Source organism: Podarcis liolepis, assembly GCF_965112155.1.
Source record: "Podarcis liolepis genome assembly, chromosome: 8".
In the NCBI taxonomy this organism is placed as follows: domain Eukaryota; kingdom Metazoa; phylum Chordata; class Lepidosauria; order Squamata; family Lacertidae; genus Podarcis; species Podarcis liolepis.
The window spans coordinates 3,828,751-3,899,617 of NC_139560.1; the positions used below are offsets into that span (position 1 = coordinate 3,828,751).

Genomic DNA, 70,867 nt, shown 5'->3' on the forward strand with positions numbered 1-70,867 from the left:
CAGCAAATTCCACTGTCAAACAGCTCTTACTGTCAGGAAGTTCTTCCTAATGTTTAGGTGGAATCTTCTTTCTTGTAGTTTGGATCCATTGCTCCGTGTCCGCTTCTCTGGAGCAGCAGAAAACAACCTTTCTCCCTCCTCTATGTGACATCCTTTTCTATATTTGAACATGGCTATCATATCACCCCTTAACCTCCTCTTCTCCAGGCTAAACATGCCCAGCTCCCTTAGCCGTTCCTCATAAGGCATCGTTTCCAGGCCTTTGACCATTTTGGCTGCCCTCCTCTGGACACGTTCCAGTTTGTCAGTGTCCTTCTTGAATTGTGGTGCCCAGAACTGGACACAGTACTCCAGGTGAGGTCTGACCAGAGCAGAATACAGTGGCACTATTACTTCCCTTGATCTAGATGCTCTACTCCTATTGATGCAGCCCAGAATTGCATTGGCTTTTTTAGCTGCCGCGTCACACTGTTGGCTCATGTCAAGTTTGTGGTCAACCAAGACTCCTAGATCCTAGTTATTCTTGCTGCCTCAAGCATGTCGTTCTCACCCTCTGCTAAGCCTTCTTTTATAACTGTCCTTTTGGTAGTCCCAGCTCTTCCTCCGGTGTCTAATGACAGAAGTATGTGCATTTAAATCCACCAAAGAAACAGAGGATTAAGCTTTGTGAAAGAGCATTTGCGCATTTGTGGACCAACCTTCTATTTGCATTGCTTGGTCTGACAGACCGCCCCACCTGCAAGAGCTCAGGTGAGATCAGTGAACATTTGTGGGTGCAGAAAAGCTTCCTTGTTAGGAAGTTCATTTATTGGGACTTCAACTTTTGCAGCTGTTGTTGAAGCTCTCGGTGCAAAACAACAAAGCAAGGGACCAGGGCCAGATTGAGGTTTGGCGCGGCCCTCAGCTCCTGAAGGTAATGGGGCCCTTTCTATGTCCAGCTGTCCTTTGTCAACAACAAATTGTAGCTGTTTTTTTGTGTTGAATATATGCTATGTGGTCATTTATGGACCTAATAGGTATCTAAAGCCATTTGTACATAATAAAATACGTATTTTATCAAAGTAATTGTTGAACTGAAATACAATTAAGAAGAAGTATATTAATAGCGAAATACAATTAAGAAGAAGTATATTAATAGTGAAATAATTATTTAACTTAAAATGATTGAGGGCCCATGACTTACATCATAGGAGCCTACACAACACAAAACATGGTTGCTTGTATGTAGGTTTTATTTTATCTGGTTTTTATCTTATATTTGGGAGATGTACATCCAGTTTTTTCCCCTTTAATTTTTTGGGGGCCTTTAGGCGCCAGGCAAAAATGTTCCTTTTTAACCAGACCTTTTGTTGATGCCCTTTTAAAATGTGGGGTTTTGGGGGGTTGGGACGTTATTGTTTTTGATTCTATATTTTGTGGTTTTATATTTTGATTTTGTTCTGTGAACTGCCTTGAGACCTCCAGGTATAGGGTGGTATATAATTCTATTATTATTATTATTATTATTATTATTATTATTATTATTATTATTATTATTTATTTATTAATTTCTGCAGCATCCTGCACTAACTGCAGTTTCCAGATCAAATACAGTGGAAACCCCACTAAGAGCACATTGGAAATGCAGGGTGTGTTTCTGGACTCACCCAAACAACCAATTTATTGAGCATTTATCCTGCTCTGCTTGCACAAAACTTACATGGAGGTGAGACTACGCCTTTGCTGCGCATCTGTTTGCGGTTATGGGCAGGTTATACAACATTGAGCATTCATCCTGATTTCCTTGTGCTGTGTTTATACATCTTCCCACATATGATGTTATCTGTTCCTCTCACGCTTCTCAGGGCATTTCAGTCACTTTCCCAGCTGCAGAAAAGTCCTTTGAAAAAGCGGATTTGTTGCGCTAAGCTGACACAACCCACTTCAGTGACGCAAAACTAATTTTCCAGTTGTGCGCTTGAATCATTCCTGCAAAAGCACCTTTTGCTCATTCCTAGAAACCCCTGTTGGGAGGTTCATGCAGGAACTCAATAATCCTGGCTCTTCACGTTTAGGCTGTGTCTACATGAGTACAGTGGTACCTCAGGTTACATACGCTTCAGGTTACAGACTCCGCTAACCCAGAAATAGTGCTTCAGGTTAAGAACTTTGCTTCAGGTTGAGAACAGAAATCATGCTCTGGCGGCACGGCAGCAGCAGGAGGCCCCACTAGCTAAAGTGGTGCTTCAGGTTAAGAACAGTTTCAGGTTAAGAACGGACCTCCGGAACGAATTAAGTACTTAACCCGAGGTACCACTGTAGCTTCAAATGCAGCGAGGTCTTTTTCTCCTGCCGCATCTCACGTTGCCTTTGCGCATTCCTGTACATGCCAGAGAGCGAGCGCAGAGGTCTCTGGCATTCAAACTGCGGCTGCGAGTTTCTCCCTCTAGTGGTTATTGGGCTGCAAAGCGAAGCGCTCAGCCCTCCTAAAGAACGCAGGTAGCTTAGGCCAGTGTTTCCCAACCATTTTTGGGCAAAGGCACACTTGTTTCATGAAAAAAATCTCGAGGCACACCACCATTACAGCCCCGTGACGTCAGCGCGCAGCGTCACGCCGGGAGGGACGCACAAAAGTGTAAGTTTCAATTTTTTTCCCTCCCCCTTGCCTTCCTTCTGTGCCAACCGCCAAAAAGCCAAGAATCGCGGGACCGCCGGCGGAGGGGGGGAGGGCGAGGGGAGGCAGCGGCGAGCCCCGTTCCTCCCCATCCACCCCATTCCGTGCAAGGAGCGCGAACAGGTGTGAGAAGGGGGTCAAACCTGCGGGTCGGCGCCGGAGAACCTCCAAGCTTTGGGGGGGGGGGAGGAGGCAGCAAAGCGAGGCAGGAAGGAGAGCGCGGCTTGGCTGGGTGAGCTTTGGCAGGGGCAGGGAATGAGAGCCGCGAGGCGGGCGCTGCGGACGGAGGCGCTGCCCGCCGAGCTCGCAGGCAGCCAGGCAGGCAGACGGCGAGAGCCCCGCGCTGGGCGGCCTCTCCTCGCCGCCGCCGCCCCGCCTCTCGCCGCCCGCCTCCCTCCAGGCAACATCTCGCGGCACACCAGGCAACATCTCGTGGCACACTAGTGTGCCGCGGAACAGTGGTTGAAAAACACTGGCTTAGGCAGCGTGTTCTCCAAGTTATCATCACAATCAAATTAATGCAGCACCATGGGGCTTTGCAGAGGCAGTCTGAGCCACACTTTCTACTCCATTTAGACCATGGGTAGGCAAACTAAGGCCCGGGGGCCAATTCCGGCCCAATCGCCTTCTAAATCCAGCCCACGGAGGGTCTGGGAATTAGCGTGTTTTTACATGAGTAGAATGTGTGCATTTATGCATCTCTGGGTTATTTGTGGGGCATAGGAATTTGTTCAATCCCCCCCCCCCAATATAGTCCGGCCCCCCACATGGTCTGTGGGACGGTGGACCGGCCCCCTGCTGAAAAAGTTTGCTGACCCCTGAACTAAGGCATGGGTAGGCAAGCTAAGACCCAGGGGCTGGATCTGGCCCAATCACCTTCTATATCCAGCCCATGGACAGTCCGGGAATCAGTGTGTTTTTGCATGAGTAGAATGTGTGCTTTTATTTAAAATGCAATGACAGCCCTCTCTCCACCTGTGTTTCCCCAGTAACCAGGACTCGGAAGCCTACGGTCGCCATCTGCGGAGGCAAAGAATAAAAATCACAGCTAGTAGGCACTTGTTATTTATTTTAATTGGTGTACCCCACTTCTCACCACTTGAGTCTCAAAGCAGTCTCCTTTCCATCTATTGCCACAAATGGTCTATTTCCCTTCTAAAGCCACCCAAGCTATCCTATGGTTGCGAATTCCGTACAGTGGCGAAGCTAGCTTCACCGGCGCCCGGAGCGGCGGCCATGCCGTGCACCTGGTGGGGGGGGGGAGCGTCTCTACCCCCATCGTTCTGCCCGGACACTGAGGTCCAGCTCCAAGGGCCTTCTGGCGGTTCCCTCACTACAAGAAGCCAAGTTACAAGAATCAGGCAGAGGGCCTTCTCGGTAGTGGCACCCACCCTGTGGAACGCCCTCCCACCAGATGTCAAAGAGCAAAACAAGTTCCAGACTTTTAGAAGACATCTGAAGGCAGCCCTGTTTAGGGAAGCTTTTAATGTTTGGTGCATTACTGTATTTTAATATTTTGTTGGAAGCCGCCCAGAGTATCTAACCTGAGGTACCACTGTACAAGGTTGGACTCCACTCCAGATTCATTCCAATCCTCTTTTAAAGCCACCCACGCTGGGGGCCTCATCACTGCATCCTGTGGGAGGGAGTTCCATAGTTTAACTCCACAAACCTGATGAGAACCAAAAAGGCGCATTGTGCAAATGGGTGAAACATGGTCACATTAGCCCCGGAAACCCCCCAAAATAGGAACAAAGAAGACAAACACGGTAGCACCAGCCCATATTTATTTAGCTGCATTTACGTTACATGAAAAATTTACCACGGTTCGTTGAAGTTACCACAGTAGGAGGGGGACTGGCAAGGAACATTTTTTAAAATGGAATACTTTTTTGTGGGGAGATCTCAGGTCATTCGCAAGTCAATTGAAGATATGCTTGGGAGAACATGCCTGAAGTTGTATTTTCTAACTCAGCTGTACCAAACTGTGTCCCCTGGCATTGCTCCAAACTCCCATCAGCCCCCAGCCAACATGGCGGCTGGTCAGGAGTGATGGGGAGTTATAGCGCAATATCTGCAGGGCAACGACATTAGCCATCCTTGGTGTAACTTGATGCCTAACTTTCACCTGCCCACATAACCTATGCAGGTGAGACTGGTACAACTGCAATTTCACCCCTTTCCTCCCAAACCTGGCTCCCTCTGTGGTCAGTACGGAATTGATTAAATTGTGCGGGAACTGGTACCCAATTTTTATCATGTTCCTCTCTGTTTTCCTCCCTCTGGCGGGCTGCAAGCTCTCGCTTCAAGACTGCAAACTGCCTCAAACGGAAAAAAGCAACGTATCAGTGCAAAAGAAAATAAGTTAAATAAATAAGACTTGAAGACAGTGCTGATTCCCTTCTGTGCAAAATGGTTGATCTTTCTATTCCACTGGATTAACTTTTTTAAAAAACAACCCCTTTTGAAAACCACCAATCAATCTTCGGCACCGAATAATTAAATACAGTAACAATAAAGAACATACAACAATTTTTCCTCAAAGCTATTTTAAACCACGCTGGTTTCCTCCTGGTTCACCAGAAGTACGGGGGGGGGGGGAATCTCTCTGGAACAGAAGAACCATGTAGAATGAAATAAGTCTGTGCCTGTTTTGTAAATTTGGTGCTGTGAACATCAAACCCTGATTGTCTCTGCTGTATTAAACTGGTGCTAGCTCATGCAAGGCTGTGGGAATCGGATGTGCTACACGGAATCCCCTTTCAGCTAAGCCAGGCTTCCTCAACCTTGGCCCTCCAGATGTTCTGAGACTACAATTCCCATCATCCCTGACCACTGGTCCTGCTAGCTAGGGATCATGGGAGTTGTAGGCCAAAAAAAATCTGGAGGGCCGAGTTTGAGGAAGTCTGAGCCAAGTCCTAATACTGGAATGTCCCCCACTTCAAGGAAAATCAGCTGGCCACGGGTGGGGCCTGCCTGGCACAACTCTTTCTGCTAGGAGGCCTACAAGACCTTCCAGCAGAAAGAGTTGAAGGTCTTGTGTGGTCCACCTGGACTCTGATGGATGTACACCTGTTTCCATTAAACACTGGAGGGATGTGGAACCTGTGGCCTTCCAGATCTTGTTTGGAGTTCCAACTTCCATCCGCCCCAGCCAAAGTGGCCGATGGCCTGGGATGATGGGAGATGTAGTCCCAGGAACATCTGGAGGACCACAGGTACCCCACCTCCGATTTCAAGCATTTGCATGAAGCCAGCCGTGTGCGAATGAGCAATGGCAGCAGATTCGTCACAGTAGATCGGGATAGCCAAAATGATGCTCTGCAGATGTTGTGGACTCCAACCCTCATCAGCCTGGCCAACGAGGTGTGCTTTAGTTGAACAACATCTGGAGAGCAACCTCACTGGCTCCAGTTTGTAAGCAGACGACAACCCAGGCTTCCCCGCAAGACTTAGGTTGCCCGTTTATACTTTGGTTTCTGCAGAGCCCTGGATCTGTGGTGATCTCAAATCAAAAAGTCAACTGGGTTCCCCTTTCATAGACCCAAAACACATCTCTCCTAAGTTTTCTGGGCTGTGATGGTCACCACAGAGCTATCAAGGCTGGCTTTCGTAAACAAGAACAGGTTAAGAACAGGGGGACGGCATTCCTGTTCTCAAGTAATGCCCAGTGGATAAGGACAGGATCGCGACTAAATCCAGTGCTATACTACAGTTGGGTTGGCGTGACCTTATTTCCCTGTGTATGGCTGCCGACAGGGTGGAACCATAAGACTGCTCCGCGTGGCCCCAATCCTTTGGGGCTGACTATCAAATTGGCTGGCTTTGTTGTTGCTGCGGTGCAAGAACTTTATATTTCTCACGGTAGCTGAAAAGGGGAGTCTTAATAATCCTCAGCAATTCCGAAGGAAGGATCCCGCACTGAGGTCATAACGGGTTTGAGGTATCCCATTACTCTTCCTTGTTGTTTTCCTGCAAATCGCTCTCTGCCCGTAACTTTTGGCTGTTGACTTCATTGTATTTCAACCAGTGTAGTATTTCCTCAGGAAGCTCAGGAGACTCCACCTATAAGAGCAGAGAAAGAAGGGGAAATTATGCCATATACTGTATTTTTCACTCTATAACACGCACCAGACCATAACATGCACGTAGTTTTTAGAGGAGGAAAACAAGAAAAAAAATATTCTAAACGAAACAGTGGATGTATGATTTTTGTGGTTCATGCTGTGGCCACAGACATGTGATCTGACAGTGAGTTTGGAGTAGCCCAATGCAAAAATCCTGAGGATCCATGTGGATCCATGCTTTGTAACCATGGTTTTGCACCACTGCGGCCCCAGGCAACAGTGGGTGCGTGATTTTTTTGGTGCAAGATGTAGCCATGGACATGCTATGTGACCTGATGGTGAATTTGGGGTTACCCAGTGCAAAAATCCTGAGGATCCATGTGGATCCGTGCTTTGTAACCACGTTTTAAGTGGGGAGGGAAGGAAAAGCACTCAAGGGACAAGGAGCACGTGTGTGGTGTGTGGAGAAGGATGCTGCTAATAATGCTATTTAGCGAGCTGAGTGGGGAGGAGAGAGGGACAGAGAGCCTGCTTGCTTTAAAGGAGACAACTGGACAGGAGCCGCTTAAAGTTCTTGAACCGCTTACACTCCTGCTTTGCTCCTTTAAAGCAAGCAGGCTCTCTGTCCCTCTCTCCTCCCCGCTCAGCGGCTCTTCTCCCACTTTGCTGTTTCAAAGCGAGCCACGGAGGAGGGAAGGAAGGGGAACCATGGATCCTCTGCTCACGACTGCAGAAGATCCCCCTGCCATCCGTAGGCATTCCCTCCATAAGACGCACAGACATTTCCCCTTACTTTCTAGGAGGAAAAAAGTGAGTGTTATGGTGCAAAAAAATACGGTATATAACATCTTCATGATCTCCCTAAGGTTATAGCGTGCTGTGAATTTACCTCCTTGAAACTAGAGAAAATGCATAAAAGAGGGCCACCGATTTGTTGGAGATGTAAAATAGATGTGGAGTCATAGTACCAGACATGGTGGACTTGTGCAATCATTAGGGAATTCTGGGATAATATCTATAATGAATTTAAGAAATTATTCAGACTTACCTTTAACCCCCTCCCCCCCAAGATCTTTCTTTTAGGCATTTTACCATTAGAAATTAAGAAAGACATAAGACCGCTGTTCGTGTATGCCCCCACAGAAGCAAGAATTCTTGTGGCAAGGAAGTGGAAAAACAAAACAGTAACGACAATTACAGATTGGCAGATACTCATGTTAGAATATTTACAACTAGCAAAACTGACGGGAAGAGTTAGAGGAGTATTGAACCAGAAAATATTTGGAGAATGGAGAATATTTAAGGATTATGTAAGATCATATTGTACCAACCACACCATATTAGCAGAACTTGAGTGATACTTGTAAACACAACAAATACCGTTTGTGGAATAGACGGGAACAATATTAAAGAATATAAAACTGTGTGGAAAAAACGAAAGTATAAACAGTACAATGAGAATTCATAGCTGTCAACTTTTCCCTTTTCTTGCGAGGAATCCTATTCGGAATAAGGGAATTTCCGCTCAAGATTTCCTCTCTTATATACCTGCCAGCTAAGAGATCACTTCAAGAAACTGCCAAGGCAGGCTTGAGTCCACCAACATTTTAAGTATGGCGGTGAGAGCTGGACCATAAAGAAGGCTGATCGCCGAAGAATGGATGCTTTTGAATTATGGTGCTGGAGGAGACTCTTGAGAGCCCCATGGACTGCAAGAAGATCAACCCTATCCATTCTTAAGGAAATCAGCCCTGAGTGCTCACTGGAAGGACAGATCCTGAAGCCGAGGCTCCAATACTTTGGCCACCTCATGAGAAGAGAAGACTCCCTGGAAAAGACCCTGATGTTGGGAAAGATGGAGGGCACAAGGAGAAGGGGACGACAGAGGACGAAATGGTGGGACAGTGTTCTCGAAGCTACCAGCATGAGTTTGGCCAAACTGCGGGAGGCAGCGGAAGACAGGAGGGCCTGGTGTGCTCTGGTCCAGGGGGTCACGAAGAGTCGGACACGACTAAACAACAAGAAACCTGGTAACAGGGTGGATAAAAATCAATGATTTAAAAAATAATAATTAATTTTTAAATTATTATTCTTTAAATCAGATTTTTAAAATAAAATGCTTTCGGAGGAAAAATCTTTCTAAAGATCGTTTTCTATTTAAGTTACATTATAGTCCAAAGGCTATTCATCAGGAAACAAGGGTTGTTTTAAGTTTTTCATGTGTATGGTAAAACTCAGTCTAAGTTTTTTTTTAATTAATTGTTTAACTGCATCAGTTAACAAACATGGATGCTATGTTATTGCTTTAGTTAAATAATTTTTTTAAATTGTTATTAAGGAAATGATTATTTTTCTCCTTCCAATAAAGTACAGCAGAAAAGTTGCCCAAATATAAACAGTTAACTTATTAAACCTAACAATAATTTCATAATTATCTGTCTACGTATTTCTTATAGTATAACCAAATCAGTAATTTTTGATATTACTGTAAAAACTACTCTGAAAGTTTATTATTCCAAAAATTGAAACCTTCATCGGGTTGTTAAATATTAAGATTACACCAGCAAGAATGAGTCTTTCTGGGGAAAAAATAAAATAAAATCTTACTGACTAGTGATTTAAATCAAGCCTTACTGACTAGTGTTTCAAATCTTGATCTAAATCGTGATTTAAATTGATTTGATTGAAATCAAATCCACCCTGCCTGTTAAGTCTTTATGGTGTAGTTAGACTGTTTGGTGACACCAGCCACGAAATTAAAAGACGCCTGCTTCTTGGGAGAAAAGCGATGACAAACCTAGACAGCATCTTAAAATGTAGAGACATCACCTTGCCAACAAAGGTCTGTATAGTTAAAGCTATGGTTTTCCCAGTAGTGATGTATGGAAGTGAGAGCTGGACCATAAAGAAGGCTGATCGCCAAAGAATGGGTGCTTTGAATTCTGGCGCTGGAGGAGACTCTTGAGAGTCCCATGGACTGCAAGAAGATCAAACCTCTCCATTCTGAAGGAGATCAGCCCTGAGTGCTCACTGGAAGGACAGATCCTGAAGCTGAGGCTCCAAGACTTTGGCCACCTCATGAGAAGAGAAGACTCCCTGGAAAAGACCCTGATGTTGGGAAAGATGGAGGGCACAAGGAGAAGGGGATGGCAGAGGACGAGATGGTGGGACAATGTTCTCGAAGCTGCTAACATGAGTTTGACCAAACTGCGGGAGGCAGTGGAAGACAGGAGGGCCTGGCGTGCTCTGGTCCAGGGGGTCATGAAGAGTCAGACATGACTAAACGACTAAACAACAACAACAAAGACTGTTTGCTGTTTCTATAATCCTATGTTGCAGATTCCTGTTAATCCACTGGGACACAGCAACTCACATATGGGTAGAACAGGGACATGCGCATAAGAGTGATGCAATGGTATTCTCCCCTGAGCATCTTCCAAGAGCCTTATTAATGCAATTTCTCCTTGCCAGAAGCTCTGTAAATTACATAGCTGGCTCATTTGTTAACTACTGGTGATTGTTTGTCTTCTCCTATGTATTCTGCTTTTCTGCTCATGGTGATATCAGGGAGCTCACGGTTTGTCCCTGACATGCTAGCTTTCTAGGTGAAAGGCATTCACGGGTGGCGGAATTTTAATCTTTAATTATACAGGGTTTACGCAATGCTTCATCATCAAAAGCAGAGGTCAGCAAAAGAACATTTTTCATGTATGGAATAACGGCGGCCAGAATTTTAGCAGCAAGAAATTGGAAAAACATGGAAGATTGGCAGATCCTAATGGTAGAATATCTGCAGCTAGCGAAAGCAAAAGGAAGAGTAAGAAGCCAGCCAAAACAAAAAGTCTATAAGGATTGGAGAATCTTTAAAGAATCTTTAGAAAACTATGGACTAAAAGGAAACATCTTGGCAGAATTAGACTGGTCCCTGTATTGTATAAATAGAAGTTCGTAGGGAGGTAAAAAGAAACTATATAAGAAATATGTAACTGTGCGGTATAAAGTAATGGATAAAGTACAGTGAGATTAATTGGAAGTCATTTTTAATTTTCTTCTCTATAAGTTTTATAATTGTTTTCAGTACCAGGAGTATATATGATGATAGTTATATTAATCTTGTTGTATCTTATAGTGTGGTGGTTTGTTTGATTCTTCTGTTATTTGTTTGTTTGTATGTTTGTTTACTTGTTTGTCCGTCTGTTTTTTCATAATTGTATTTATTTTAAATACACACACACACACACACACACACACAGGTCGGCAACCTAAGGCCCATGGGCCGGAAGCAGCCCCTGAGCTGCCCGCTCAGTGAGTCCCCGCGTGCTGCACTAAACTGTTGCAGCGTGGCGCGGGGGCTCTCTTACGCGGCTCCGGAAATCGCTTCTGTGAATGCCCAGACACTGGAAATCGCATCTACACACGTCCGCAGCACCGGAAATCGCTTCTGCACATGCCCAGATGCCAAAAATTGCTCCTGCGCAGGCACAATTTCCAGGGTCTGGGCATTCGCAGAAGCAATTTCCGGTGTCACGCTCGTCGGCCAAGCCCACGGAGGATCTCCACGGGAGTGATCCGGCCTTTGCCCAGTAAGCCTTGTCGACCCCTGATCAAAACCTCTAAGATGTTACACAAAACGTAATACGTGCGTTATAAATGCTGATGGAATCAGGTGTCAAGGACACGCTTCCCTGAAAATGTTCCAATTAAAAATCAGCCGCTGTTCCGGTTTGTGAATGTTCTTTGGAATCCAAACATCCGACGGGGCTTCTGATTGGCTGTGGGAGCCTCCTGCAGCCAATCGGAAGCTGCGCTTTGGTTTTCGAACATTTTGGAAGTCGAACGGACTTCCGGAATGGATTCTATTCGACTTCCTTAAAGTTTTTTTTTAAAAAAAATTAACATATAAAACACATACATATACATTTACACAATACACATACACAACACACTACCTAATTTTCATAACATAAAACATTACTACATTACTCTATATAATACATTACTACATTACTCTATATAATACCTACCTATACTGTACATTTCAACATACTACACACCTACCCCACACAGACACCCACCAAGTGACTTGACTTCCAGCCGTTCTTGTTACGCTACTTTATTTTCCCAACTATCTCTTCTTCTATCTTGACTTTACTCTCCTTTCACTCTAATCCTTTTCTGGATTCACTCAATATCTGTCAGAAATTCTACTTTTTCAACACAAATTTTGATGTATTCCTTAAAGATAGCCCACTCCTTATTCACTTTTTGTACCATAACTCCTCTTATCCTCCCTGTTAGTTCGGCAATATGGAAGTATTCCATCATTTTAGATAACCAGTCTGTTTTAGTTGGGACGCTGCTGCTTTTCCAATTTTTGGCAATCAATAACCTTGCTGCCGTAGTTGCATACATAAATATTCTGTTTGACTTCCAAGATACGACTGTATACATTAAAAAAAGGCCAGCAGGATTTTAGCATGTTTGGATCCTAATGGCGCAGCTGCGCTTGTCATAGTGGGTATAATTACGGCCTCTTTACCCATGCCATTGTGGACGCAGGTGGCGCTGTGGGTTAAACCACAGAGCCTAGGACTTGCCGATCAGAAGGTTGGCGGTTCGAATCCCTGCGACGGTTTGAGCTCCCATTGCTCAGTCCCTGCTCCTGCCAACCTAGCAGTTCGAAAGCATGTCAAAGTGCAAGTAGATAAATAGGTACCACTCTGGCGGGAAGGTAAACGGTGTTTCTGTGCGCTGCTGTGGTTCGCCAGAAGTGGCTTAGTCATGCTGGCCACATGACCCGGAAGCTGTACGCCGGCTCCCTCGGCCAGTAAAGCGAGATGAGTGCCGCAATCCCAGAGTCGGCCACGACTGGACCTAATGGTCAGGGGTCCCTTTACCTTTACCCATCCCATTGGAAGGTGGTGGACTCTCTATGATCCTGTTCTCACACTGCCCAATCACATGCCCCAAAGGGAAATCTGCAAGCAGGATTCAAGCACAAAAGCATTTTCTCTCCTCCCATGACTTCCAACGACTCGTATTCAGAAGCCTTGCTGCTTCCGACGAAGCTGAATGTTGGAAGACCTTTATCTCGGTTGGCTTCCAAACTGGATTTTAAATAACTTTTATTTTTACGTATGAAAGCATTCTTAATTGTTCTAATTGTTTTCATATATGGAACCGGGTAATTGTCTTTTACTGCTGATGCTTTTTATTGCGAAACTGCCTCCAGATATTTTATGGAAAGGGAGTCATAAATGGAATTAAATAAGGTTCAGGGCAGACAAGAGGAGGTTACTCCTTCACTCAAAAGTCTGGTTAATCTATGGAAATCGCATGCCACCAATTCGAAAGGCATGTGCCAGCGAATTCAGCTTAGCCAGGGCGGAAATACGGACTGTCTAATTTAAAGTTTCCATCTCCTCAGACAATTCAACATGCATGGGGACATAAGAAGAATTCTTCTGTGTGGATTTGTCTAGCCCTCTTTTAAAAGCCGGTGGCCAGCATTGTCTCTTGTGGCAGGGAGTTCCATAGATAAAACTATGGAAACACTCTGTGCTGATTCCTCTACAGTGGCTGGGCCCAGGCAGCTACCTATGATGGCCGCCTTTTGCTGTAATTGAAGGAAACCAGCCCTGAGTGCTCACTGGAAGGACAGGTCCTGAAGCTGAGGCTCCAAGACTTTGGCCACCTCATGAGAAGAGAAGACTCCCTGGAAAAGACCCTGATGTTGGGAAAGACTGAGGGCACAAGGAGATGGGGACGACAGAGGACGAGATGGTTGGACAGTGATCTCGAAGCGACCAGCATGAATGACTAAACAACAACAACTGGGGTGTGCGGTTGCTTCTGTTACCGTTATAAATTTTCTGCATCTTTATTTGTGATCTTCTTATTATGATTTATGCCAAAATAGTTCAGTTTGATTGTGCTTTTTTTTGGGGGGGGAGGGCCTTCTCAGTAGTGGCGCCTCCCTGTGGAACACCCTCCCGTCAGATGTCAAGGAGATAAAGGACTACGCGACTTTTAGAAGACACCATTTCTCACGTTTGACATTTCCGTACATGCTGGAAGCCGCCCCAGAGTGGATGTCATGCCCAACCTAGGCGTATGTTGTTCTCCCACCCTTCCTTTCAATCCCCACAACAACCCTGTGAGGTGGGTTAGGCCAAGAGGCAGCTCTATGTCACCCAGCGCGAAACTCTTAATCTCTGGGTTGTGGGTTTGAGCCCCACATTAAGCCAAACAGTCCAGCGTTTGGAGACCCAGAATCCAAGATTCTATTGTACAAAGGCAGGTTTGATGGCAATGCTCTCCCTTGCATCGTTTGAGACAATAAATGTCTGAGATTGCTGGTTTCTGCAAACAAGAGAGTGGGAACCAGCTTGCAGACTTCCCTCCGCCAGGAGAATAGGATGCAGGGGTTATTGAGCTGCTGGGCCCTACCTGCAGATGTTCTTGGGCAGACCCTATCTGCCAGGGACAGTTACGGATTTACAGAAGCCATCCCGGTTTTTTATTTGATCCCAGAACGTCCCATTTTTCCATAGGATGTCCCGATCTTTATCGGAGATATGATACAATACGATAACGTTTATTGTCGTTGTCCCATACAGAACAACGAAATTGAAAAAAATCTACATCAGACATTCAAAAACCAACAAGCCTGCTATCCCAGCCTGATTAGCCCCCTAAAAACTCTGATACCCCATAATTAAATACAATAGACTCCCACAGAGACTACCTTACACTGCTTTTAAAACCAAAATCGCATTTGGGTAGAAACTGTTTCTCAGGCGGCTAGTCCTGGTCTTTATAACCCTGTACCATCTTCCAGAAGGCAGAAGCTGAAAGAGATCATTTCCGGGGTGCGCACTATCCTGCGCTATCTCTGCAGCTTTCTTATGGCACCTGGAAGCGTAAATTTGATCCAAGGTGGGAAGAGTGCACCCAATTATTCTCTCCGCAGTCTTTACAACCCTGGGCAGGATATGTCAGAGGTTATGGAGTTATGCAGTGCTTCCCCCCCTAAAAAAAATGTTTAGGGGTACTCTCATTTTCCTACTCATATTGAAATACTGCCTCTCAATGAGGCCAAACTTACGATTCACAAAATGTTTAGGGGTACACGTAACCCTGCGTCCCACCAGAAAAAAGCAGTGGAGTTATGTGACTCCCTCAGCCAAGGATATAAGTAACTCTACAATCTTTAGAAAACATCTGTATAGCTTTATAGAATAATTAAGCCAGGCGCCATGCAAAAGCATTCACCTTTAACCAGGCCTTTGGTCAACTGTCATCCAAGGCCCCTTGTTAAATGTGTTGGGGAAGGGGAGTGTTATCAGGCTGCTTTTATTTTATGTATTTTGTGTTTTTATACTGTGCTTTTATCCTGTGAACTGCACCTGAGACCTGCAGGCATAGGGCAGTGTACAAATTTAATAAATAATAATAAATAATAACATTATGTTTTTATGTTAAGTTGGAAGCCGCCCAAAGTGGTAATCTTTCGTAATATGGTGCTCTGTGGGAGCCCAAAATTTGTCACCTCAAAGGGATCTTCTGAATCATAGAAAAGTACCGTCCAACATTTATCTGATGAAAATTGGGACATCCTATTCCATAATAATAATAATAATTTTATTATTTATAACCCGCCCGCCTCTGACGAGCCACTCTGGGTGGCTCCCAATGTATTTAATTTTTAATGTTTTCTTATGTTTTTATATAACTTCCCTGAACAGGGCTGCCTTTATAGATTGTATTGTTTTCTCCTTGGCTCAAGGGTTGCATAATTCCATACCCTCCAATATTTTCTCTGATGAAAATAGGGACATCCTAAGGAAAAGCAGGGCATTCTGGGATCAGATCAGGAACTGGGACAGCTTCTGTAAATCCAGGACTGTCCCTGGAAAATAGGGACACCTGGAGGGGCTGTAAAAACCATTCCAACCGGCCTACTATTCCCCAAGTCTTCCTGAATAGTGAATTTCTAGGGGCCTGCAATATACTTCTTCAGGTGCACCAAAGCAGAGACCAAGCGGAGGAGCTTAAGAAATTAGGAATCTGCTGATTTCCCTACCATTGTAATGCACTGCTCCAGATGTTGTACGATTTCTAATCACACTTCCATTTCTTATAGATTGCACTGTATCGTATTGCAGTTTGCACTCCACAGAATCCCAAATTGCAATACGGTATAATTCAATATAAGAAACAAATGAAACAGTGGAAATACTGTGGCAGAACTACTGCAAGGCATTCTACGTAGGGCTGCCTCTGAAGACAGTTTGGAAACTTCAGCTGGTGCAGAATTCAGCAGCTGGGTTGCTCACCGGACTGGCAAGACGGTTTGAGCATATTACACTGATCCTGGTCCGACTGCACTGGCTACCAATTAGTTTCCGGGCCCAATTCAAAGTGCTGGTTTTGACCTGTAAAGCCTTAAATGACTCAGGACCGCAATACCTCAAGGACCGCCTCTTTCCGTAATAACATACCCAGACCCTGAGATCATCTTCTGGGGCCCTTCTTCATGTGCCTCCTCCTCAAGAGGTCCAGAGGGTGGCAACATGAGAACGGGGCCTTCTCTGCAGTGGCTCCCTGCCTGTGGAATGCTCTCTCCAGGGAAGTTCACCTGACACCCTCATTATACACCTTTAGGCCTTAGGCAAAACATTCCTTTCTAACCAGGCCTTTGGTTGATCCGATTTACATCCTTTGCCTTTTTAAAATGTGTGTGTTTTTTAATGGGGGAGTGCTAATGGGTTGTTGTTTTTATTTTTATTAGGTATTTTATGGTTTTATATCTTGATCTTATTCTGTGAACTGCCCTGAGACCCCTGGGGGGAAAGGGTGGTATATAAATTCAATAAGACAAACAAACAAACAAATAACGGTGCTAAATGTTTAGGTTTAGTGAATTATTAGGATCTGAAGAACAATTTTGCACCCACTCGGCCTGCCCTAGCCCTTGGACGTAGCCAGGATTTCTTTTTCTTTTTTGGAGCGGGGTTTGCAGGATTTTGTTTGGGGGGCAGATCCACAAATATCACTGAAAAGCACCCCATTATCTGAGGTTCAGGGACGCGGGACAGCAGGTCGGCGGTTCGAATCCCTGCGATGGGGTGAGCTCCCGTTGCTCGGTTCCAGCTCCTGCCAACCTAGAAGTTCGAAAGCACACCACTGCAAGTAGATAAATAGGTACCACTCTGGCGGGAAGGTAAACAGCGTTTCCGTGCGCTGCTCTGGTTTGCCAGAAGCGGCTTAGTCGCTGTACGCCGGCTCCCTCGGCCAATAAAGCGAGATGAGCACCGCAACCCCAGAGTCCTCCGTGACTGGACCTAATGGTCCGGGGTCCCTCTACCTTTACCTGAGGTTCTGCCCCAACCCCAAAAGAAGCTCAGCAACTTTGGCTGCCCCCCCCCAGAACCCAAATCCGGGCTAAGCTCATTCCCCCGCCCGGTTCCGACTCACCTTCCTGCGGCAGAGGATCTCGACGGCTTGCGCGGGGCTGGCCCCCACCACGTGCAGCCGGACGTGGAGCACGGCGCACACGAAGCCGTCCCGTGCGCGCACGAAGCGCTGCTCCAGGACGAAGGCGCGCGCGTCCCAGCCCAGCAGCCTGGTGCGCACGTCGAAGCGCTCGAGCAGGTGCAGCGAGCGGCGGTAGCGGCACGTCGAGGCGGCCAGCACCGTGTGCGCGCCTAAGCCCCGGACGGTGCGCAGCAGCCCGCAGCGGGTGAGGTGCGCCAGGCGCGCCAGGTCCGCCTCGCGTGGGTAGCGCGCGTTGTTCATGTGCACCAGGCAGTCCAGGTCCGACGGCAGCACCCGGCTGGCGAAGCTCTGCTCCTCCAGCAAGTCCCACACCGTGGGCAGCGCCCAGCGCGCGTACAGCAGCGTCACGGGCACCCGCAGCAGGTACCAGCCGTCCAGCAGGGCGAACAGGGCGGCCAAGGCCCCCAGAGCCCACGCCAGCTCCGCCATGGCGCAAAGGGAAGAGCTGGGCGCGCCGTCGAGGCGGTGCTTGCAGAGGACCCCTTGACGCGCGCGCGGGAAGCTGCGCTTGCAGCCGTCTTGCAAAGCCGGCGCCGGGGAGCGAAGGTCACCGGCGGGGCTCCTCCTCCTCTTCCTTCTGCCGTCTTCCGCCCTCCTCTTCCATTGCGCGCGGAGCCGCCTCTCCGGCTTCCTGCGCAGGTTCAGCGTCTTCCTCGGCCGGCCTTATGTAACGATGATGCTGCTTGCTCGCTTGCACGAGCCTTGCTGGACAGCTCCCCCTTGCGCGCCGCCAGCTCTCTGCAAAATCATTATTTTTATTTTTTCAACAGTTAAATGCCACGCAAAGAGACACCTTCCAGGAATTTTATAATATGTGAAATTTATCATATGCCTTTTCTTGTGGTTCTGCTGTTTAGCCTTTTTTATTATTATTACGTATGTTGTTAATAGAAGGTGATTGTTTTACTACCCAGACCCTGAGATCATCTCTTTTTTAAAAAAATCATTTTTATTGAATTTCCAATAAAAACAGCCAATCAACATATCCACATCATAATCAAATTAAAAACAAGAAACTAAAATTAAAAAAAGACTAAATTGTAATCCAAATTGTAATTATTGATTTTTCGGGAATCCCCATAGTCTGGACCTCTGAAGCATATCTCCAAATCTTCAGTCCTGCCTCTTCTCGTTATTTTCATGTTTTCCACCTTCTGGTCTTAATGCTTTAAAGTTCTTAACCCTGAGATCATCTTCTGAGGCCCTTCTTCATGTGCCTCCTCCTCAAGAGGTCCGGAGGGTGGCAACACAAGAGCAGGGCCTTCTCTGTGGTGGCTCCCTGTCTGTGGAATGCTCTCCCCAGGGAAGTTCGCCTGGCACCTTCATTATACACCTTTAGGCTCCAGGCAAAAGCGTTCCTTTTTAACCAGGCCTTTGGTTGACCTGATTGACATCCTATACCCTTTTAAAATGTGGCTCTTTTTGGGGGAATGTTATTGGGTTATTGTTTTTATTCTTATTTTATATATTGCAATCTTTTCTGTGAACCGCCCTGAGACGCCTGGGTACAGGGAGGTATATAAATTCAACAAACAAATAATAAAAATAAATACTGATGATTCTTGTCATTGTTTTACTGATGATTTGTTAATTGTTTTATATTATTTATGTTGTGATTGTGATGTGCTACGATGTTATCATTCACTGTATGTAAGCTGCTTTGTGATTCGTTTGAGTGAAAAGCAGCATAAAATAGCAGTTTAAAAATAGCTAAAAATACAACAATTTACAAGATACAATAATTATTAGAACAAGCCAGAATAAGAGCAGGGAGACAAGAGTCGCTGAACAGCAGGTTAAAACAACTAGAATTATAAGTATTACTAAAGCACTCCTGTTGAAGACTGGGGAAGAAAAGTCATGTTTCTGAAACACAGGATTTCATAAACGGAATAGTAATTGTGCCTCTATAAGGTTTGCATGGAAATATAAGAATTGAAATGAAATGAAGAAACCTGGCCCCCTTTCTTTAACAATGTTAATGACCAAAATCAAGACCTTGTTATATCAATAGCTCCATCTTCTCAGTGGAGAGGTTACATTAAGTAATATGTTTGAATGTTGAATGCGTTGTGTGTGTGTGTGACGATGGATACAGAACATAATGTGATCGACAGACGGGATTCTTTAAAAAACACTTTTATTTAAATCCCTAAAACAGCCAATTCTAACAAATAAGGTAGGCTAAAACATCGGTTTACAAATGCTGACAGCATTGCAACAAGAAAGGGGCAAGTGCTGTAGGAGCAGAAAGATATTTATTTATTCGCAAACCGGTCTCAGTTTTCAAGCACCGCCCTTCTCCCGAGTCATCCCTCTTACGCTGTACTTGAGGCGCTCAGCCCCCACTTGCGGTTCAGGGGTCCTGCCATCTCAATCCCACCCTGTAAAACAATTTTTCCATGTCTTTTCAGGGACACCTGGAGCGTCCCTGTCACAACCTATTTCAGAAATCCTTCTCTTCCAGAAATCAGATTGCAAAAGGTCGTTTCCTTCCATTGACATTTAAATCTTGGTTAGGGAGGAAGCAAATTTATATCCATATCACCACCCTTGTTTATTTATTGCTAAGGACATCTAGCACTCTAGGCATGCAAAATGGTTTTGCAATCCTGATCTGGCCCATCTTTGCAACAAGGGTAGGGTAGGCCTTAAAATAATTTTTAGCGTTTTTAACTGCTAAGCAGTTTACAGGCTGAAGGTGTGCTGGGTGGTGATTATACAGCCCTGATATCCACTCTCTTGTGCAATTATTTCCCCGAAGTTTTCTTGACCCCTTGATGTCCGTTTGAAGGGAGAACGGCAACAAACCTTTGGAAACAGCCTGGAAATTGCTGAAGTTTTCCTGCTCTAGATTATATGGCCAAGGTTTTTTTTTCTCCTTCCCCTCTTCTGTTTCCTGGGTGATGTTCCTCCAAAATCTACCCGCCCTCTTCCTGAAGCCTTACAGTCTGGTCCACAGGAGGCCGAAAGCGAGGGTAGCTATAAAAGCCGTGGCGGAGATTGCGGCTCTGGCCTGTTGCCCGGAGCCAACGTTGCAGAGGTCGGTGTCACAACAGTAGGCCGGGCGAGTTTCACCGATCCCATCTGGCTCCGAAGGCACGCAGTTTTTGGCGCAGGATTTGGTGACGGTGATGTTTCCGAAAAAGGGGTATCCTGGAGGGAGAATGAGAGAAGGTGGAGAAGGGAGGCTTTTCAGCGATGCTGCTTTGTTCTTCAAAGCAAGGTAGCTCAGTCAGTAGAGCATGAGACTCTCAATCTCAGGGACATGGGTTCGAGACTCACGTTGGGCAAAAATATCCCTGCACTGCAGAGGGTTGGGCTGGATGACCCATGTGTTCCCTTCCAACTCTACAATTCTGTGATTTTATGAAATATCCTGGTTCCTATTGTTAGGGATGTTGGGAGGCTGTTCTTTGTTTAGCCGACGGCTTGCCAAATGTCCTGGATGACCTATCCAAGGTCAGCTAATAAACAGGAGCTAATAAACAGGAGATGCACTCCTGATGGCTAGAAATCTCTCTGCAACCTTGGAATGCAATGCGTACCACAGTTTGGGATGGTGACACTCCCTTGGGAATGGGGAGGCAGAGAAAGACCGAGATAAGGGTGCATTGGCGGAAGCATCCCAGGTGCGCGCTGGCTCAGTTGCCAAGGCCATGTGTGCCTCGCTTGAATAATAGGGGGTGCAAATCGCAAGTGGGCTTAAAATATATAGATTAATTAATCACTTAGAGCTTCTTACACCCCTGTTACGAGCTCCTGTAGTGCTCCAGTCTCATAATTTTTTTATATTTATGATTTTCAGTTTTAGACATTTCAATTTTAACATTTTAGAACTTGACTTCCTTCTTTCTGCGGTTCCTTAAATTTATTTTTAATATTTTCCGCATATCCAAATTAACTTAATTTGATGGTTTATTCATCTGCTTTAACTATATAATAACTGTTATATATACAGTATATATAATATATTATATATAATATATATATAATATAATAACTGTTATGTTACAGTAATCCTGCCAATGATCTTATCTGTTTATAGGTGGCTTTTTTTGGTAAATATTCAATAAACCATTTTCCATTTCTTTTATAAAAGGTTTGCCGTCTTGATTTCTTATTTAACCAGTGTCGTAATGAACATCATTACATTTATATCACAACTCTCCTCCAAGGTAGGCTAAGCCGAGAGACAAGGCCCAAGGTCACCCAGTGAGTAGGGATTTGAACCCCCGCCTCCCAGGTCCCAGTCCGACACTCTAACCACTACACCCCACTGCCTTCAGTGGAGGGAGGCAACACAGTTCATGAAACTGCCCTCTTCTGTTGAGATGAACAGATCCCGCCCAGAGTGGATCATTTGCATGCAGCCAATGGCTGCAGGATCAAGGAAGAAACCCCAAGTACCAGTGGTTTTGAATGCAAATCATGAAAGTGATTCTTTAACTGTGCTTGGAGCGGGTTGGGCTAGATGAGCTTTGGAGGTCCCTTCCACCTCTACGATTCTATAAAAGGCCAATGCAAGAACAGAGGAAAGGGTCACTTTAGGCCAGCCTTTGCCAACTTGGCGCCCCCTCCACAGGGTTCTGGGATACAACACGCAACAGCTGGCGCAACCAATGGCCAAATGGGATTTGCGGTCCGAAACCAGGGTGCCCCTGTTTAGCGGAGGGCTGATCCAGGGTTTTGGTTGTGTCCCCACGTCCTTACCTGAATCCACCGAGTGCACCGTTATCTTGCAGTGTGTGCTGTCTGCGGAGCAGTTGATGAAAGTCAGGCAGCTGCTGAGGTCGGTGGGTTCTTTGCAGGTATAACACTGCAAACAGAGCCCTGTAAGAGGAGGAAAGGGAATTGGTGCGCCAGACATGGAGCTGCGTCTTCACCTCCGGCGGAGGGGCTTTGGTTCTGTCTGCCATTAAATGTGCCAAATCGCTGCAAGGATTGTCAGAAACTGCCATACACTGAGTCAAACCACATTGCTCCATCAAGCTTGGTAGTTCCTACACTGGCTGGCAGCTGCTCTCCATGGTTTCAGGAAGGTTCCTGTTCCCTAGAAATGCAGGGGAATGAACCCAGGAATTTCTGCATTTAAAGCAGCTGCTCAACCACTGATCTATAGATCTATCTAGGTCAGTGTTTCTCAACCTTGGGTCCCCAGATGTTGTTGGACTACAACTCCCATCATCCCTGAACTCTGGCCTTGCTAGCTAGGGATGATGGGAGTTGTAGTCCCAAAACATCTGGGGACCCAAGGTTGAGAAAGGCTGATCTAGGTAAAGGTAAAGGAACCCTGGATGGTTAAGTCCAGTCAAAGGTGACTGTGGTGTTGCGGCGCTCATCTCGCTTTCAGGCCGAGGGAACTGGCGTTTGTCCACAGACAGCTTTCCAGGTGATGTGGCCAGCAGGACTAAACCACTTCTTGTGCAAAAGAACACTATGATGTAAGCCAGAGCACACAGAAATGCCATTTACTTTCCCACCACAGTGGTATCTATTTATCTACTTGCACTGGTGTGCTTTCGAACTGCTAGGTTGGCAGGAGCTGGGGCAGAGCAACGGGAACTCACTCCATCGCAGGGATTCGAACTGCTGACCTTCCGATCAGGAAGCGAAGCCCAAGAGGCTCAGTGGCTTAGATTGCAGCGCCACCTGCGTCCTGGACAGATCTATCTAGTGAGCCCTAATTCATGAGTCGTAAGTTGAAGCTTTCCTTTGTCTTTCATGCTGAGACATCAAGCACCAAGAAAACATGGGTTCATGCCATGGAGGCTTACTCAGAGTAGAACCACTGAAAGTAATAATTCCAGGTGGATCACGTCCATTAATGCCAATGGGTCTACTCTGAGTAGCACTAACACCAGCTACAACCCCATGTTCTTCCCCTCTGTCAAATCACAGACTGAAAGTTCTTATTATTACTAATAATTAATTCCGTTAATTCCTCTGTCACAGAAGCCAATCAAGTACTTACTTATGAGGACCCCACAGCTTCACAAAAAAGGTTGAGCCCTATCAATTCTATTGTTGTTATTATTATTAATATTATTTGTATATCTGTAGATCTCAGATATACAACACATCAACAGAAATACAAGATAAAAAACACAAAATACATAATGAAAACAAGGACGGGACAAAACCACTAACCAACCCACCCCTCCCACCTTAGTTGTGATTTCAGCATCGACGGTGCTTGGGCTGCATTTTAAATTGCATTTTAACCTGTATTTTAAATTGGTCCCCCCCCCTTATGTTTTTATTGTAATTTTACTGGTGTTAGCCGCCTTGAGCCCGGCTCTGGCCGGGGAAGGCGGGGTATAAATAAAATTTATTATTATTATTAGTAGTAGTAGTATTAGTATTAGTATTAGTATTAGTATTAGTATTAGTATTAGTATTATTAGGCTAGAACAGGGGTAGGCAACATAAGGCCCGTGGGCTGGATGTGGCCCAATTGTTTTCTCAATACAGCCCATGGACGGTCTGGAAATCAGCATGTTTTCAAATGAGTAGAACGTGTCCTTTTATTTAAAATGCATCTCTGGGTTATTTGTGGGGCATAGGAATTTGTTCATTATTTTTTCCCCAAAATATAGTCTGGCCCACCACATGGTCTGAGGAACGGTGGACCGGCCCCCTGCTCAAAAAGGTTGCTAACCCCTGGGCTAGAAGACCCGTTGGTTCCCTTCCAATTCTACAATTCCACGATTTCTAAGAAATCGTAAAGGTAAAGGGACCCCTGACAATTAGTTCCAGTCGCAAACGACTCTGGGGTTGCGGTGCTCATCTTGCTTTACTGGCTGAGGGAGCCGGCGTACAGCTTCTGGGTGATGTGGCCAGCATGACTAAGCCGCTTCTGGTGAAACCAGAGCAGCGCACGGAAACGCCATTTAAGAAATTGCAGAGCACCTCTGAGATTGTACAGAGTACAGCTCCAGATTCTCAGTCCTTGGGTGGCCATAGCCGGCCACCACACCTCCTTGAGGGCAGGGTTCAGCTTCTCTTTCCTTCACACAATCATTCCAGTTTCACAGCCAAGCCACCGGCAACACCCCGAGATAGAATTGAATCTTACCAAGTTTTAAGGATGCCAGGAAGGCCAGCGCAACAGGCAGGAATGCTTTCATCCTTGCAGGCAAACTCTGGAGGGCTTCTGAACACTCCCAGGCGGCTCCTCTGCGCCCGTTCCCAGTCCCTGCCGGGCTCTGCTGGGACCTTATTATATACCTGGCCACAGCCCTTTTCCTCTCCTGCGCTCAGCTGTGCTGTCAAGGAGAAGGGGCTCTCTCAGTCGATGAGAAGAAGATATGCCTTTGTTTGCGGCCACACCTCCTCCATCCTCCACCCAGTTCTTCTAGGGACATGCCCAGGAGCGAACAAGAGGGAACAGAGAGGTGTCAGTCAGAAAAAAAGAAAAGTAAAAAGGACAGCAGGCTTGATCTGGGACAGAAGTAGACCTGAAGGGTTACCTGGAGCTCAGTGCTGGAAATCTGGGCAGACAGTCCTCTCTGACGATAGCTGTCAACTTTTCCCTTTTCTTGTGAGGAATCCTATTCGGAATAAGGGAATTTCCCTTAAAAAAAGGAAAACATTGACAGCTATATCTCTGACGCACCTTCTTGTCTGCTGGGGTCTTGGGCTTCTGACGGTGCAAAAGCCATTTGTGGTGAGGGTTATTGATACCGGTGAATTTTTCACCTTTCCACTTCCCCAAATGAGGGGTGCGAAAAACTGGTAGCATGACTTTGGCCTATTTTGGTCAAATCAATGCAATTTCGTTTTGCTTGGTATGTAAAATTGCACCGATACCATTAAAAATGATTGCCCCAGTACTTGCAGCTATGTATTGTTACTGATTGATTGATCTATATTTAGGGTTTCGCCTGACATTTCAGGAGAGAAAAGTAAAAGTCTTTCATTTTGCGAAAGCTGTTTCTGTGCTTCTTCGTCAAACCAAGCTAGATATTGTGCAATCACAATAAATAAATAAAAGCAGATTTGAATTCCTCGAAACCCAAGGCACGTTTTGCAAGAAGAAATTTGCAAATGCTAAGTTTCGGCCCCTGAAATGAGACACTCTATTAATGCAGCCTCGTTAATGCTGAGTAGAGGCGATATTCTGAAAATATTGGCCCATTAAGATTATTATTCCAGGTGGTGAATGCAGTTGGGTCAGTTTCGTACAAAATCAGAGCCCACAGAGACTTTGTACAGTAGACGAGTCTCGAGGGATGGAAATGTGGAGATGAGGGTTTGGCGAGGAAAGGTGCGCTTTTGGTGGCAGAAGTATCTCGAAGGGATGAACGCAACACCCAGGTGGGGCAAAGGTAAAGGTAAAGGTACCCCTGCCCGTACGGGCCAGTCTTGCCAGACTCTAGGGTTGTGCGCTCATCTCACTCTATAGGCTGGGAGCCAGCGCTGTCCGCAGACATTTCCGGGTCACGTGGCCAGCGTGACAAGCTGCATCTGGTGAGCCAGCGCAGCACACGGAACGCCGTTTACCTTCCCGCTGGTAAGCGGTCCCTATTTATCTACTTGCACCTGGAGGTGCTTTCGAACTGCTAGGTATAAATAAATTCAATAAACAACAGCAGCAGCAGCAGCTACAACAACAATAACAACATACTTCTCCTGGTATGTCCCACGGAGGACCTTACAGTCTTCAAACAAAAACATCTTGGAGGTCCCGGGCCACAGGGAGGTTAGGCTGGCCTCAACCAGAGCCAGGGCCTTTTCGGTTGTGGCCCTGATCTGGTGGAACGCTCTGTCACAAGAGACTAGGGCCCTGCGGAACTTGACATCTTTCCGCGGGGCCTGCAAGACAGAGCTGTTCCACCAGGCCTTTGGCCAAGGCACAGCCTGACCCCCTCCTTCTGTAATCCTCATGGAACTCTAGCCCAATGGTTGCCATTAATTTGACTCTGAATTGATTTTAGAATGAATTGATTTTAGAATGCATTTCAATTAATTGATTGTGATTTTATGTAAATTGTGTTACTTTTATTGTTGTTAACCGCTCTGAGCCTGGCTTCGGCTGGGGAGGGCAGGATATAAATAAATTATTATTATTATTATTATTATTATTATTATTATTATTATTATTATTAACGATAACAACGTGGGTGTATGCAGCATGCTCCCAGGTGTAACTAAAACTGCAGCCTTAAGCACAGCAGACTTTTTATTCCATTTCCCCAGGGCCTTCAAACTCTGCTGGTGCTTTATATTTTTTCGCTGCACGTTTTCCCCAGCCTTGTTGTACGGTAATAAATCACTCCATCCTAAGCGCTAGTCAATCTTTTGGGCCAAGATGGGGAGACGCTGGGAATAAAAATAAAAGTATTGCTCTTGGCTGAGTTTCTCTCGAAATGTTTTGTCTCGAAACGACACACCTTCCTAGGCCTCAGGCCAGAAAAAACTCCTTTTTTTGGGTACATTTTTGGGAGGGCAGGGTGATCTGGAGAGATAGAGGATAGGGGCACACCTCTCTCACAAATACCTGTCCTTTTGTCAAGGCTTTGGTGCTCATCTGCGGTGAACGGCCTCTCCTAAACCCAAAGCGACATGCCGCTACGAGGACAATGATTCACGAGTTTCAATATTTTTACAAGCGTTTCTGGGTGACCTTGTAAAACGCCTAATTTTTGTGCCGATTCACGGTGATTCATGTCACCAAAAGCAACAGGTAATAGGCTCAGGGTGCAGCAGACTGGAGTCCGCAGCAAGTTCTTATGCCGATTCACGGTAATTCATGTCCCCAAAAGCAACAGGTAATTGGCTCAGGGTGCAGCAGACTGGAGTCCGCAGCAAGTTCTTATGCCAATTCACGGTGATTTGGCATCAATAGGAGCATAGCATCTAGATCAAGGGAAGTAATAGTGCCACTGTATTCTGCTCTGGTCAGACCTCACCTGGAGTATTGTGTCCAGTTCTGGGCACCACAATTCAAGAAGGACACTGACAAACCGGAACGTGTCCAGAGGAGGGCAACCAAAATGGTCAAAGGCCTGGAAATGATGCCTTATGAGGAACGGCTAAGGGAGCTGGGCATGTTTAGCCTGGAGAAGAGGAGGTTAAGGGGTGATATGATAGCCATGTTCAAATATATAAAAGGATGGCACATAGAGGAGGGAGAAAGGTTGTTTTCTGCTGCTCCAGAGAAGCGGACACGGAGCAATGGATCCAAACTACAAGAAAGAAGATTCCACCTAAACATTAGGAAGAACTTCCTGACAGTAAGAGCTGTTTGACAGTGGAATTTGCTGCCAAGGAGTGTGGTGGAGTCTCCTACTTTGGAGGTCTTTAAGCAGAGGCTTGACAACCATATGTCAGGAGTGCTCTGATGGTCTTTCCTGCTTGGCAGGGGGTTGGACTCGATGGCCCTTGGGGTCTCTTCCAACTCTATGATTCTGTGATTCTATGTCCCCAAAAGCAACAGGTAATTGGCTCTGGGTGTAGCAGACTGGAGTCCGCAGCAAGTTCTTATCCAATCTCCACCGAAAATATGCAGAGCAGCAAAGAGCCTGCAAGAATTTTTTACAATTTTCATTACAAATTTAATTGTTTTGGTAGGAAAGTGGGAATATCTAAATTAATGGTTCTTATTAGTCTGAGTAGCACCGAGTTAAAAACAAAAGAGGAATGTAAATGGGCAAAATGGATGGTAACTGCAGCCAGACAGGTTATAGCGAGTAACTGGAAAAATGCAGAAGAGTTAGGGGTGAACCAATGGAGGGAAAAAACTGAATAATATTATAATTTTAGAATATCTAACTGTGAAGATACACAGAATGAAAGGGATTAAAGTCAGTGAGGATTGGTTTGAGAAGATATTGAATTATTTGGGTAGGTGTGAACAATTTGGGGTAATTAAAATGTTAAAAGCTAAATAAACCTTGTGGAGGGAGGAGTGTTAACGTATATAAAATTGTACACATGGTTGTTTTGACTATGCTATTATTATGTATACCCAGTGTATCAGCCGCCTGGGGGGTGGTTCACTGTTTGTGTTTTGATTGTTGGTAAAAAATAAAAATTTTAAAAACCAAACAAACTTTATTTTAAAAATAAAAATAAAAAAGAGCAACCAAGTGTCGTCTTCTGGGAGGAATGCATGTACAGATGTTAAGTCTTGCATGCAGTCGTACACATGGCATCAAAATGGGCTTGGGAAATACTTTACGGTACAGATTCAAGTCACATCCATGCAAGGTCTGCTTCAGTTCAAAGTGTTAAGATCATTTCTCCATATGCCTTTAGCATATGCGGCGCCAGAGTGCAAAAAACTGCCCGGTGCCCCCAATTTTTTTTTTGGGGGGGAGGCCAAAGTTGTTGAGCGTCTATTAGGGGGGCAGCTCAGAGTTGTTTGGGGGGAGGCACACAACCAAGAGAACATCTTAAAAAGCAGAGACATCACCTTGCCACAAAATCCGTATAGTTCAAGCTATGGTTTTCCCAGTAGTGATGTGTGGAAGTGAGAGCTGGACCATAAAGAAGGCTGATCGCCGAAGAATGGATGCTTTTGAATTATGGTGCTGGAGGAGACTCTTGAGAGTCCCATGGACTGCAAGATGATCAAACTTTTCCATTCTTAAGGAAATCAGCCCTGAGTGCTCACTGGAAGGACAGATCGTGAAGCTGAGGCTCCAATACTTTGGCCACCTCATGAGAAGAGAAGACTCCCTGGAAAAGACCCTGATGTTGGGAAAGATGGAGGGCACAAGAAGAAGGGGACGACAGAGGATGAGATGGTTGGACAGTGTTCTCGAAGCTACCAACATGAGTCTGACCCAACTGCGGGAGGCAGTGGAAGACAGGAGTGCCTGGCGTGTTCTGGTCCATGGGGTCACGAAGAGTCGGACATGACTAAATGACTAAACAAAAACAACAACAATAACAACAATAACAACAACAACAACAACAATGCAACACTCTCCCATGCCGCTACAGGTGGAGAGCAATCCCTGCAGAGGCTTGGGAGGGAAGCTGCATGCCTCGTGTGAACAGCATGCGTGTGCTGGGCGGGCCTTTCGACGGTCTGCCAATCCCAGGCGCGCAGGAGGGTGGAGCCGGCCGGCGGCCTCAGTGCCCGCAGCAGAAAAGCCTGCGGCGTTCTGATGGGCTCTATGCCACTCGGCAGCGGCTGTCGGCTGGCCTGGCTCTTCATCACTGGACTCCAAATCTTGGCCCCAGACTCTCAGGCTGGTGCCCCTGAGAGCCTGGCATTTGGTTTCTCCCTACCCCTACCGCCAATGGGTAAGTTGGCCCTGTTTGCTGCTGTGACTGATGTGGAAGGGAAATTACTTCACTAGAGTGGTACCTCTGGCTGCAAACGGGATCCGTTCCAGAAGCTCATTTGCAACATGAAAAGAACGCACCACGCAGTGGTGCGTCTGCACAGACATGGGTAGTGATCCGCCGCTTCTGTGCATGCGCATGACGTCATTTTGTGCATCTGCGCATGCGCGAGTGGCGAAACCCGGAAGTAACCCTTTCTGGTACTTCCAGATCGCCACGGGACGTAACCTGAAAGAACGTAACATGAAGCGGACGTAACATGAGGTATGGCTGTACTGTGAATAATCAATATAAATCGAGACCCCATGGAGCCTGCAGGAATTTATCTTAGCTATTGCACAGTGGTAAGTGGAAGCCGTATGGAGAGTGCTCTTGAGTTCAAATCCTGCTTGCTGGTTTCCCCAAAGAGGTATCTGGTCGGTCATTGTGAGAACAGGATACTGGACTAGATGGCCCATTGGCCTGATCCAACAAACTCTTACTGCATTCTTGAGATTAAGTAGATCCTTCTGTATTCTGTATCCAGCACTATTCATGTCTCCCACCCCTCACATTTCCCTGCCCTGATATGCTGTTATATCCCTGCCTGGAAACTTCACTCAGGGGCGTAGCTAGTTGCTCTGGCACCCGGAGCGACGGGGGCGGGGCGAGTCGCCCACGGGGGCACCATGGTGATTCGTGCTCCAAGGTGCTGTGACGATCCGCGCATTGGGGTGCCGTGGTACTCCGCCCAGAGGGGCAAGGCGGCAAGCTGCCCATGGAGTTCGCCTGGGCACCATGTCACTCCCGGGAGAGACGTGTGGCTCGGGCGCACTGCAGGACAGGCCCTACGGTAAGTGCTGACCCCTGTGGTGTACCATTTTGTCACCCCCCTCAAGGATGACACCTGGGGTGGACCGCATCCCCCTCCCTATGCCCCTGGCTTCATTCCTCCAACTCGGGAAGAACCTCTGTTTAAAGCCCTATATGGCCTAGGACCCTCGTACCTACGGGTCTGCCTTCCTGGTATGTCCCACAGAGGAGCTTACGGTCTTCAAACAAAAACACCTTGGAGGTCTCGGGCCACAGGGAGGTTAGGCTGGCCTCAACCAGAGCCAGGGCCTTTTCAGAACTGGCCCCAACTTGGCGGAATGCTCTGTCACAAGAGACTAGGGCCCTGCGGGACTTGACATCTTTCTGCAGGGCCTGCAAGACAGAGCTGTTCCACCAGGCCTTTGGCCAAGGCACAGCCTGACCCCCTCCTTCGGTAATCCGCACAGAACTCTAGCCCAACTGTTGCCATTAATTTGATTCTGAATTGATTTTAGAGTGAATTGATTTTAGAATGTATTTCAATTAATTGATTGTGATTTTATGTAAATTGTGTTATTTTTACTGTTGTTAGCCACTCTGAACCTGGCTTCGGCTGGGGAGGGCGGGATATCATTATTATTATTATTATTATTATTATTATTATTATTATTATTATTTCTGATACCACACCTCCCATTCTCCCTTGCTGACCCCTAATCCTAAAACTACCTCCTAAGACTTTGACCTCTTTCTCTTCCTTCAAATCATTCAAATGCACAATTCATCCTCCGGTAACCTCAAGGCTGGATTACTGCAATGGGCTCTATGTGGGTCCTCTCTTGGAGACTACAGCTGCTGCAAAAAACTGTGCCTGGATTGTTGATGGGGGCAGACAGCATAATACACAATTGTCACATTTTAAGGGGGGCAATCTGGATTGACAGAAGCCTCCCCGGTTTAGGATGGCAATCCCAGAGGTTGCATTTTGGCTCCCATGCTTGGGCTGCGCCAAGGCGCAGGACCAAAAGTCAGGTGTTTTCTCGTATAGACTTGTGGTGCAACACAGTTGGCTCACACCAGAGTGCAAGACCAAATGTTGGAGGGTGTGAGACCGGTTCTGAAATGTTTCCATGGGCTGCCCATATGCTACCTGGCCCAGTTTAAGGGTCTTGTATTAATTTGCAAGGTCCTTAGCAACTTGTAAGGGACGTGGGTGGCACTGTGGGTTAAACCACAGAGCCTAGGACTTGCTGATCAGAAGGTCAGCGGTTTGAATCCCTGTGACGGGATGAGCTCCCATTGCTCGGTCCCTGCTCCTGCCAACCTAGCAGTTCGAAAGCACTTCAAAGTGCAAGTAGATAAATAGGCACCACTCCAGCGGGAAGGTAAACGGCGTTTCCGTGCGCTGCTCTGGTTCACCAGAAGTGGCTTAGTCATGCTGGCCATATGACCCGGAAGCTGTACGCCGGCTCCCTCGGCCTTTACCTATTAATTTGCAAGGTCCTTAGCAACTTTGATCTGGGATAGCTCAAAGACTGCTTCACATCACTGCTCGATCACGGAGATTGAAATGAATAAAACCAACTTCTTCTGCTTGAGCCGTTCACTAAACCCTTTAATCCAGGGTTGGGGAGACTGAATCTGGGCAGTGACCCAGATCTTTACCTTCTCCACCCACCCCACCCAATGGACCACATTTGACAGGTGGGTGGACACATTCGTGAATAGGCCATAATTCCTACCAAACCAAGAACAAGTCAGAAGAAAACATCCAGTATACAGTCAGCTGAAAGGCATGTTTGCATCCATCACATTTTGTGCAGTTTGATGGTTCTGCTGTGCCACCACAATACTTCTGTTGCTGGAAACCACAGGAAAGGAGATTTCTGCTCTCAGGTTAGAATCCTGCATTCTGGTTTCCCACGCAAGGACCTGGTTGTTCACTTTGAGAACAGGAAGCTGGCCTGATCCGACAGGCTCTTCTCTTGCTCTTACAGGTGAAACTAATATATGAGATAGACTCATGCAGTGGCGTAGCGTGGGTTGTCAGCACCCGGGGCAAGGCAAGTAATTTGCGCCCCCTAACCTGTGGATTTGCGCCCCCTAACCCGTGGATTTGCGCCCCCTAACCCTAACCCCCTTAGTGTGATGAAGAGGAAAGCGGCACTAACTTCTTCCTTAACACCACAGCTGCAGGCGACACACCGCACAATCGAACGAAATTCCAAGTAGCCTTATTGTACAAAGACAATCGAGTTAGGACAAATCTGAGGAGCCGAAGGACCCTTTAACGGTCCTCCTCCAGCCTCAGCAGTTTTTTGTTTTTTTTTCTTTCTCTAAGTAATTGCCCAGGACGATATCTACCTTTACCTCCCCACCCCCATTTTATGTTGTTATTTTAATGTATATCATGCTATGGCCACATGGCTAATGCAATATATAAATAAATATCAAGAACCCCCAGATGTTGCGCCCGGTGCGGCCGGCCCCCCCTGCACCCCCCACGCTACGCCACTGGACTCATGACATGCAAAGCGAGATGTGTCAAGCCTTTATTTGTTATCATTGTGACGATCATGGCGTACAGCTGATAGAGCAATATTGGAACGCAATGCAGAAGAGCTGAAGGCTGCTACTGAAGCATCCTGGTCTTCCATAACACCTCAGCAGTGCCACAGGCTGATAGCATCCATGCCATGCCGCAGTGAGGCAGTAATTGATGCAAAAAGGGCCCAGACCAAGTACTGTGTATATATGCATGCTTCTACATCTCAGAGGTCCAATATTGCTCTATTTGCAGTCCTTGTTTTGCTGATTTCATTAAATATTCTAATTTTCTGAGATTGTTAATTTGGGGTTTTCATCAGCTGTACGCCGTGATCATCACAATTATAACAAAGGCTTGACATATCACGAGTCTATCTCATATATTAGTTTCACCTTTTAAGTTGAATTACTGAAATAAATGAACTTTCCCACCATATTCTAATTTTCCGAGTTTCACTTGTATGTTGAGCGCTGAGCAGGCGATCCAAACACACAATGCAAGCGGCTTCTGTAAAGATTTGGTGATGGAAATCGCGTAAACCCTGTCTTCTGGGAGGAAAAAACCACCCTCCTGAATTATCAGAGGTAATAATTTCTCAGGTCCTGGGGTCCTGAAACGCCTGCCTTATCTCAGCAGCCTTGAGGGAAAGTTATGAAACAGGTCCATTAAACTCAGGTCAGTCCGTGGTTTATGGATTGGAGAACTCCAGCTAGTGTTTTTCCAGAACAGAATGTCCCCTTCAGCCCCAGTACTTGTCAATTGGGAAGAGGTGATGATGGGAACAGCATCCATGGTTGACCTAAGACTCACCAGCTTTTTAAAGTATAAAACCATGCTCTAATGTGGATTGCTCCTGCCTGACCTTCCAGTCAGTCAGCCCTGCCCACTGCCAGGATACTCCATTGCAACCCCCTTCCCACCTGCAACCCCCTTCCCACCTTGGAAGCAAAAGGAATGACAATGACACATTTATTTGCGTCAGTGTGTTTGTGGGAATGTAAGGCAGAATCTTCCACTTTGGGGGTTTTGAAGGTTGCTCATAATTTTGAAGGTGGGTCTCGGGTGGTGGTGGGTGGACAGGGAGAGAGAGGTGAAAAGATGTACTACTACTACTACTACTACTACTACTACTACTACTACTAATTTATTATTTATACCCCACCCATCTGGCTGGGTTTCCCCAGCCACTCTGGGTGGCTCCCAACAGAATATTAAAAGCACAATCAAACATTAAAAACTTCCCTAAACAGGTCTGCCTTCAGATGTCTTCTAAAAGTCAGATAGTTGTTTATTTCCTTGACATGTGGTGGGAGGGCATTCCACAGGGCGGGTGCCACCACCGAGAAGGCCATCTGTCTGGTTCCCTGTAGCTTTGCTTCTCGCAATGAGGGAACTGCCAGAAGGCCCTCGGTGCTGGACCTCAGTGTCCGGGCAGAACGATGGGGGTGGAGACGCTCCTTCAGATATACTGGACCGAGGCCGTTTAGGGCTTTCAAGGTCAGCACCAACACTTTGAATTGTGCTCAGGAACGTACTGGGAGCCAATGTAGGTCTTTCAAGACCGGTGTTATGTGGTCCCAGCAGCCACTCCCAGTCACCAGTCTAGCTGCCGCATTCTGGATTAGTTGTAGTTTCCGGGTCACCTTCAAAGGTAGCCCCACGTAGAGCGCATTGCAGTAGCCCAAGCAGGAGATAACTAGAGCAATTGTTGGCATCCGTCTGACTCAAAAGACAATGGAGTGCATCATTGAGGGCGAAGCCTGGGCAGAGTGTGTGGGGGTCCTAGGCTGCCAAGGCGATAAACCCCCACCCCTCTCTGCCTCACTGTTGTGGTCCAAAGGAAAGCAGAGCAAAATGTTTGGCACCAGCTTGGCTGCAGGAGTTGCTGGAAGGAGGCATACAAGGTGCCATCCAGCCTTAAGGAGTCCACTCTGGATGTGTACAGTGTTTACTCCTTAGCCTTTTCTTCTCCTGAAGATACCCTACAATGCAGCAGAGGTTGAGGAGCAGAGTTTTCCTTCTTCTAGATGGGCTCCTTTCCCAGGCTGACAAGCTCCACCTGCCCCTCACTTCCCTCCATAGCTGTGCTGGGCCCGGGGGTAACCCATGAAATGTGGTCCAGGATGGGTCCAGAATCTGAAGGTTCCGCTAGGAGTCAGTCCGACAGGGCCAAGGCAGGACACGAGGCAGGAAACCAGGCAGGGACAGGTACAGAATCTCAGGCAAGATCTAGCATACAGCAATGTTGCTCCCGCAACCTGGGGCAAGGTCCGACAGCCTTTTATCTTTGTCAGGGTAGCGGCCGGTCCTGATCCCCCGGCAACTCACCTCCCTGTTTTGCCCAAAGGCAAGCACTCCTCCTGCGAGTACTCAGGTCTCTCCTTCTCTCAGACCTCAGTCTCTGCAGCTCGGGAGACGTCGGTGGGTTACTAGACCCAGAGGCTGCCTCAGCCTCCCCTGACCCAACCGGTAGTGGAGCAGCTGTAAGTGATGGCCCAGCTGAAGGCAACAAGGGAATCCCCACATCTGGAGCCAGGGCAGGCTCAGGCCCCTGACTCGGCCCAGCTGGTGCTTGCTGTAGGGGAACCTGTGCAGACTGGGACTCTTCAGGACCAGGCCACAGACTTGGTTCAGGTAATGCCTGAGGCAAAGGATCCGGCGCAGACTGAGACTCCTCTGGTTCCGAGTCCGAGCCCAAGTCCCAGGACATCACAATAGCACATGCAGAAACCACCTTCTTGACCGTTGGGCCAACTCTTGGGCTTGTCCACTCAATGCAGCGATATTTCTGTGATATCTCTATGTGAACTTGGAAAGGGACTTAACCAGTGCTATTTTTCTAGAAAAAGAGGTGCAAAAACTCTCTATGAATGCTTCTCTTCTTCTCTTACAATGCCAATGGTGCCTACCTTGACAGGTGCCAGAACTGCGTTCTGGTGAGTTCCGGCTGGGGGAAAACAAAGCTCTGGACTTAATGTTCCCTCTGGGGGTATTAATGTTTGCATTCATGAGTGCTTTGGTTTCGTAACGAAAGGGCAGGGCTCTCTTTTCACCAGGCATTCGTAAAACAGCTCTCGGTTTCTGCCAGGGAGAATTATGCGGAACAATAGAACCTTCTTCCTCTTGTTTGGGTGACGAGGCAGGGGCCACGATACAGTCCCTGGGGCAGGGTGTTGCAGGCCGGCTGGTGTTTTTCCAAGCCGCCCAAGCAGAATGTCGCCTCTCCCTTTGCATCGCCACCCATGAACGCCTGCAGCCCTCTGCACTTGCGTAAGACCGTCCGCTGAGACTCTGCACCAGGCGGCAAAGTCACTGGACCCTGGAGTCTTGATCTAGGGTGTCTGCGTGACTAATCAAGAGCCATGGGGAAATGTTAAAGGGTAACAAGCCGTACGAAATAATATCTTGCTTTGACAGGTGAGATAAATTTGGCTGCAATGAAGAAAGGCTGCCTTATGCAAGGTCAGAGTATTTGTCTCTCATACAATCACAGGGCTGGAAGGGACGCCTGTAATCATCTAGTCCAACCCCTTGCAGTGCAGGATCAGTATCCACTACAGTAGCCAACACTTTGAGGCCAAAACCCGGGATGCTATCTTCCTGGGTGCCATCTTCCCGTTTTTTATCACCAGAACATGGAGGCCATTTGGGTTGCTGTGATCTCGCACTGTGGTTCCCCCCTCCAAGTGTTTTTTTTTGGGGGGGGCACAATGCCCAAGAATGCACATTTTGGGGCACCGCATAGATTAGATAAAGGGTAAAGGGACCCCTGACCATTAGGTCCAGTCATGGACGACTCTGGGGTTGCGGCGCTCATCTCGCTTTATTGGCCGAGGGAGCCGGTGTACAGCTTCCGGGTCATGTGGCCAGCATGACTAAGCCACTTCTGGCGAACCAGAGCAGCGCACGGAAACGCCATTTACCTTCCCGCTGGAGTGGTACCTATTTATCTACTTGCACTTTGACGTGCTTTAAGACTGCTAGGTTGGCAGGAGCAGGGACCAAGCAACGGGAGCTCATCCGGTTGTGGGGATTCAAACCGCTGACCTTCTGATCGGCAAGCCCTAGGCTCAGTGGTTTAGACCACAGCGCCACCCACATTCTTTTTTGGGGCACTGCATGAGATTGCAGCCCCCCCAAAGCTTTCCTCGGGGAGGAATTGCGCCACGAAATCATGCGAGATCGTGGGAAGCAAAATGGTAGCCGTTCTCTTGTGGTGAAATATGGGGTGTCTTAGGCAAAGATCACAAGACGACCTGGCTGGTAGCCAGATTCTGCGCCCAGATTTGTAGGCACAGATCATCCTCTAGAATAAAATAGCTTACTAGGGAAATGCTGAAGTCGCCCTTTGGGGTGCCTCAGGGTCAATTTTGATGGTAGCCCAAATCTCAGTTGTACTGGTGTATGTATATATCTCAATTTTAACTCGTGAGCTATTGCTGCAATCTGCTCTGATTGTATATATTATTGTTATGAAAAACTGTTTTTATTGTGTTATGCGAGCTGTTCTTTGACCATAATAAATTATCTATCTATGGGATGTCCTGGTTTTCCTGGGGAACTTGGGGACTTTGCAGTGGTAGAACACCTGTTTTGTATGCAGAAGATCGCAAGCTGCATCTCCAGCAGGAATCCCGGTGGGAAGGTCTCACCAGCTACCAGTCACGGTGGCTATTCTCTGCCTCCATGGTTGGAGGCTGGAACACGTCTGAATCCCAGTCGCAGGAAGTCAAAGGAGGATAAAGTGGCTCTTCCACTCAGGACCTGCTTGAGGGTTGTGTATTACAGAGCCAGTGTGGTGTAGTGGTTAAGAGCGGTGGACTTGTAATCTGGTGAACTGGGTTCGCGTCTCCGCTCCTCCACATGCAGCTGCTGGGTGACCTTGGGCTAGTCACACTTCTCTGAAGTCTCTCAGCCTCACTCACCTCACAGAGTGTTTGTTGTGGGGGAGGAAGGGAAAGGAGAATGTTAGCCGCTTTGAGACTCCTTAAAGGTAAAGGGACCCCTGACCATTAGGTCCAGTCGTGACCGACTCTGGGATTGCGGCGCTCATCTCGCTTTATTGGCCGAGGGAGCCAGCGTACAGCTTCCGGGTCATGTGGCCAGCATGACTAAGCCGCTTCTGGTGACACCAGAGCAGCGCACGGAAACACCGTTTACCTTCCTGCCGGAGCGGTACCTACCGTATTTTTTGCACCATAACACTCACTTTTTTCCTCCTAGAAAGTAAGGGGAAATGTCTGTGCGTGTTATGGAGGAAATGCCTACGGGTGGCATGCCTATGGATTTTCCTCCTCTAAAAACTACGTGCGTGTTATGGTCGGGTGCGTGTTACAGAGCGAAAAATACGGTATTTATCTACTTGCACTTTCACGTACTTTCGAACTGCTAGGTTGGCAGGACCAGGGACCGAGCAATGGGAGTTCACCCCGTCGCGGGGATTCGAACTGCCGATCTTCTGATTGGCAAGTCCTAAGCTCTGTGGTTTAACCCACAGCGCCATCTGCGTCCACGAATAACCCAGAGATGCATTTTAAATAAAAGGACACATTCTACTCATGTAAAAACACGCTGATTCCTGGACCGTCCACGGGCCGCATTTAGAAGGTGATTGGGCCGGATCTGGCCCCCGGGCCTTAGTTTGCCTACCCATTTGTAAGACTGTTGGCTGACAGGTCACCCCTACTACTTTTAATCTCTGTTGCGTAAGAAATTCCTCTTGTTCGTTCTTCACATGCTTGTGTGATTTTATCCTTTTGTTGCTTGTGTTAAGCTGTGTGCACGTATCTTTCAACAGCCATAAAGCTTATGTCAACCATGACCTCCTTTGTTCCGACTGCATTGTACACCCGGCAAGAGACACACTTCTAAGAACCAGTAAAAAAGGGATGTTTTGTGGAGCTTCCAGATCAAACTCTGGAACCCAGTTCAAGGATCCTAACATTAAATTCCTGCAATAGGAAGGTTGCTGACCCAGTGCCCTGAAGAAGAACATCTTGGTCTCCTGGAATACACTCCCCCAATTCACCCGCCTTTGCAGCTATTTATGATCACAGGCCAAATGGTTTTATGGCTGCTAGATGGCCATCCTTTCAAAGGTCAATCACTTGATAACAGCTGATGGTTCATCAATGGGAGTTAATGGTAGGAGACAGTCTCCAGATCGTCAGGAATGTCTCTCTAACTATTCGTCTCATCACATTGTGTCAGTGCTGAGAACTTCCAGCTAGGGCAGGGGTCAGCAAACTTTTTCAGCAGGGGGCCGGTCCACTGTCCCTCAGACCTTGCGGGGGGCCCCGGACTATATTTTGGGGAAAAATAAATAAATAAATGAATTCTTATGCCCCACAAGTTACCCAGAGATGCATTTTAAATAAAAGCACACATTCTACTCATGTAAAAACATGCTGATTCCCGGACTGTCTGCGGGCTGATTTAGAAGGTGATTGGGCCAGATCCAGCCCCTGGGCCTTAGTTTGCCTACCTATGAGTTTGGGAAAAGGTAGTGAAATTGCTCAAAGCAAACTTTTGAATTTATAGGAACACTGTGAGAGTTTTGGGAGCAGTGAGTCAGTTGAAGGTGTGTATCTTTTTTGATACGTCGGCCCTCCTCGAGGAAAAATTACGTTGAAGGAAAATAGTCACGACTTCCAGCGTGTAGAGATCCTTCGAAATCTTAATTCTTTATTACTTTTTTAAATAAAGGTTTTCTACGCCGCTCATAAAGGTAGGATGCTTCTGGGTAGTTTGCAACTAAGAATACAAATGCAAAGAAGGAAGAAGCACAACACAGGATCAACCGTAATGTCTGAGCAGGGAGTCAAAGCCTGATAATATGAAAACAGCTTAATTGCTTCTTATTCCTTATCTAGGGTGGCCTGTTTGTTTCAGGAGAGGTTGCCAAAAGGGTGCAAAGAAGCCCACCATGCTGTGGGGATAGCAGTTAATCTGTCAATTTCGCTTTCTCCCGCTTTCTCATTTTCCCAATCTTAAACCCAACTGTACCAATAATTCCTCATGAAAATTCACAAGCCTTTTTAGTGTGACTTTCATGGGTTTGCAGAACAATTTTCATGACCTTGCAATTTTGTAAGTTCTTTCCACCAACAGATTCATTTGTATCCACATCTCACCCTATTTATATTAATCCCAGTACAACTTTTCTGAGCTAAACACCCATGTTGCAAAATCCAGCAAAGTGCTCCCTTTGAAGGCGGGCTGTATTTCAGCTCCTATATTGTTCCAAAAGGGGCAAATTACGCATGTTTGCCTTGAAATCCAGAATGAATTGAATTCGTCTCCCATCCCTAATCACACCTCCTTTTTTATTTATTTTCCTCCTTCCCTCCCTGCCTTGCCCGTTTCCTTCCCAGACTCCCCGCTGCCTAAAACCCTCAAGGCCATCACCATCGCCGTGAAATATCGATTCCCAGTTTTCCCTTTCCATCCCATTCTGGGAATTCCCCATGGGACTCAGGGGTCCTGAGCCTTTGCTAGCAGCCACAATAACTGTTGCTCTGCCTCCATAGACATAGCAATACATTCCAACACCAGTTGAGTGTTGATCTTATGCTCAGATCTTGCTTCTGGGTTTCCCAATAGAGGCATCTGGTTGGTCACTGTAAGAAGAAGATGGTGGACTAAATGGACCACTGGCCTGATGTTCTTAATTCTCATCCTTCATGAAGGGGCATTTCCGTGAGGAATCCCAGAGTTTACAGGGTTAATAGCTCAAGGGAAATGACGTCCTGTTTCCCCGATTGTGAACTTACTTTCACTTTCTGTTTTGGCTGCAAAGGAAAGGCAACATGTTGTCGCTCTCACCTGGCTGACTTATTGTTTTGCTGCTGTCCATTAAAGCTTCGCAGAATACAAGAAGCTGTGTACGAGAGTTTTACAGTCATACCTCGGGTTGAATATGCTTCAGGTTAAGCGTTTTCGGGTTGCGCTCCGCGGCGACCCGGAAGTAACGGAATGCGTTACTTCCGAGTTTTGCTGCTCGCGCATGCGCTCAACATGACGTCACGCGCATGCGCGGAAGCGGCAAATCGCGACCCACGCACGCGGGTTGTGTTTGCTTCAGGATGTGAACGGGGCTCCGGAACGGATCCCGCTCGCATCCAGAGGTACCACTGTACTGCCGTGCTGATAAATCCTTACACACAGACACACAGCTGCTGAAGAAACTCTGCTATAGCCGGGAGAAGAGGAACGACTCAGGACCGCGCAGCGAAAGCGCGCTGGGCGCCATTGCATTTCCTGAAGAGGATGGATCCGACACTCAAAACAGACAGTCAGTTCCCAGTTTCACTCAACAATTTCAACATCTAACTTCCTGCAGTCTGAAGCGGCAGAGATCACGCACGAATGAGTTTACTACCCTAATCCTATTGGGAAATTTGCTAGAGGGGAGCGGATTCTGAATATTTTAGAGCTCAGAGCTGCAACATCTAGGTATGATAATTTGCTTCCTAGGCTGTTGGGAGTTTTTGAGAAGACAACGTTTTAAAAACCCAGCTTTTGACAGAGCTGTGTCGCTAGACCACATGCTCACTCACAAGGTGAGCAGAAGGTAAGATCATCTCTGCCCAAGTGAAAGGTTCTCAAATACTCCTGTCTGTCAACATCACTCAGAAGTGACATTTAACTTGATTGCACAACCCCTAGCTTTCGAGCCTGCAGAGGGTTGGGGACAGCCCTGCTTGTTATAGAAAACTGGGACATCATCAGCCAAAATCTATTTAAATATAGTATGATCACCATCTTCAAAAATCTATGGGGCGGTCATAGGGAAGACGCAGCAAGCTTGTTTTCTGCTGCTCTGGAGTGTAGGACTCAAACGAATGGATTCAAATTGCAATTAAAGGAGATTTTCAACTAAATACGAGGAATAAATTTCTGACAGAGCTGTCTGACGGTGGAATGGATCTCAGGAGGTGATGGACTTTCCTTCGTTGGAGGTTTCCAAACAGAGGGGTTCTTTAGCTGTGATTCCTGCACTGAAGAGGGTTGAATTAGATGACCCTCCAACTCTACAATTCTATTTTCTAATGCTTTGCTAGGACACCTGAAGAATCATCATGTTGGCCAACATCTACGCCCTACACCGGAATGGGGTTTGGGTGTGCCCAGCAACTCCCATAATCCCTAATATGTCACTCTAGAAAGACATCCACGTTCGCATCAGCAGAGACCCGTCAGTGCCGTTCAACAGATCTATAAGGTTTCGAATGTCACTTTAGTGGGAAAGAATCTAGATTTGGTTTCTCTTCTGTACAGCTACACAGGCAGCCCTCTCCTCAGAGCCTGCTTCTGAGAAGGATGCAGGCAAGGCTGGCGGAAAGGGCCAAGGCCACTTGGACGTAACCCATCTTGAAGTCAGAGGCTCCGTTGACGTTGCAGAGGTCGGTGGAACAGCAGGAGACATTCCTTCTTCCCACCTTGAAGTCGCTGAAGTAAGGATCACAGGACGCGGTACATTCTTTCGAGATGACGTTGAAAAGGCCCACGACACCTGGGAAGAAGATAGGGAGCAACAGCAGCAAGAATATTATTGGCACAAAAATGGAAGCAAGAAGAATTACCGACGAAAGAAGAATGGCAAATGAAATTAATGGACGGTGCAGAATTTGATAAATTAAGAGGAAGGATTCGAAACCTGCGGGATCAGAGATTCATAGGTGTTATGTACTGAGTTGAAAAGGATCCAAAATGCAGCAGTCTGATTGGTCCTAGAACAATAGGATTCAGAATGCAGCAGTCTAATTGGTCCTAGAACAATAGGATTCAGAATGCAGCAGTCTGATTGGCCTTAGAACAATGCAGCAGTCTGATTGGTCCGCAGGAGCCACCCAATCCAGCTCCAGATGGAAGTGAATCCGCAACCTGATTGGCCTACAGGAGAATCCTGGAATTGGCCAATCACGTGGGGCCCATTGTGTAAATAATGTATATAAAGCAGACATTCTGAGGGAACTTCCATTCCTCCTCACCACTATGAGCTGAATAAAGAGCATGAAATCCACTCTCGACTCTGAGTATATTTCAATAGAGGACTGGAGTAAATACTTGAACTATTTGAAAAGCAGTTGTGATAAACAGATTACGCGAGTAGGACTGCAAGAAGTCCTTTGTAAGGAGGACTTTGTGAAATATTGCAAGGAAGACTTTGAAGAGAATGATTAGTTAAGGAGAATTTAAAGTGACAGAGAAATTAAGAAATGCAGAACAAGTGATAAAGAATGGAAAATCTTCAGAGGTTGTTGACGGAAGTCTAAAATACTGTATAAGATAAGAAGTTATGTTAACTGGTTGTTGGAATTTATATGTTAAAAAATTAATAAATAATAATAATAATAATAATAATAATAATAATAATAATAATAATAATAAACCCTGTTCTCACCAAACAGTGGGAAACCTGCAAGCATAGGGTTGCCATAGTCCAAAAAGTAAAAAAAGGACACCCTGAAATTACCCGATTTTTTTTTTTTAGGAAATCCCAAAAATGTTGAACTTTTTTTTAATACATTTTTTTAAACATATCATTTCTAACAGTTATTTAAGCCAGCGTACAGCTTCCAGGTCATGTGGCCAGCATGACTAAGCCGCTTCTGTCGAACCAGAGCAGCACACGGAAATGATGTTTACCTTCCTGCCGGAGCGGTACCTGTTTATCTACTTGCACTTTGACATGCTTTCGAACTGCTAGGTTGGCAGGAGCAGGGAACGAGCAACAGGAGCTCACCCCGTTGCAGGGATTCGAACCACTGACCTTCTGATCAGCAAGTCCTAGGCTCAGTGGTTTAGACCCCAGCGCCAACCGTGTCTATATATATATATATTTGCGAAAATAAGAATAGCGAAAATCAAAGGACACAGAAAAAGAATTGCCTTTCTTGCTGCTTTTGTATTAAAAAGGGGGCATAAAGGTTTATTTTGAAAGCAGGATTTTTTAACAGCTTGGTTCCCATATTTGAGGAATTGAGGAAGTTATAACAAACCCAACAGAAGAAGAAGGGCACCTAAGAAATGGTCTTACCAATGACATCTGTTTTGCATACTTGTCCAATTCCATCACAGTTTTGCTGTCCTTTGCAGTTATTGTTGTTGACCTGGGTGTTGCAGGTGTAGCACTTCAGTGAACCAGCTATAAGAGAGGGAAACGGTTTAATGGGGGGGGGGGAGGAGGGACAAAGTGAAGAAGCTACACTTTGGAAATTCCTGCCTATTAATAGCAAAAACAAACCCCTGTGTTGCAATAAGAACCTTGAATCTTGAATTTTATTATTTCGGTCACAGACCAGTTCCAGCCCACATATAATATCAAGGAAGTCTTCAAACACGATAGAGATACATTTGAATTTGCAATCGGGTATAACAGGGACAATACAGATATGGCAACAGTCAAAAAATGTATAAATTAAAACTTAGTCACTAACATATAACCTAAAATTATCATTTAAAATCTTAATCCTTATGATAGTGCAGCTTGTTCCCTAAGTTTTATGGCAATCGCACAGAATTTGGCTACCCTTAACGTGAGCTCAGGATCCTTGTCCTCTACCAGGGATTTTAGACACTGAAGTTCAGATTCAATTGGAGATTTTTGCATAGCAGGGGTAATAAATACTGAGCGTATATCCCCATAGAAATGGCAGCGGAACAAGGCATGAGAGACAGTTTCTACCTCCATCAAGCTGCAGGGGCAGACTCGTTCCGCGTACGGTTTACCCTCAAATCTGCCCTGCAATAAGGCAGATGGCAGCACGTTGAATCTAGCGAGGGTAAATGACCGTCTGTATTTAGGTATTTGTAATTTTGACAAGAACCAATCACAACACTACAAACGCAACACGTAGGCTAATAGTTAGTTGAGAATATATAATTGAATAACGGTATCATTCAAATTATAGGAATGAGCCAATCAGAGTTCATATGCACAATATAACAGTGGTAGTGAGGACCGCCAAGCTGTGTACTCAAAACAGATGTCTAAGGACAATCTCACAATAGTCTTTTGAAAGCTTCCAAAGTTTCTCAAGAGTCTTTCAACAGTTTCAGCGGAAGACGTCTCAAAAGCCTCAAAAGGACAGTGTCTCCGTGGCTGAAATGACTGGCAGAATCCGAGACCAGAGGAAAGAGACGGCGGAAGAAGATTGGGAGAAATTTAAAATCTATCTTAAGAGAGATTGTAAAATTAATGAGTGTTAAAATGTTATGATTATAGAAAGTAAGTGGATTACAGTTGAAAAGATTAAGTTAAAAGAAAAGAAAAGAATACAACTAGATAAAATTAAGGGTGAGGATTTGCTGAATTAAATTTGAAATTGGAATGCAGAAAGGGGAGGTATGAGGAGGTCGGCGAAGTAAGGTTTAAGAAAATAAGGTTTGGAAATTATACTTGTTTGTTTTTGTGTTTGTTTGTTTGTAGTGAGTATGCTTATATAATTTGTGAAAATTCAATAAATATTATTATAAAAAAAACAAAAGGACAGTGTCTCCGGAATGATACTACTGTTTCGTAATAGTCTTGTAATAGTCAGCTGATATTTTTCAACAGAATATGTAAGTAAGATTCATGCTAGGGATCTGTGCTCACTAATAATACCAGGCAAGTGCCTTCACTGTACTCTTTTTGAAACCTGTTAAAAACTTTTTTTGTTTAGGCAAGTCCAGTGCTTAAAAAAAGAAAGAAAGTTTAGGGGTACTCTCCTTTTCCAACTCATATTGAAAATTTAATGAGGCCAAAGTTAGACTCACAAAATGTTTAGGGGTATGCGTACGCTGTGTTCCTCCCAGGAAAAAAAAGCACTGGGCAAGTCTACCAGAGGTTTAGGAAACTGGTGCAAGTTTTAAGCTGTTTCCCCCTCTATTGTTATGTTCACTTTTCAAAAGTCTTCAATTACTGTTGTCAATTTTTCTTAATGATTGTTTTATCCCCCTTTTTTGTAAACTGTTTTAAGGTTACGGGCCATCAAAATCAGACCGCTGTCAGTTTCCATATCTAATATGTTGGAGAGAGTTCAAGAACAATCTTACATTCTCCCTGGAACCTTAGTATTTATTACCGTATTTTTCGCTCTATAACACGCACCCGACCATAACACGCACGTAGTTTTTAGAGGAGGAAAATCCGTAGGCATGCCACCCGTAGGCATTTCCTCCATAACACGCACAGACATTTCCCCTTACTTTCTAGGAGGAAAAAAGTGAGTGTTATGGTGCAAAAAATACGGTAATTGATACATAGCCTATCAGTGTTCCCAGTGCTTTGCGTGAGTACAAGAGGATAGGAGCGTCCCTTGACAATCTTATAATAAAAAAATAAACCAGGGGAAATGACACAGTTAAGGGGAAGCAGGGGTAAATCAGTCAACAAGTTCTTTGACTCGGCTCCTGTGTGTTAGGGCACTGGACGCCTCTGCCAAAATACGCACATTTCACAATGCAATTTTAAACTTAGCACACATAGGTTTTTAAACCAATTCCCCCCAATAGAATAAATGTCTGAATATCGCTTCCCTCTATACTATGTTTGCACTAGATCGTTGTCATGCTGTGATCGTTGTCTGAGCCACCAGGAGGGGCAAGAGGTGCAAGGCCTGAGCTGAGACTTAGAAGCAGGCTCTTGCAAGGATATACCTCAGAGCTTGAATGGGTCACCTCGGGAGGAAGAAGAGGTGCGGCCGTGAGCAGCTAGAAGGGGGGCTCTCCTCCCTCTCTCCTGGTGCTGAGGAAGGCGTGTGTGTGTGTGTGTGTGTGAGAGAGAGCGAGAGAGAGAGAGCGAGAGAGAGAGAGAGAGAGAGAGAGAGAGAGACTGCAGACATCATTGTCCTTTGGGGAAAACTCTGGGTGGGAGAGAGGGTGGCCAGGGGGTGAGGCTGGGGAAGATATCAGAACCCTTTGTGGCTTCAGAAGTTGAGGAGAAGAGATACAATTGGCATTTTTGAGGGGAGCTGTTGGTGAGAAATAGGGAGGCCTATGGTGGGGTGGGGAGATATTGTGGCACTCAGAGCAAGCAGGATAGCCCAATCCTCCCTCCCAAATTCCTGTATATATCCATTTTTATGCACACCTTGCCCTAGTCTGGTTTTTTTTTTAAACGTATCGTTTGGCTGGAAAACTGCATTTCTCCAGACTTTGAAGGACGGCTCTATTCCCGTCCACAGATTGTTTCAGAAACTGCAAATTAGTTAGGTTCTCCTTCCAACGTGAACCAGATTGAATTCTTACCCCATCTCTGGTGCCAAGTATCTAACGCAGTAATTTCAAACGACAGTATCTGGCATGCCAAATATAAAAAACCGTAACATGCTAAATTCCATTGCACGCCAACGATAAAACTCTGGCAAATATTGACATTTGAGGCATTTGTAAAATTCCCGTCTCGAAGGTTTGATTAAGAGTCAAAGTTTCAGAGAATGCTTGGGGAATCTTCAGGAAATAACCCTAATAAGGGCTGTGGGAGCAAACTCGTTTAAGTTATGTTTTGGAGGTCTTTAACTTTGGAGGTCACATAGAGGAGGGAGAAAGGTTGTTTTCTGCTGCTCCAGAGAAGCGGACACGGAGCAATGGATCCAAACTACAAGAAAGAAGATTCCACCTAAACCTTAGGAAGAACTTCCTGACAGTAAGAGCTGTTCGACAGTGGAATTTGCTGCCAAGGAATGTGGTGGAGTCTCCTACTTTGGAGGTCTTTAAGCAGAGGCTTGACAACCATATGTCAGGAGTGCTCTGATGGTGTTTCCTGCTTGGCAGGGGGTTGGACTCGATGGCCCTTGTGGTCTCTTCCAACTCTATGATTCTATGATTCTATGATTCTATGATTCTAACTTCCAAGTGCCAGAGACCAGAGTTTCAATCCTTACTTGGGCATTGTGAAACTCACTGGGTGACCGTGGGTTCCAGTCCGTGTCTCCCAACCCAAATCACCTCACAGAGTTGCTGTTGGAATTAAATGGGGAGGTTGAGAACAATTTTTGCCACTTTGATCTCCTTGGAGGAAAAAAAAGGGGGGGTATAAATGCAATGCAATCAATCGATCAATTGATCAATCCATTTATTTATTGCACTTATATCCCACCTTTTCCTCCAAGGAGTTAGAGGTGGTGTACATAGTTCTTCCGCTCCTTATTTAATCTCCACAACAACCCTGTGCGGTGGGTTAGGCAGAGAGGCAGTGACCGGCCCAAGGTCACCCACTGAGCTTCATGGCAGAGTGAGGATTCGAACCCTGGTCTCCCAGGTGAGAGCTGGACCATCAAGAAGGCTGATCGCCGAAGAATTGATGCTTTTGGATTATGGTGCTGGAGGAGACTCTTGAGAGTCCCATGGACTGCAAGAAGATCAAACCTCTCCATTCCGAAGGAAGTCAGCCCTGAGTGCTCACTGGAAGGACAGATCCTGAAGCTGAGGCTCCAATATTTTGGCCACCTCATGTGAAGAGAAGACTCCCTGGAAAAGACCCTGATGTTGGGAAGAAGAAGAAGGGGACGACAGAGGACGAGATGGTTGGACAGTGTTTTCAAAGCTACTAACATGAGTTTGACCAAACTGCGGGAGGCAGTGGAAGACAGGAGTGCCTGGCGTGCTCTGGTCCAGGGGGTCATGAAGAGTCGGACACGACTAAATGACTAAACAACAACAACTCCCAGGTCTTAGTCTAACGCTTTAACCACTCTACTCCACTGGCTCTGGTTGGCTTCTGAAGGACGAATTAATGTTTTGACAGCTCACAGAGCTGAGTTTCCTAGAAGAAATACGCTCAGAATGAAGAAAAACCACCTGAAAGACTTACTCGGCTGCATGAAGAAGCTTCCAGCCACCACGAAGATCAGAAGGGCCTTCATCGCTGGTGGATGTCTTCGTCACGCGGGGAATGGAACATCCTCACGTCTTGGGGCTGCTTTATATACTCTGAAAAGTAACTGTTGGCCCACATGAGACTGGGAGGATCATGTCCAGCTTCTGGCAGGACCAATGGGGCTTCTTCTCACCAGGAATGTGAGGCATCACCAACCCTCCTCTCCAAACAGGAGTTCCCCTGCCTGCCCTTGCGGTGCCCTTAGGCAACTCAGAGCACAGCAGTGGAACTAAGCAGATGAAAAATGAGGTGGGCATAGGGTGTGGTGGGTATTTTTTGGGGCAAATGGTCCCTTCCCTCCTTGATCAGGGTGGGTGAGATTTCTCCTGCTCACATGTCTAAGCGATGACACTTGCTTTATCCACCCAGATCTGCATACCTTGGTCTGTTGGCTTTCATAGATGCCAATTATGAGCCGCCGAATTCAATCTGGGCTTAGGGTTGGAGGATGCCTGAGGGCATCTAAGTCAGAACAGGTTAAGCTTTATCTATACCTGAAAGCTATTTCCACACCTTAAGACACCTTAAAGCAATGCAAAGTCCACAGGCCTTGCTGCTAACATGCTGCCATCAGGAGTTGGTATCCAAAGGAGACAGAGGAAGAACTGGTTGGACCCAAGAGGAGGATTCCATACAGTCATAGGATGGTAGAGTTGGAGGGAACTTCAGGGGTCATCTAGTCCAACCCCCTGCAATGCCCAGCTGAAGACTCCCTGCCACAAACCATGTGGAATCACGGCATGTTTGCTGTGAAAAAACACTGAAAAAGCCACAGGATTTGAGCCAGGGGTCAGCTGCTCCAGAATGGCAGTTTCAGACTTTCTTTTTCTCCTTTAAAGAAATAAAGTTTATAGTAGGGGTACCTTGGTTGTCTAATGTCTCAGAAGCCAAACGTTTTGGTTTTCGAATGCCGAAAACCCGGAAGTAAATGCTTCTGTTTTCCAACGTGCCCCGGAAGTCGAACGGCTGAAGTCCCCCCCCCCCAATTTCTCCACTGAATTTGCGGACCGCCTTTTGTGCCTCTGTTTTTGAACGTTTCAGAAAGGTCTTTCGGAATGGATTAAGTTCGAAAACTGAGGTACCACTGTACTTGAGGAAAGGAGCAACTGTGGAGATATTTAATGGAGGGGCTTGGTAAAACTTTATGATGAAGTTGCTTTCCCCCCGATCTGGTGGAACTCTCTGCCACAAGAGACGAGGGCCCTGCGGGACTTGACATCTTTCCGCAGGGCCTGCAAGGCAGAGCTGTTCCACCAGGCCTTTGGCCAAGGCACAGCCTGACCCCCTCCTTCTGTAATCCTCACAGAACTCTAGCCCAATGGTCGCCATGAATTTGATTTTGAATTGATTTTAGAATGAATTGATTTTAGAATGCTGTATTACTTTTATTGTGGTTAGCCGTTCTGAGCCCGGCTTTGGTTGGGGAGGGCGGGATATAAATTAAAAAATATTATTATTATTAAGGTTGGGGAAATATGGTTGGAAGTGTGTTGGAATCTTAGAAACAAAGAGTGCATGGTTCAACTATGGAACTGGCTCCCGCAGGCGGCAGAAATCGCCACCAACTTATACGGCTTTAAAAGACAAATTCAAAGATAGCGATGGGCTATCAAAGGCTGCTAGTTGTGATGGCTAGCATGCTCTGACTTCCACAGTTGAAGGAAGCAATGCTTGTGCATCCCGGTTGCTGCAAATCAAAGGAAGAGAGAGGGCTTTTGTGCTTGAATCTTGCTTGTGGGTTTTCCAATAGAGGCATCTGTTTGGCCCCTGCAAGAACAGGAGGCTGGACCGTCCTAACCTTTCCCTGCTTAGCAGCAAGAGCTGCTTGTTCTAGCTCTACATAGTCTGGCATAAGGTTGTTGTTGTTGTTAATTGCTCTGTTACTCTAGCAATTCTATGCAGGTCTACTCTAGCAATTCTATGCAGTGCAATTCTATGCAGGTCTACTCACATTTCCGAGCACAATTCAAAGTGCTGGTGTTGACCTTTAAAGCCCTAAATGGCCTCAGTCCAGTATACCTGAAGGAGCGTCTCCACCCCCATTGTTCTGCCTGGACACTGAGGTCCAACGCCGAGGGCCTTCTGGCGGTTCCCTCCCTGCAAAGCTACAGGGAAGCAGGCAGAGGGCCTTTCTCGGTGGTGGCACCCACCCTGTGGAACGCCCTCCCACCAGATGTCAAAGAGATAAACAACTATCTGACTTTTAGAAGACATCTGAAGGCAGACCTGTTTAGGGAAGTTTTTCATGTTTGATTGTGCTTTTAATATTCTGTTGGGAGCTGCCCAGAGTGGCTGGGGAGACCCAGCCAGCTGGGCAGGGTACAAATAATAAATTATTATTATTATTATTATTATTATTATTATTATTATTATTATTACCATAGAACTGAATGAATGTTGCAAATTTGTCGAGCAAATTACGTGAAATGAGTGAAATTATGCGCATTCGCTCAGTTTGTATGTGTTACGGAGATCCGTTTTTTTTTCTTACTGCCAAATTTGGGTCTCCCTTGGTGAAGGATTTTGACGACGTTCTAAGCTCATAGCTGTAAACACCACTTTGGCTTTTGAGAACACAGAGTCCATATTTATGCAATGCAAACAATAATACAATGGTACCTCGGGTTACATACGCTTCAGGTTACAGACTCCGCTAATAGTGCTTCAGGTTTGCTTCAGGATGAGAACAGAAATCGTGCTCTGGCGGCGCGGCGGCAACAGGAGGCCCCATTAGCTAAAGTGGTGCTTCAGGTTAAGAACAGTTTCAGGTTAAGAACGGACCTCTGGAACGAATTAAGTACTTAACCTGAGGTACCACTGTAGAGGCAGTAATAGTCCTTCTGTTGCAGCTGCTCTTGTGTGTGGCAGACCTGTGTGGATGAGCTATCACCAACAGCATCAATTCCCATAGTCTATTTCAAATCTCATTATGTTTTGCAACAGAGCCCTGTAAATTTGGCAACGTTGTGCCCATTTTACAGATGGAAGGCTGAGCCACGTGTGGTAAGATCTGAACCGGGGGCTTCCTGAACTCACACCCAGACCTGGAGGTTGCTGCAGCTGCCTGTAACGCAGAACAGCAATGCAGAGATTACAGAAAAGCAAGTTTTACTATACTGCCCCTTATACTATCCTCCTTTAGTGAGCCAGAGAAGGTTTGTTTTTTTGGCCCTGATCCTTGAACTGGAGAGACAAGGGATTCAGCCACAGACCATCCACATGGAGAAGCAGGGACTCTACCACTGAACTACGGCCGAATCCAGCCAACTTACTGGGCACACATTGGATGGCTTGTCTGTCTTGCAAAGGAGGGTCCTTCTTGGGCTCTGAGTCCTATTGGTTCAGCAGCCTGCTAGGATTTGACATCAGCACTGGGTGAAGTGTCATAAATACTTGCTATCTGTATCATCAGGCAGCCAGGGCACAGGTGCTACCCGGTTAGCCTGGTCCACTTTTCACTGTGTGCAAGAGTGTGAATCTATGACAACATCGACACTGAGTCACCCCCAATTCCATAGTTCTTTGTTTGGCCCGCTATTAAATTTCTCTGCTTTTCTCAAAAAAGAAAAGAAATAAAGAATTAAGCAGCAGAGCGGCATTCAAAATGAGATATGTATTCCTGTCTCTGTGGAGAAGTTTCACTGCTTCAGGTAAAGTCACTTCTGCCTTAGGAGGAGGTGGGGTTGCGGGCTTCACGGCCCCTCCATGCGCACGGTGGGTGGAGGCCAGCCCCGCGCGATTGGGGGAATTCCCGGCCGCATCACCCCCTGGCCGGCCAATCAGCTGGCTCTGGGGGCGTGGCCTGCCCTATTTAAAGCAGGACGCGGCCGGGGATTTCCCTCTTTGCCGCCCGCCATCTGTTCCTGTTTTCCCCACCCTCCCACCCTATAAGGTTTTCGTTCCTTGACCTTGCCATGGACCTCAGTCGGTTGCCGTTGAGGGGCCTGGTAGGAATTTCCCCACTTGGCAAATTGGCACCAGCCACGGTTTTTGCCTACCTCGTAGCAAATCATTACAACTTTCTTGGTATTGGCGGTTAGGCATTGGTATCATTCTGTAGATGGAAGAGGGGAGGAAGCGCCATCACCTGCCCCGCATATTGAAGGGTAGTTCGTTAAAGGATTCTGAGGGGCGTGGCCCTGTCCGAAGCCTAGGGAGCTGAGGGCCTAAGGCACGCCCCCTAGCGGTGACCCCGGGGGAGTTCCTAGTGATGTGCATCAGCAGGACTCCCCCTACTGGTGGTTAACCCTTCCTGGACAGGCTGGAGTTGGATATAGTTGGTTAGGACCAATGCCTAAGCCAGTACTGCTCATCACCTGTAACCAATAAAGTTGTGGCCTTTTTTCGCCCATTAACCTTAATAATTTTGTCATGTGTCATTATTTCCACCTGGGGGTGTCGGGAACTCACCACACAAAAGATGGGGTGGGAGCTATTACTCTATCTATTTTCTTTACTTAATCTGTTGGAGGTCCTGTTTGTTTGTGTACTGAAGTTCTCACCCTGGGCCAGCAGGGGGATACTGTAGATAGTTATGCAAATAAGGGATCGAAAGTGACGTTCAGTGATTGGATAGTTTTAGAAAATTGTTACAGTTACGTTGTACTGGAGCTCTATATAAGCAGGCTGACTGAACCCTTCATCTCAGTTCTGTTCTGGCCTGTGAATAAACAAGAGCTGTTTGAAGAATCGCTGTGTCGTCTGATATGTTCACCCACAACTTAACAGTTTGACTAGGCTATTTGGATAAATTGGATATTCTAACTTGTTTAGTTTAGTTTAGGTTTTTTTTTTTTAGCTTAGTTTTATTGATGGAGTTGCCTTGTTTTTGTCTCACTTTTTCTTAGCTCTTGTTCCTCAAGACCAGGGGTCTGCAACCCGCGGCTCCGGAGCCGCATGTGGCTCTTTTACATCTTTGCTGCGGCTCCGGGGTGGATACTAGCGAGGGGAGGAGGCGCATTGTGCGCCCCGACACTCCTCACTGTGGCGGGCACTGTACTGGCTGTAATGGCGCATGGGGGCGGTGCGTGCGTTAGTCACGCACCGTCCCGACGTCACCTTCCTGCCCGCTGTCAGATCGTGGCTCCGGAGATATATTTGTTTTAAATGTCGCAATGGTTTTGCGGCTCCCAGTTGTTGTTTTTTCTTCGGAAACGGGTCCAAGTGGCTCTTTTTGTCTTAAAGGTTGCAGACCCCTGCTCAAGACTCTTAGGAGTACCCTTTTGGTTCTCTCTTTTTGAATTTTTAAAATTGGATTCTGTAATTCTGGCATATTCTGAATTCAGAAAGGGGCAAGCCAAATGGTCAAAGCATTTTCCTCCATGTGGAAAGGTTGTAGCACTTGGGAGTTCCTAGTTCAGAAAAAATATGAGGAAGAAATGACATGACAGAAGTCTATAAAAGTGACATGACAGATGTCTATAAAACTTTGCATGGCTAAGCTGTAGAGACCAATACGAAAGAGAGAGTTTGACTTTCAGCAGTATGACTGTACCCTCAAAGGTGCTCTCCTCTCCCGCCTCCTGAGACAGACGGGTGCCAACATTATTTAATTTCTACGCCGCTTCATAGCTTTCTATACAGCTTAATCTATTAAAAATATTTCTAAGCGGTGTGCAAAAAACGGAAGCGTCCGCAGACAACTTAAACAAAATACCACAAAAACACACAGTTACATATAAAAATGTTACTCTAGAAGTGGTGAAGATTCAGTGAAGCTGAACGCAGACTCAGGACAGAGAAAAAGAAAGGACTTCTTCACACAGCACAGAGTTAAACTGTGGAACTCGCTGCCTCAGGAGGCAGTAGTACGACTCATACGTTGGCGATTAATATACACACAATAATTACCAAAATAATTATACATTCTTTAACAATCTTCTGAGAAAAATACAAAAGCTTATGCAAAGCCACAGAGACTTGTGAACTACCCAACCTAAGATGAACTTACAATGTCTGGTTTCAATGGGTTTTTCAGATGCTAATTCAGTCTTTTGTTTTCTTTATATTTTTAGGTAAGTTCAGTGTTGTTCACAATACCGAGAGATGCTAGTGAAGTTGTAGATGGATGTTAATGAAGTTGTAGACAGGGGGCTGGCGTTTTGCACCTGTTTCGCCCTGCAGTCCAAGTAACCAAGAGGCACACTTAAGCTTAAGCCAAGAAATAGTATTCTCTATGAAACTGAATATCAATATACACATCAATGCTTTGAGATTAGATCACTGAAGAAGCCCAGAAAACTATCTTGGGGAGTGTGCTACCTGCAAGCCCCAGTAAAAGGGCCCCATCAGGGGCAAACAGCGGCCTCTTGATTACTTGGACTGCCAGGGTGAAACAGGAGCAAAATGAGCCATTCAGATGTGACATGTGGCTCTAGTTTCTCCCCTGAACGCTCTCTGAGGTCCTGTGTCCATCAAGGCTGCAGCTCTGAGGTTGGTTTTTGAGATTCCTCTGCCAGAATCTTCTCAAGGGCTTCCACCCTTGATGCAAAGCAATATAAACAGCTGCTTGCTGTTCCAGAATGTTCAGTCTTCTCAGCTTCTGCCCGACACCAGCTCAGCAAGTTTCTATGGTGACAGCCCTAGCATTGTGTCCTCAGACCCAGCCATAGGGACAGATACTTCAACTGCTCCTATGTCTTTCTTTCTTTGGTGATTACTAGTAGCCAATTAAGATTGTCTTCCATAAACATGGTTTTAACAATGAGTCCGTAAGTGACTGTGGAGGCAAATTCTGTATCCACATGTCCTTCCACAGTGGGGACATTGGTTTCCGGGTGGGAGTTGATCACAGTGAGGGTTTGCCAAACATGCCTTCCTCTTGGCACGTTTCTCCCTTGTGTCCTGAGTTCGAGTGTCTTCAAAGCCCATGACACCTTTGGTAAAGGCTGTTCTCCAACTGGAGCGCTCGCAGGCCAGTGTTTCCCAGTTGTCAGTGTTTATGCTACATTTTTAAAGATTTGCCTTGAGACAGTCTTTAAAGCTCTTTTGTTGACCACCAGCATTATGCTTTCCATTTTTAAGTTCGGAATAGAGTAGTTGCTATGGAAGGCGATCCTCAGGCATCCGCACAACATGACCAGTCCAACGAAGTTGATGTTTGAAGAATCATTGCTTCAACACTGGTGATCTTTTCTTCTTCCAGTACACTGGTATAAGTTTGCCTGTCTTCCCAAGTGATGTGTAAAAATTTTCTGAGACACTGTTGATGGAATCTTTCGAGGAGTTGGAGATGGCGTTTATAAATGATCCATGTTCACAAGCATACAGTAAGTTTGGTAGTACAATAGCTTTGTAAACAAGCATTTTGGTTTCCCTGCGAATGTCCCGGTCCTCAAACACTCTGCATTTTAGTTGGGAGAAAGCTGCACTCACAGAGCTCGGGTGATGCTGGATTTCGGCATCAATGTTGGCCCTTGTGGAAAGATACTTCAACTGCCCCTATGTATCCTAAGCTGCCCTTGCTTTCTGGTACCCACTGAGCCTATTTGGCTATTTGGGGAGAATCTGGGGATCCTGTTGTAAAGCTTTTGGTGGGTGTAAGGTGGTCTAGCATCTTCCACCAGAACTGGTCGTTCAGAAGGTGAGCACTGTTGAGGAGGTCTGTTGAGGAAGTCTAACCAAATCCACTTGAATATTAAATGCAATACACACTATTAAGAACTCTTAAATTGAGAGAGAGAGAGAGAGAGAGAGAGAGAGAGAGAGAGAGAGAGAGAGAGAGGCACAAAGTAGCACTCTTAAATGGAATTTATTACAACCGTAGAATTGTAGAATTGGAAGGGACCGCGAGGGAATCTTTTTTTTTTTTTAAAATATTTTTTATTAACCGGCCAATCAAATCAAATCAAATCAAATCAAATCACATCACATAAATTCCGAATTACAAAGCCGAATCTTTTTGCCCAAAGTGGGGCTCAAACTCACAACCTTGAGATCATCATCATCATCATCATCATCATCATCATCATCACTTTCAATTTGTATACCTTCTTTCTATCTTACAATATCCAAGGCGGTTTACAAGCTGAAGAAACAAAGAATGTACACCTTATAACAATCTAATGCAATACAAAAATGTGATAATTAAACATAACTTTAAAATAAGCAACCTACATCAAATAAAGTAACATTCAACAATCATTAGAATAGTATAGAATAATATTAAGTATCAGCATATAAAAATTAAACAGAAATCCACTCTTAACAATTACAGTCATACCTCTTGTTGCGTTTGCTTCAGGTTGCGCGTTTTCAGGTTGCGTCTCGCGGCGACCCGGAAGTACCGGAAAGGATTACTTCTGGGTTTCGCCGCTCGTGCTTACGCAGACGTGCAAAATGACATCATGCGCATGCGCAGAAGTGGCGAATTGCGACCCGCGCATGTGCAGATGAGCAGACGCGGGGTGCGTTTTGCTCATGTTGCGGACGGGGCTCCGGAACGGATCCCGTTCGCAACCAGAGGTACCACTGTACATTAAATAATTTCTAAACTACAGTCAATAAAATGACAAGCCGCAGTGCATAAAATACTACAATACAAATTGAGAAGCAGAGACTGGAAGGCAGGTGGAAGAAGGCCTTGCCTGATTAAGTTTCTCCATTCACAGTTCTGCCTCCACAGTCTCATGCTCTACTGATTGAGCTATATATATATATATCTAGTATATTTGATAAGAACACGTACTCTAGAGCAACAGAGTGCTTTAATCCACCTGAACTGTGCAAGCCTAAATTTCCGGTGTGTGCTTGGCTCCTTCCTGCTAAATACTGATTGTCTGAATGTTCCCAGAAGAACAAAAGAACAGCCTGCTGGATGCGGCAAATATTCCATCTAGCCCAGAATCTTGTTCTTGCAGTGACCTGTCAGATACCTATGGGAAATCTGCAAGCAGCATTCAGATACAAGAGCTCTCTCCCTTCCTGTGCAGGGCCAGATTTATGTATAAGCTAAACGAGCTATAGCTTAGGGCCCCACTCTCTTGGGGGCCCCCCAAAAAATTCAAGGAAAAAACCCCTGGATGTACATTTCCAAAGTATAAGATAAAAAACAAAATAAAACGTACATGCAGCAACAGTGTTTTGTGTTGTGTAGGTTCCTATGATGCAAGTCATGGGCCCCGGCTGCTAGCCTGCTCCCTAAAATATCACTGGTTTGCTCCTTTCTATATATATAGGGTGCCTACGTTCTGTATGGACTGGTCGCATGGCAATATGTAGCATGCAGTTACAGCCTGCAGTGCAGCACAGTTGAATGTAGGTCAAGCTGTTGTACTGTACCTATTATCTAATATTAAAGAGTGTTTGCTATTTATAATTATTAGTAGTTTGCATCATGTATCACCTATTATTTTATGTTATAGCAAGTTTATAGAGACTAGATTATGAGTCCTTGTAAGCTGCATTTCTAAAGGAACTTTTGTTATTGCCAAATGCCAATGTGTTTGCATTATTGTTTGTTATGAATAAAAAAATCATTTTAAGTTTGTTGTTGTTGTTTAGTCGTTTAGTCGTGTCCGACTCTTTGTGACCCCATGGACCACGCCAGGCACTCCTGTCTTCCACTGCCTCCCGCAGTTTGGTCAAACTCATGTTCATAGCTTCGAGAACAAGGTCCATTTTAAGTTAGAGCTTAATCATTATTTCACCATTAATATACTTCTTCTTAATTGCATTTCACTATTAATATACTTCTTCTTGATTGTATTCCAGTTCAGCAATTACTTTGATAAAATACATATTTTGTTATGTGCAAATGGCTTGAGATGCCTATTAGGTCCACAAATTACCATATAGCACATATTCAACATGGGACGTGGGTGGCACTGTGGGTTAAACCACTGAGCCTAGGACTTGCTGATCAGAAGGTCGGCGGTTCGAATCTCCGTGACAGGGTGAGCTCCTGTTGCTCGGTCCCTGCTGCTAACAACCTAGCAGTTCGAAAGCACGTCAAAGTGCAAGTAGATAAATAGGTACCGCTCTGGCGGGAAGGTAAACGGCGTTTACCTTTTACATATTCAACACAAAAAAAATCAGCGACAATTTGTTGTTGACAAAGGACAGCTGGACATAGAAAGGGCACCATTACCTTCAGTAGCTTAGGCCTCATCAAACTTACATCTGGCCTTGGTTCTGTGGCTTCCAGCTACTGGTGCTTAGAAGCATTGGTCCCTACAACACACCCTCAACAATTTATGGGCAGCTGAGTAACTGCAAAAAAAGGGCAGTGTAATAATCTCTTGATTCCTCAAGATGTCCCCACTGCACCATTTTCTAGAAGGCTACACTTCACTGCAGCTATGCACCGATTCCCCCTCCTCTTCTTTCCATCCTTTCCAATTATTGGTATGCTCTGCTGAGTCGAACGGCAAGCTTGTCTCCCCTCCTTCTCAGGGTCAGACGCTTCTACAAATCACTCTGGCTCAGAGTTCAATTGTGGTTTGTATCAGTCCTGTGCTTTGAGAAGCGCGGCATCTCTCTTTGGGTCGGTCGAAATGCACACGTGCATTTGCACGCTCAACCTGAACATGCATATGGGATTGCCAAAGAAACTGAGTCATTGTGCATCACTGGGGAAAGGCACCCTGTTCACAAGAATCTGGGAGCTCAGTGCCTTTCCAAAGGAATAGCAGGAGCAGTTTATTAGAATTAAAAGACAGAAGACGAAACAGCTTATTTAGGGTGCCAAAATGGAAACGTGGCATTTGCAGAGCTGGAGAAAATGCCCTTCTCGCATGTATGTGTAAAAGCAGAAGAGCAGAACACGCAGTGTGTGGTTTCTTTGGCAACAGGATCTGCAGCCTAGTATGGAGGAAGAAATCTTAGTGGGTGACGGATGCAAAGGAAATTCACTTAGGGTACCTCCAGATTAACAGGATTTCGCAGGAGGGAGTTAACTGCACACTAGGAAATTCATGTTAGCACAGGGTGGATAAAAACTCCCTCTCATAGAATCATAGAATCATAGAGTTGGAAGAGACCACAAGGGCCACCGAGTCCAACCCCCTGCCAAGCAGGAAACACCATCAGAGCACTCCTGACATATGGTTGTCAAGCCTCTGCTTAAAGACCTCCAAAGTAGGAGACTCCACCACACTCCTTGGCAGCAAATTCCACTGTCAAACAGCTCTTATTGTCAGGAAGTTCTTCCTAATGTTTAGGTGGAATCTTCTTTCTTGTAGTTTGGATCCATTGCTCCGTGTCCGCTTCTCTGGAGCAGCAGAAAACAACCTTTCTCCCTCCTCTCTGTGGCATCCTTTTATATATTTGAACATGGCTATCATAGCACCCCTTAACCTCCTCTTCTCCAGGCTAAACATGCCCAGCTCCCTTAGCCGTTCCTCATAAGGCATCATTTCCAGGCCTTTGACCATTTTGGTTGCCCTCCTCTGGACACGTTCCAGTTTTTCAGTGTCCTTCTTGAATTGTGGTGCCCAGAACTGGACACAGTACTCCAGGTGAGGTCTGACCAGAGCAGAATACAGTGGCACTATTACTTCCCTTGATCTAGATGCTATACTCCTATTGATGCAGCCCAGAATTGCATTGGCTTTTTTAGCTGCCGCGTCACACTGTTGGCTCATGTCAAGTTGGTGGTCAACCAAGACTCCTAGATCCTTTTCACATGTACTGCTCTCAAGCCAGGTGTCACCCATCTTGTATTTGTGCCTCTCATTTTTTTTTGCCCAAGTGCAATACTTTACATTTCTCTCTGTTAAAGTTCATCTTGTTTGTTTTGGCCCAGTTTTCTAATCTGTCAAGGTCGTTTTGAAGTGTGATCCTGTCCTCTGGGGTGTTAGCCACCCCTCCCAGTTTGGTGTCATCTGCAAATTTGATCAGGATGCCCTTGAGTCTCACCCTTTGGCAACCAGTTCATTTTAAAACAGATGAACTTTTTGCAGTTAGTAACAGGATAGTGTAATGATGGCTGCTAGCTTGGACTTTTACATGGTTAATTCCTATGAATCATGGCATTAGTACAGCTGACATATGTTTAATATAAAATATACCCCCTGATGGGATGCGGGTGGCGCTGTGGGTTAAACCACAGAGCCTAGGACTTGCCAATCAGAAGGTCGGCGGTTCGAATCCCCGCGACGGGGTGAGCTCCCATTGCTCGGTCCCTGCTCCTGCCAACCTAGCAGTTCAAAAGCACGTCAAAGTGCAAGTAGATAATTAGCTACTGCTCCGGCAGGAAGGTGAACGGCGTTTCCGTGCACTGCTCTGGTTCGCCAGAAGCAGCTTAGTCATGCTGGCCACATGAACCGGAAGCTGCACACCGGCTCCCTCGGCCAATAAAGCGAGATGAGCACCGCAAGCTCAGAGTTGGTCACGACTGGACCTAATGGTCAGGGGTCCCTTTACCCTTTACCTTTTTATACCCCCTGATGAGCTATTTGTACTCTGGTACAGCTGTTATTTCACAAGTGACCTGGAAGGAAGAGCTAACATCCTGACCCTAATAGTTACAGAAAAGATCAGAGCACTCGTTCTTGTATTTGCCAGGAAGATCTGGCTATCAACTCCTGCAAGCAGGGACCAGACTTAACACAGACAATGAAGATTTCTCTTTTAATTTATGATTCATGAACTCTTAAGATGAAGATGTGGTCTTCCCAAAATTAAGGTGCTGTCTGTTTTCCTTGCAGGTCTCCTTTGTGCCTTTTCTGTTTTGCACAAATGCTGAGCACAGGTGTAGTGTCAGTTTTGGCTACTCTCCGTTTCTTATTTTTCAAGTTTTAAGTTCCATCCTCTGCCTCCATTTAATTTTTTTTGTTGCAAAAAATTCCAGCCTCCCAAAATTTCATCAGCATTTTAGTGCTAGATTCTCCTTTGCTATTGACAGGCTGAGTATACATTTTGCATAATATACACATTGTTGCAAAGCAATTTCCCCCCTATACATCATGCATTTTTGTTTGCAGGATTATATGCAATTTTATGCACGTTTTAGTGTATGCACTGCTGTACACCTTGCTTGCCATTGCAAAATTTGAGGAAGTTCAAATTTGGGAGGATGACTGTCTTTTGGGTTGCCTGTTTTTTTGGCAAGTGCCCATTAGTTAGATTTGCCTTTAAATGTGACCCAAATTGAATTTCCCCCCTCCTCCCATGTCATTAACATGATGTATCCCTTACACTTTGCAGGTTCAATCTCATTTTTCTCCCTCCTTGATGTGGGAAGGCTCATTATGACACACTTTGGGAGCCCTTTGATTTGGTGACTTTTGATCTTAAGAACTCATGATTTTTGCATTCGCACCTTGCGGTGACAATCATCCTTCTGTCGATCCAGAGGGAAGGGTGCAGGATCGGTGCTTCCCCAAAAGGTGGTGCTGTTGCACTTTCACCTGCCCCCTCAGAGCCCTTCCTGGGCCAGCCGCGATCCAGAACAGCAAAACGGGTTTTCTTAAAGCCCTGGCAGCAACAGCGCATCAAAAAGACATTTGACATTTTTTGCCGTTTTGCTAATTAGCTGCGTTCCTTTCGGTTGCCAAAAGAAAGGGAGGAAGGAGGGGGGTGGGTGGTAAATCTGTTTGCAGGATCTCAGCCAGCCTCTGCTAGGCATGCCCCTGTGATATTTGCATCTTTTTTCCTTTTAATGTACTCTTGTTCCAAAGCAGACATGCCTCTCTTTAAGGAAACACGGGGGAAATGCAAACTGATAAGTTAAAGGTCTGCAGCTGCCGCCACCAAACTGATGCTCTCTAGAAGTTTTGGACTACAACTCTCATCAGCCGCAGCCAGAAGAAGCCTGTGAAGCAAGATGAGGTCACTGCCTCAGGCGGCACGATCCACAGGGGCAGAAGACCTGTCTTCGGAGGAATTCATCACCTGCTGCTGCTGCTGCTACCACCTTGCTATTAGCAAAAGCTACGGCACACACTGGAAGTCAGAAATGCCAGCTCCTTGGCAGCTATCCATCAATGCCGCCTCTACAATGGTCTCTTGCTGAACAGGAGGGGCTGCTGGTCTCCCTCCACCCCTTGTTCCCAGCGCAGATCTTTATTTCTGCAAAATAAAATGAGGCTGCATTTTAAATTGCATTTTAACCTGTATTCTAAATTGTTTTCTTCTTCTTCTTTTCTTATGTTTTTACTGAAATTTTATTGGTGTTAGCTGCCTTGAGCCTGGCTCTGGCCGGGGAGGGAGGGGTATAAATAAATAAATTGTTGTTGTTGTTGTTGTTGTTGTTGTTGTTGTTGTTGTTGTTGTTGTTGTTATTATTATTATTATTATTATTATTATTATTTCCCCCTTGTTCATGATGTCAATCTTCACTCACTCCTTCTTCCTGTTAGGATATAGTTCCATTCCACCTTGAGAAGAGGCATGTGGAGTTGCTGTATGTCACATGTCTGCCGGGAAATTCCGTTGTATATATGTTATGTACTGAGTTGAATAGGATCCAAAAGGCAACAGTCTGATTGGTCCTAGAACAATAGTTTTCAGAATGCAGCAGTCTGATTGGTCCTAGAACAATAGTTTTCAGAATGCAGCAGTCTGATTGGTCCTAGAACAATAGGATTCAGAATGCAGCAGTCTGATTGGTCCTAGAACAATAGGGTCCAAAATGCAGCAGTCTGATTGGTCCACAGGTGCCACCCAATCCAGCTCCAGGTGGAAGTGAATCTGCAACCTGATTGGCCTACAGGTGAATCCCGGAATTAGCCAATCACGTGGGGCCCATTGTTTAACTTCCTGCCGGAGTGGTACCTATTTATCTACTTGCACTTTGATGTGCTTTCGAACTTAGGGACTCTGCGGATCCCTAAGTGTGCTGGTGTCTGTTGGCATCAGTTGCTGTGATGTTCGGGCAGAAGAAAGCTTTTAAGCTCCTGAATGAACAACCAGGAGGGAGAGAACATGACAGTCGGGCATTGTTCTCTGCCAGGGTCCTACTCGAGTGTAGGCTGAGCTCCTGACACATCCTTCAACCATTCCTCATAAGTCTTGGTTTCTGGACCCTTTAACATCTTGGTTGCCCACACATTCCAGCTTGTCAACATCCTTCTCAAATTGTGGTGCTCAGAACTGGACACAGGGAAATGTAATGGGGTCGGGGAAATGCAAAAAGGGGTTTTGTTCGACTCCATCCCAACCAGCTTGCATAATGTGTGTGGAATGCCTCAGCAGACATCTGGTCAAGGCTGAAGGATCTAGAGATTTGAAGGCTGTGCAGTTGATGCAGAAGGAGAAGCACAACTTAGAGCAGTCACTGTAAATCAGAAGAGCTAATGGCTTTACAGACTCATCTGAATTCCAGTAACTGATCTTTCCATCTCATAATATTTAGGAGAATAAGCTCTGGTAATTGCATACATAGCTGGAACAACTGAATGCATGGAAATGCTGATGGATAGCCGAGGAGAGGCTCACAGCTCTTGCAATACCACGCATTGAGTTGGGATGAGTTCCAGCTGGGGGGGGGTGTCAGGAGCTCGGCCTACACTCGAGTAGGACCCTGGCAGAGACACATGCCCGATTGGCATGTTCCCTCCCTCCTGGTCGATCGTTCAGGAGCTTCAAAAGCTTTCTTCTGCCCGAACATCATCGCAACCGATGCCAACAGACATCGGCACACTTAGGGATCTGCAGAGTCTTCGCAGCTTGCGTAACAGATCTCAGCAACTCAGCATTTTGGCTAATCTGCTTTATTTACATATAAACACACACGGAGCACTGCAACATGGCTCCCTCTCTCTCTCTAGCATCAGACAGCAAAGAGAGAAAGAACAAAGGACAATAGTCCCACTTCATGGAACACAGTAACACAAACATCCTGTCCCCGTCACTTCCCACTCTGTGGAGTCAAAACACACACCGACATGTGATAGACAACAATCCCATGACTGCAATCAGGGAGCAGGAATTCTAACAGGGGGCACCTAAAGTTCACCCACTCCAACCCAGTGAATGTTAATAGGCCCAGTTATGCCCACTACGTCTGCCAAGTTTGTTTGTGGTACTGTAAGAAGGGTAAGGTAAAGGACCCCTGGACGCTTAAGTCCAGTCAAAGGCAACTATGGGGTGTGGTGCTAAAATTGCTTTCAGGCCGAGGGAGCCGGCGTTTGTCCACAGACAGCTTTCAAGGTCATGTGGCCCGCAGGACTAAACCGCTTCTGGTGCAACAGAACACTGTGATCAGTGCCAGAGCGCACAGAAATTCCATTTACCTTCCTGCCACAGTGGTACCTATTTATCTACTTGTACTGGCATGCTTTTGAACTGCTAGGTTGGCAGGAGCTGGGACAGAGTGACGGGAGCTCATTCCGTCATGGGGATTCGAACCGCCAACCTTCCTATCAGCAAGCTCAAGAGGCTCAGTGGTTTAGACCACAGCGCCAGCTGCTCTCCTGGTACTGTAACAGGAGCACAGAGCTAGGGTTGATGTGCATCAAGGAGTGCCACCGGAAGGCTTTAGCATGGGAAAATGTCCTGTGCTTTTTGAAAGGGTCTGCACTAGAACATGGAGCATGTAAGCATCTGTGTAGGAATTTATTCATTGTATTTCCTCCCTGCTCTTCACCGGAAAGTCTCAGGGCACGTTGCAGCAGACAGAAACACAATTAAAACCGTGAAGGACAGTGCCATCGATAGCCACAAAACCAACCCTCAATACATTTCAGGGAAGACACAAAAATAGATTCTTCGGTTTGCAAAGGCCAGGGTAAAGTGAAGCCTTGTCAGCATCTGTCAGAAGATGGAACCAGACGCCCCACTTGGATGAAGGAGTTTCACATAACGGGGGTCTTCACCAAAAAGTACTCTAATGAGCTGGGTCCTGAACTTCTTCTTTTTATTGGTTTTTACAAGAACAAATTTAAAATAGTGAAGAAGAAAAAAACTTTTAACATATCCATACATCAGATTCTCTGAAACTTGTGACTTGCTCCCATCTCTTACATGGGTCCTTAAAATATTTTTTTCTAAAACTACATATCATTACATTCTTCACAGTTTTCATTTGTCTAAAGTGTCCATGTCTTTCATTTCTTTACAATTTGTTTTTAAAGTCCAGCTAACATTTTTATTTGTTTACAATAGTCTAAGAATTTCCCCCATTCTTTTTAAAAGTCTTTTATCTTCTTGATTCCTGAGTTTCCCGATCAGTTTTGCCATTTCAGCATAGTCCAGCAGTTTAGCTTGCCATTTGGGACTTTTGGTTCTTTCCATCTTTGGGCTAGTAGCATCCTTGCAGGGCACTGAACTTCGAAGAGTGCTGTTTAGTAGTGTAATAGCATTAAATATACCCCCTTGATTGATTGATTGTATTTATGCCCAAACTCCTCCCCCCCCGGAACATCAAGGTACTGTACATGGTTCTCCCTCTCCTCGTTTAATCCCCACAGTAACGCTGTGAGGTAGGCCGAGAGGCAGTGAATGGCCCAAGGTCCCCCAGTGAGTTTCATGCCGAAATGGGGATTTGAACCCTGGGCTCAATCTAAACACATCAAAGAAGCATTTCACTTAAACTTGTTGCAAACTTTTCATGGGAAATCAGGTTAGCAAAAATGGAACCCCACAGCGCCAACTGGTGCCACAGTGTTAGAATGCACAAACAACGCATTGTTGTTGTTTAGTCGTTTAGTAGTGTCCGGCTCTTCGTGACCCCCTGGACCAGAGCACGCCAGGCACTCCTGTCTTCCACTGCCTCCCCCAGTTTGGTCAAACTCATGTTTGTAGCTTCGAGAACACTGTCCCACCATCTCGTCCTCTGTCATCCCCTTCTCCTTGCGCCCTCCATCTTTCCCAACATCAGGGTCTTTTCCAGGGAGTCTTCTCTTCTCATGAGGTGGCCAAAGTCTTGGAGCCTCAGCTTCAGGATCTGTCCTTCCAGTGAGCACTCAGGGCTGATTTCCTTCAGAATGGATAGGTTTGATCTTCTTGCCGTCCATGGGACTCTCAAGAGTCTCCTCCAGTGCCATAATTCAAAAGCACCAATTCTTCAGCGACCAGCCTTCTTTATGGTCCAGCTCTCACTTCCATACATCACTACTGGGAAAACCTTAGCTTGAATTATACGGACCTTTGTTGGCCAAAACAATGCATACAAAGTGTTTTTTCTTTGCCAGTGTGGCCGAGACCCTGGTCTCTTAGGTCCTGGTCTCTCAGAAGAAGAGTTTGGATTTGATATCCCGCCTTTCACTCCCCTTCAGGAGTCTCAAAGCGGCTAACATTCTCCTTTCCCTTCCTCCCCCACAACAAACACTCTGTGAGGTGAGTGGGGCTGAGAGACTTCACAGAAGTGTGACTGGCCCAAGGTCACCCAGCAGCTGCATGTGGAGGAGCGGAGACACGAACCCGGTTTCCCAGATTACGTGACTACCACTCTTAACCACTACACAACACTGGCTCTCAGTGCAGCACTCTCATTCTTATGCATTTAACTCCACTTATGGACATGGTTACATTTATGGAGGTGCACAAATAACCCCCTCCCGCCCCAAAGGGCTGTGCACAGGACTCCACAGACTGCAAATCCTCCGCTGTCTGGAGGGGTCCTGGATTTGGCTGTTTCTTGGCCTGCCAAGCTGCGCCTCTCCACCAATGCTCAATCTGTGTATTTGCAAATAAACTCTGATATTACAAAATGCCAATAAACCCCTGGCGGCTTCCTTCCGAAGCTGGTCCCCAGCATCCCCTCTCGGCTGGGAGATGCGGGGCGCCGGATTAACAATATGAACAATTTGCAAATAATCAAGCTTTTCCTGCCCCCCTCGTCGCGTCATTGATTTTCTTGGGGAATATTTCTTGGCGCATCCTTCCGAGGCCTCCCAGCTACAAGAGAAAAGCAGAAGTAATTGGATCCAAAGAGGTTGGAGGTGATCAATAACAGGGGGGTCTTTGTTCAACTGATACTTTTAACACCAGGAAGCATATTGAATAACTCCACAGGGCAGGGCAGACATCTGGCTGCGTTAGTAAAGTATGACTGACAGGGGCACGGCGGAGCAGGGGACATTCGCTTCTCAGCTTCCAGGCTGGTCTGCCCAAATCCCAGCTTGGGTCAGGACAGGCATGCGCAGTAGAAGAAGAGTTTGGATTTGATATCCCGCTTTATCACTACCCTAAGGAGTCTCAAAGCGGCTCACAATCTCCTTTCCCTTCCTCCCCCACAACAAACACTCTGTGAGGTGAGTGAGGCTGAGAGACTTCAGAGAAGTGTGTATAGCCCAAGGTTACCCAGCAGCTGCATGTGGAGGAGCGGGAAATCGAACCCGGTTCACCAGATTACAAGTCCACCGCTCTTAACCACTACACCATGCTGGCTCTTAGATCCTTAGATCCTTTGGCTAGGTCAGGACGATATGGGATTGGGGGGGCAACTCCCGTCTCTTGCAGGGGCACAATTAGTGCCAGCACCGTCCGTTAAGAGTTTGGGTGTAATCTTCGACACCTCCCTTTCCATGGAGGCGCAGATTGCAGCTATAACAAAGGCGGCATTTTTTCATCTCCGCCAAGCTAAGCAGTTGGCTCCTTACCTCTCTCGCCCTGACCTAGTCACTGTGATCCACGCAATGGTCACCTCCAGACTGGATTATTGTAACTCGCTCTACGTGGGGCTGCTCTTGAGACTGACCCAGAAACTCCAGCGGGTGCAGAATGCTGCAGCGAGGCTCCTCACGGGGTCTTCGCTGCAAGATCACATTCACCTGGTGCTACACCAGCTGCACTGGCTCCCGGTGGAGTACAGGATCAGGTTTAAGGTGCTTGTTTTAACCTTTAAAGCCCTATACGGCCTAAGACCCTCGTACCGACAGGCCCGCCTCTCCTGGTATGTCCCACGGAGGACCTTATGGTCATCAAACAAAAACATCTTGGAGGTCCCGGGCCACAGGGAGGTTAGGCTGGCCAGGGTTTTTTTGGTTGTGGCCCCGATCTGGTGGAACACTCTTTCACAACAGACTAGGGCTCTGTGGGACTTGACACCTTTCCGCAGGGCCTGCAAGACAGAGCTGTTCCACCAGGCCTTTGGCCAGGGCACAGCCTCCTTTGGTAATACTTCACAGAACTCTAGCCCAATGGTTGCCATCAATTTGATTTGAACTGATTTTATAATGAATTGATTTTAGAATGCTGTATTATTTTACTGTTGTTAGCCGCTCTGAACCCAGCTTTGGCTGTGGAGGGTGGGATATAAATAAAATGTTGTTGTTGTTGTTGTTGTTGTTGTTGTTGTTGTTGTTATTACTGCGCCTTGGACTACTGCCAAGTGCTCTACCTGAGGCTACCTTTGAAGGTGACCCGCAAACTACAATTAATCCAGAATGTGGCAGCTAGACTGGCTCCGGCCGGGGTACAAATAAAAAATTATTTATTTATTTATTTATTTATTTATTTATTTATTTATTTAATAGATTGGGATGGTGAGCTTTATGGAAAAGCCAACGTATGTAGATTCCAGCTCAGTTTTGCTCACACGCAGCAAAACGTTGTAGGCCGGCCCTGATGGCAGAGGTACAAAACACTATTTTCCCTGCAGACCAGTGAGAAGTGTGGATCTAGATCCCTTGCAAAAGGACAATCAGATTCACTGAACTTGCCTGTTCTTGGGGTCAAGAATAGGTAAAGGTAAAGGGACCCCTGACCATTAGGTCCAGTCGCGGCCGACTCTGGGGTTGCAGCGCTCATCTCGCTTTATTGGCCGAGGGAGCCAGCGTACAGCTTCCGGGTCATGTGGCCAGCAGGACTAAGCCGCTTCCGGCAAACCAGAGCAACGCACGGAAACACCGTTTACCTTCCCGCCGGAGCGGTACCTATTTATCTACTTGCACTTTGACATGCTTTTGAACTGCTAGGTTGGCAGGAGCAGGGACCGGGCAACGGGAGCTCACCCCGTCACGGGTATTCGAACCGCCGACCTTCTGATCGGCAAGTCCTAGGCTCTGTGGTTTAACCCACAGCGCCACCCGCATCCCGGGGTCAAGAATGCCACTTACCAATTCAGTTTCCTGCAGGAGAAGATAAATGCATTTGGTATTTGTGGGATGGTGAGCTCTGTAGCATTTCTTCTGTTCCCTATAAGCTCTCCGGCTCCATACAAGCACGCACCCAAAGGCAGGCAAAGCTGTACGTAGGAGGGAGCAGGCACAGTTCAAACTGTGAATAATAGAAAACAGATAATAGAGATGGGGCAAAGGTGCTGTTTTCCTGCCTCTCCACAAAAGTCCTCTTGTGACTAAAGAAGCAGGGAAGAACAGCAAGCCTGGTTTTCAGAATTCTACTCAGGCAAACTGAAGCTTTTTTATTATTATAAAAATGCCCCCCATATATATATATTTAAAAACAAAAATGTGTGGTTGGAACCTTTCTTTTTTATTATTATAATTTTGACTGAGTTTTGCTTTACATACCTCCACAGAAAGATTCCATCCAAAGTTCAAACTGAAACTGACAATAAACAAATACATAAAAATACATAATAACTAAATATCTCCCCCCCCATTACCCATGATGATTATTCTGAATTATCAAACCTAAGCACTCTAGTATTTTGAGTTGACTGCCGTCTACTGCCTCAATTTGAGTCATTCTTTCCTTTCCTTAATTGCATTCTTTAGATTTTTTTTTCATTTCTTGGTATTAACTTATTTAATTATAGTAACTGTTTTGTCTTTTGCAAAAATTAATCAAAGCATAGTAAAGGTTTTATCTTAGAACAATGTTTTTCTAGGTGATTTTTAGAACACTCCCATTCATCCAGTGCTTTTCAAGCTGCACTGGCTCCCGGTGGAGTACAGGGTCAGATTTAAGGTGCTGCTTTTGACCTTTAAAGCCCTTCACGGCCTAGGACCCTCGTACCTACGGGACCGCCTCGCCTGGTATGCCCCACGGAGAGCCTCAAGGTCCATAAATAACAACACCCTAGTGGTCCCAGGCCCTAAGGAAGTTAGATTGGCTTCAACCAGAGCCAGGGCCTTTTCAGCACTGGCCCCAACTTGGTGGAACGCTCTGTCTCATGAGACCAGGGCCCTGCAGGATCTGATTTCTTTCCGCAGGGCCTGTAAGACAGAGTTGTTCCGCCTGGCCTTTGGATTGGAGCCAATTTGATTCCCTCCCCCCCTTTTTTCTTTTTTCTT

The 70,867-nt window shown here is 46.1% G+C and overlaps 3 protein-coding genes across 3 annotated transcripts; all 3 read right to left on the reverse strand.

Annotated features, from left to right (window-relative positions):
- Positions 1 to 4,423: 4,423 nt before the first annotated feature.
- On the reverse strand, positions 4,424 to 17,995 carry THEM6 (thioesterase superfamily member 6). The gene is made up of 2 exons (XM_083517065.1): positions 17,200 to 17,995; positions 4,424 to 6,718 (listed from the first exon to the last, which is right to left on the reverse strand). Exons 1-2 carry the CDS (start codon positions 17,707 to 17,709, stop codon positions 6,605 to 6,607), a joined length of 624 nt encoding a protein of 207 aa, XP_083373191.1. The 5' UTR covers positions 17,710 to 17,995; the 3' UTR covers positions 4,424 to 6,604.
- A 2,171-nt stretch (positions 17,996 to 20,166) lies between these two features.
- Positions 20,167 to 24,548, reverse strand: LOC310713214 (ly6/PLAUR domain-containing protein 2-like). The gene is made up of 3 exons (XM_083517104.1): positions 24,359 to 24,548; positions 21,994 to 22,113; positions 20,167 to 20,436 (listed from the first exon to the last, which is right to left on the reverse strand). The coding sequence occupies exons 1-3, from the start codon at positions 24,408 to 24,410 to the stop codon at positions 20,225 to 20,227; spliced, it is 384 nt and encodes a 127-aa protein (XP_083373230.1). The 5' UTR covers positions 24,411 to 24,548; the 3' UTR covers positions 20,167 to 20,224.
- Positions 24,549 to 41,415: 16,867 nt separating this feature from the next.
- Positions 41,416 to 52,199, reverse strand: PSCA (prostate stem cell antigen). Its single transcript, XM_083517109.1, has 4 exons — positions 52,058 to 52,199; positions 48,720 to 48,849; positions 43,962 to 44,069; positions 41,416 to 42,434 (listed from the first exon to the last, which is right to left on the reverse strand). The coding sequence occupies exons 2-4, from the start codon at positions 48,769 to 48,771 to the stop codon at positions 42,220 to 42,222; spliced, it is 375 nt and encodes a 124-aa protein (XP_083373235.1). The 5' UTR covers positions 48,772 to 48,849; positions 52,058 to 52,199; the 3' UTR covers positions 41,416 to 42,219.
- Positions 52,200 to 70,867: the final 18,668 nt, after the last annotated feature.

What these genes read in the sequence shown, in the direction of transcription:
- THEM6 (XM_083517065.1), bottom strand. Translation starts at nt 17,709, where the DNA reads ATGGCGGAGCTGGCGTGGGCTCTGGGGGCCTTGGCCGCCCTGTTCGCC. An exon ending in AGATCCTCTGCCGCAGGAAG is followed by an intron (nt 6,719 to 17,199) that starts GTGAGTCGGAAC and finishes CTGCTCTTATAG; the next exon opens with GTGGAGTCTCCTGAGCTTCC.
- PSCA (XM_083517109.1), bottom strand. Translation starts at nt 48,771, where the DNA reads ATGAAGGCCCTTCTGATCTTCGTGGTGGCTGGAAGCTTCTTCATGCAG. An exon ending in AAGCTTCTTCATGCAGCCGA is followed by an intron (nt 44,070 to 48,719) that starts GTAAGTCTTTCA and finishes CCTCTCTTATAG; the next exon opens with CTGGTTCACTGAAGTGCTAC. An exon ending in ATGCAAAACAGATGTCATTG is followed by an intron (nt 42,435 to 43,961) that starts GTAAGACCATTT and finishes TCTTCTTCCCAG; the next exon opens with GTGTCGTGGGCCTTTTCAAC.
- LOC310713214 (XM_083517104.1), bottom strand. Translation starts at nt 24,410, where the DNA reads ATGAAAGCATTCCTGCCTGTTGCGCTGGCCTTCCTGGCATCCTTAAAA. An exon ending in CCTGGCATCCTTAAAACTTG is followed by an intron (nt 22,114 to 24,358) that starts GTAAGATTCAAT and finishes CTCCTCTTACAG; the next exon opens with GGCTCTGTTTGCAGTGTTAT. An exon ending in GGTGCACTCGGTGGATTCAG is followed by an intron (nt 20,437 to 21,993) that starts GTAAGGACGTGG and finishes TTCTCCCTCCAG; the next exon opens with GATACCCCTTTTTCGGAAAC.